Source organism: Equus przewalskii, chromosome 4, assembly GCF_037783145.1.
Source record: "Equus przewalskii isolate Varuska chromosome 4, EquPr2, whole genome shotgun sequence".
Classification (NCBI taxonomy): domain Eukaryota; kingdom Metazoa; phylum Chordata; class Mammalia; order Perissodactyla; family Equidae; genus Equus; species Equus przewalskii.
This window is the reverse complement of record NC_091834.1, coordinates 96750503-96822591: the sequence shown is the minus strand read 5'-3', so window position 1 is coordinate 96822591 and position 72089 is coordinate 96750503. Positions and strand designations below refer to the sequence as shown.

General features: G+C 38.8%; 3 protein-coding genes and 1 pseudogene across 3 annotated transcripts; 2 read left to right on the top strand and 2 right to left on the bottom strand.

Annotated features, from left to right (window-relative positions):
- Positions 1-12688: 12688 nt before the first annotated feature.
- Positions 12689-13621, bottom strand: LOC103556938 (olfactory receptor 2A14-like). The gene has a single exon (XM_008529247.2). It carries the CDS (start codon positions 13619-13621, stop codon positions 12689-12691), a length of 933 nt encoding a protein of 310 aa, XP_008527469.2.
- Positions 13622-23437: 9816 nt separating this feature from the next.
- LOC103556948 (olfactory receptor 2A12-like) lies at positions 23438-39674 on the bottom strand (annotated as a pseudogene).
- Positions 39675-42568: 2894 nt separating this feature from the next.
- LOC103556947 (olfactory receptor-like protein OLF3) lies at positions 42569-43504 on the top strand. Its single transcript, XM_008529253.2, has one exon. The coding sequence runs from the start codon at positions 42569-42571 to the stop codon at positions 43502-43504; it is 936 nt and encodes a 311-aa protein (XP_008527475.2).
- Positions 43505-57496: 13992 nt separating this feature from the next.
- Positions 57497-58438, top strand: LOC103556946 (olfactory receptor-like protein OLF3). The gene has a single exon (XM_008529252.2). The coding sequence runs from the start codon at positions 57497-57499 to the stop codon at positions 58436-58438; it is 942 nt and encodes a 313-aa protein (XP_008527474.2).
- Positions 58439-72089: the final 13651 nt, after the last annotated feature.

Below are 72089 nucleotides of genomic sequence, written 5' to 3'. Positions count from 1 at the left end.
TTTCTTTTTTGTTAAGATGTGCCTGTATTGCAATGAATTTTCCTCTTAATACAGCTTTTGCTGTATCCCATATGAGGTGGTATGGCATGTTATCATTTTCATTTGTTTCCAGGTATTTTTTGATTTCTTCTTTAATTTCTTCAATGATCCATTGCTTGTTTAGTAGTGTGTTGTTTAGTCTCCACATCTTTGTGCCTTTCTCAGCTTTTTCTTGTAATTAATTTCTAGCCTTACAGTATTATGATTGGAGAAGATGCTTGTTATTATTTCAATTTTTATAAATTTGTATAGGCTTGCCTTGTTTCCCAACATATGATCTATCCTCGAGAATGTTCCATGTGCACTTGAGAAGAACGTGTATTCTGCTGTTTTAGGATGAAGTGATCTATATATGTCTATTAAGTCCAATTGTTTTAGTTTTTCATTTAGCTCCACTATTTCCCTGTTGATTTTCTGTCTGGAACATCTGTCCATTGATGTGAGTGGGGTGTTGGGGTCCCCTACTATTATTGTGTTGTTTTTAACATCTTCCTTTAGGTCTGTTAATAGTTGCTTTATGAGCCCTGGTGCTCCTATGTTGGGTGCATAGATATTTATAAGCATTATTTCTTCTTGATGAAGTATCTCTTTGATCATTATATATTGTCCCTCTGTGTCTCTTGTTACATGTCTTATTTTGAAATCCACTTTGTCTGATATAAGAATTGCAACACCTGCTTTCTTTTCCTTGCTATTTGCTTGAAGTATTGTCCTCCACCACTTCACTCTGAGCCTGTGTTTGTCCTTGGGGCTGAGGTGTGTTTCCTAGAGGCAACAAATTGTTGGATCTTGTTCTTTAATCCATTTTGCCACTCTGTGTCTTTTTATTGGAGAGTTCAATCCGTTTACATTGAGAGTGATTATTGATGCATGTGGACTTAATGCTGTCAATCTGTCGCTCATTATCTTGTTTTCCTGCATTTCTTTTCCTGTGTGCTTTAGCCTACCCATTTAATACTGCAGTTTCTTATGCTGCGTTTCTTAGATTTTTCCTTATTTATGTTTTTTGGCTCTGTTCTGTTTTTTAGTTTAGTCGCTACCCGAAGTTTGTATTTAGAATCTCGTGTATAATATAGTCTATTCTCTGGTGATCTCTTACTTACTTGGCCTAGACTGATTTAGTCCCTTTGCTCTTCCCCTCCCAGATTATTATTTTCATTTATTATTCCAACTCATGTTATGAGTTTCTAGTTAGAGTGATAAGATCATCTTTGCTTTGGTAGTTTCCTTACCTTTATCCTAATGCTATAGCTGAATATTTGCTATCCTATTCTTGTTCTATCCATCTGTCTCCCTACTCTGTGGTTTGTGACCCCTTTCTCCCTTTTTTCTTTTTTCAGGTATGAGTGCCTTCTTGAGGATTTCTTGTAGTGGAGGACTTTTAGTTACAAACTCCCTTAACTTTTGTTTCTCTGGAAAAGATTTAATTCTCCCTCATATCTGAAGGATATTCTTGCTGGATAGAGTATTCTTGCCTGAAGATTTTTATCTTTTAAAGTTTTGAATATGTCACTCCATTCTCTCCTAGCTTGTAAGGTTTCTGTAGAGAAATCCGCTGAAAGTCTCATAGGAGTTCCTTTGTAGGTTAGTTTCTTCTGTCTTGCTGCCCTGAGTATTCTTTCTTTGTCTTTCATTTTTGCCATTTGTACTACTATATGCCTTGCAGTAGGTCTTTTTACATTGACAAATCTAGGAGATCTGAAAGCTTCTTCTACGCACATTTCTCCCTCAATCCCTAGATTTGGGAAGTTCTCTTCTATAATTTCATTAAGCACACTTTCTGCTCCATTTTCCTTTTCCACGTTCTTGGGAATTCCTATGATCCTTGAATTCTTTCTTCTCATTGAATCTGCTATCTCTTGGAGATTTTCCTCATTTTTTAAAATTCTTATTTCTCTTTCTTCCTCTGTCTGGAGCCATTCAGCCTGTCTATCTTCGATTACGCTAATTTGCTCTTCTATGGTGTCTACACGGGCATCCAGGGAATCCGTATTCTGTTTTATCTGGTCCATTGTGTTTTTCATTTCTAGTAATTCTGTTTGATTCTTCTTTATAATTTCAATCTTTTTTGTGAAGTAACTCCAGAACTCGTTGGCTTGTTTCTCTATCTTTCTCTCTACCTCACTGAGTCTTTTTATTATAGCGAACTTGTTTTCACTTAGTTTACCTATTTCCAAGTCCTCAGGACTTAATTCTGTGTTTTTATTGTTTTCCTTCTGGTCTGGAGCTTTTATAAATTGCTGGATGGTAGAGGAGAGGTTTTTTCACATGGTGGCTAGAATTCGGTTGCGCTTACAGCCTGTCGCCCAGCAGAGGGGGGTCGAGAGCCGCACGTTCTGAGCTCTCTGCTTTCGGGCAAGATAGCGGGGCCCAGCGCGGTTTGCTGGGAGGGAGGGGCGGTTTCTCTTGCGCACGGATCTGGATTTGGATCAGTTCTGTTCTCTGGTCTCCTGGGGCCCTGGGTTTATGGGGTCCCCGCATACAGAAGCTTTCCCCCATCAACGCGTTTCCACTGTACCAGCGGCAGGAGTCCTGGACAATCCCCTGGTCACGTGGCCCCTCCCCTGCTCCTTCCCATAACCCCGACAGCAATTCCAGTCTCTAGGGGAGGGAGCAAAGTTCTCTCTTAACCTGTTCCAGCTCCTCCAAGGCCTGCTGCAAGGTCTCCGTCCTCTGTCTGTTTGGTAATGTAGGTCTTTGACGTCTTGGCATTAGGTTTATTTGCTGAAATTCAGTTTTTCCAATCCTTTGTTGTAGTTTGGAGGGGAGAGAGTCCCGGGTCAGCTCACCCCACCATTTTGCTCCCGCAGGCCGAGTCCTTCCCACTTTAAAGCTCCGTGACTTCCTCCTCTGCTACTAGATAGAGAAAAATCCCTGCTTTCAGGAGGCTCACCTGATTGGGTTAGGCCCCCCAGATAACCTCCACATTTTAAGATCAATTGATTTGACAAATCTCTTCACAGAAGTACCCAGATTAGTGCTTGATTAAGTAGTGAGGGGACAGGGATCTTAGGAGGCAACTTTAGAATTCCGCCTATCTCATGGAGTCTTTTTTCTTAACTGCTGAGCATTGTTTTCAGTTTTAGATCCTATAACATTCTTCAGAAAGATGCCATCCTGTCACTGCTATCTTTGTTATCAGCTGTATGTACCTCCAGAACTCCTGCCTAAAATAATCAAAATAATTCTGAATCCTAACTCAGAAGGAACAATTTCCCTTTCTGTGTCTTACTCTAAGTGAAAGAATTAGGATACTTTAAAGTTTCTTTTAATTCCCAATTTATATGAATTTAACTGAGCAACCGTTTCTTGCACAGTCCACCCACCTGGGCCCTGGCCTTGGTTCTCCTACAGCAAAATAATCATGTTTTTCTGATCTTCTAGATTTAGAAGAGCATTTATATAACAGATACAGAAGTAGTTTATTCAATGTCACAGATACAGCAATAGCATGAATATGCCTACCATTTGGAGGAGCCAGTGTAGGGTAAGGATAGACTTGAAGAAACAGCTAGATCCTATAGAGCCATGACACACATTTTCATATTTTTGTACTAATTTGGTTACTTCTTCTCTTTGATCTATGTTACTTGTACCTTATAATAATCTTGTGTAGAACTGTTTATCATAGAAATGAGCTGATGATTCAGTTAAATCAAGTTCTTCTCAGGCCAGTCATTTCACATTGGTGTTACATTCTGGGGAAGCTTAAACACTATCTTCCAACACATTTGACCATCAGTATCAGTGTGGTCATAGAACTTACTTACATAAGGTAGTTGAATCTTAACAACAATCCCAGTGTAACACCTTATCACAGTATGACCATAGTATAATTCAGTTTTATTAAGAACAAATCAGTAAGAATAGCAGAGGTATATGATAAGCCTTTCCAACAGATATGACTCATGCCCATACACCAAACTATTATTATGGACAGGTGTCATTACAGTTAGCCTCACTTCACTTACTTCTGGATTCCAAGTCAGTTGGGAATAAAGCCTGTTGCCCTATCTCAGTTTAAAGGCTTGTATTGAATCTAGTTTCTATTGTGTGTTGTTATACAGTGGGGCCCATTTCTGTCCCCCTTCCTCCAAATTGAGAACATGGTGTTATTCAGAATAGTTTGTTCCTCCTAATTGTACTAGAGATTATATTTTCTTCTAGTCTATTCTTGGGGAGAGTCACGGTGCATCAATGAAAATTGCAAGTTCCCCAGAGAACTTGAATAAGTTCCCTTGTCTATAAGATCCCCAGGCATACGGCCCTTGGGCCCAGCAGCTAGAATGGAGGACCATTGCCCGTGGTTATTTTAGTTTCCATCTGTATCAAAGCAGTCAAGATGTGCTGTTGTGTCTGGACTGAGCCCCAGCAGTGTCAAGCATTATTTGTTGGGTCTGCCAGACACTTTTTAAAGACGTCTCATCATATTTCCAGTCTGACTCTTATCCTTCGCCTTCCTTCTGGAAGTGAATTCACTTTAATCTGCTCTATCTAGTTAACAAATCTTTTCCCACTGACTGTCATTCCTTATTAAAAGTGAATTCAGCTTGTCCAATGATGCCTAGATAGTCACCTGTCTCTCCTAAAGCCACTTTTTGTTTTGTGGGACAATCCATTATGCTGCTTGTTGTCACTGTCAACTAACAGAGTGAGTACAGTAGTGATATATGTTTTGTTATCTCACAGTATTGTGTCCCGCATACTAGGGTTAGATAAGTTGTAGTCCCACCTAAATGTAATTTATTCTAAGTATGTCACAAGGCCTCCTAGAACCATCCTCCTGGGAGAGTGGAGCTATTTTCCAGGGAATTCATACTCAACATGTGCAGTCTACGCTTTATTCCTATAAGAAATCCATTGTCTCCTCCTCTGTTTAATAGCTTTTTACCCACAAAAATAAAAGTGAGATGTACCTGTGCACAGCACAGTACAGCATGCTAGGAAAGTAGCTGATATATTTTATCTATTATAACAGGGACCTTTCTAAGCATTTAATCATCAAGGTTGATACTTACACAGTGATCAGTCTGGTGAGAATTGTACAACACATGGTCTGATGGCCACGTGGAGAGTGGTTCCTAGAAATTTATTCCCAAATGAGATCCTTTGTAGTAGAAGCCACCTGAAAAATAGGAGCCAAAGGTTACTGCTACATTTGGTCCAGTTTATCATCACGTCACATGACCAAAATATTTCCCAGTGCAATGCCAGTCGAGATTGCATGCTTCCATTTGACCTTGTCAGGTTCCAAAAGTGGGGTTGGTTTTGGCAAACATATGACTTCATCATTTTGTGCATCAGGCATAAATGTGTTAAGAGACAATATCATTCTCTAGCTGTGAGGCTCTCTTGAGGCACCAGGGTAACACTGGATTTCCCTTATGTGTATTCTGCTTATCTATTTGTATATTCTCAGCTATGAATTCTCCTTTTCTCCAATTATCACTATTTGCATCCAGTTTTCCACCTTTGCAGGGGACATTAGATTCAGCCACTGTGCTTTGACAGATTCCTTACAGCAATACCAGTTTAGCAAGGTCCCTTAGTCCATTCCCATTCATTTAAGGTCTAACTACATAGGTACTGAACTTGTGGACTTCCTCAACCAAAGGCAATACAGCTGCATTCACTGTCAAGCCCAGTTTTGCCAGGTGGAGTGAAAACACCTGCATCCCAGCAGACTTCAGGAATTCTGGCATCAATGTCTAAATGCTGGAGTCCAGCTCCAGCAGAGTCCAGGTTTCCTGAGGGATGGATGGCGTCAGAGAATGAGAGGCAGTGAGACTGGAAGTGAGGTTTCCAAGTCTGATTTATTCAAAGCGTTCAAGCACTTATATAGGGTCCAGGTCACGCGTTTATGATTTCATGGAATTATCTCAGTACATAATTTTGGCAAACAAAATGGGTACATAAGCATATCTTGTTATAATATTAGCACAGTATGTCTATGAGAAGCAAGCAACGTTTGTTAATTATAGATATTGACCTTTTCTATATGTCTACTAAGCATCTAGATGTCTAAGACTGATTGCAAAACAGGGTGTAACGTCTAGACTCAGTTCCCCATGGGTTAAATGGCTCTAAGCCTCTATTTTTATTCCTGTAATAATGAAAGCAGAAATATTGCCAAGTATAAGGGGACCAAGTACACACAGGCCCCCAGCTCCATCTGATCGAAAGCCACACAGGCGCAGTGCTTGGGGTTTCTCTTTTATCATTAACTATTTTGTAGGGTTCCCAATCCTCATCATAATCCCAGTTCCTCTGTGTCAATATATTATGATATTTTTCTGCAACTTTATCAGGATCATGAGTTGTCTTAGGAAGGGGTAGTTTTTGCATGCCTTTGCTCCTGGGTGGGTGCCACCATTTACCTCCTGTTCTAACAGGCCTAGGATAATCTCTACCTCCTGGAAGGACCTGAGGAGGGAATGTTCTCTTTTGCGGCTGATTATTAGAAGGCTTCTTCCTTGAGGGCTGTCCAAATTCCTTTTCCACCTTTCCAGGAGGGGGTCAGAATGTTTTTTTCCCTTCAGGCTGTTGTTCCCTGAACCTTCCCTAGAAGGCCAGGTTACGTCAGCTTCTTTCCCCTGCTTGGAGAGATTTTCCCCAAGATATCCCCATGTACAGAAAAAGAACAGCAAGAGCAATATTGCTAAGATTAGTAGCATGAGTAGGATCAGCAGCGGCCGACCGCCATCTTCTGAGAGTCCGCGGTGCATTCCCTCATCTCTCTCCTGGACCGTTGTCCTTGGGTAGAGGCTTAGCTGACTGGTGGGCGGCTCCCAGCATCTAAAGGTACAGCTACATTTTCTTGTAGAGTGATCATCCCTGCTTCTGGCAACCACAGTTGCAGCTCTGACCCAGGGACAACAGCATAAGGTAGGAAAACAGAAAGTGGAGATAATGTGGGGAAGAACTGTGTATGACTCGAGGATCCTCCCTCACTCCCTTTCCTCAAATCCCCCAGCAAAGTGGAGGATGCTGTTGAGTGGGGACTCCTTGGCCTTCCTCACATTTGACAGTGAGTGTACACTCACGGAGGCATGTAAACCAATCCTTCCTGCCTTTCTCTCTTCCCATTTTAGATTACAAATGTTTCAATGGCCCTCTCCAGTTCTCTAACAAATCACTATTTAGAGAATGATGTGCAACATAATATGTCTACTGGATGTGATATGTCTTTGCCCATTGTGGGCGGTATGGGCTGTAAAATGCAATCTTTGTTCTAAAGAAACGCAGTGTGATGGTCCAAATGGTACAGCCTTTACTCCTTTAATAATAGTTTCTTTTAGTTCACTGAACATATTTACAATGGCTACTTTGAAGCCTTGTCTGTTAAATCCAACATCTGGTCACTCTCACAGGTGGTTTCTGTTGCCTGCTTTCTTCTAGAGTAAGGGTCGTACTTCCCTGTTTCTTTACATGTCTCATAGTATTTTTGTTGTAAACTCAACATTTTAGATAAAAACTCCGACTAATAGTACCTCTCTCACATCTGATCTGGGTCTTTTTGTTGCTATTTGCTTGATTACTTGTTTATTGATTGGCTGTGATAAATAAATACAAGCAACCGGATATATTCAAGTATGTGAGGAAGGCATTTGGTGTAAAACTAATTCGGCTGAATTGTTTTTTCAAAAGGGCCTGAAGTGGCCATTGATCACCCATTGTAGAACTGCTTTGAGTATTTACTGATGAGGATTTTAGGCTAGTTAGTTTTAAAACTGCAGATGAGAAACAGGCTCTGAGGACTGGAGTTTGCTTGCCCTTTGTTGGGAAACATTTACATTTGTAAGGGAAACCTCCATCTGTAAATATGCCTCCCTCTCTGTGCCACGAAGAAGGCAGAATGGCCTTATCTCTGGAAACTCTTAATGGGGAAGGCAAGGACTTAAGCTGGTTACTATCTGGCAACCTCATGTAACTGATTTAGGGTGGTGGCTTCTGGCCTTTACTTAATCCGATTTGATTCTTATCTAAAAGTTGTGGGACCACCCAATGGCCAGATCCCACCTGCACTGATACCATTTTAAATTTTTTACATGTTCTTTCTTCTGTCTTGTAAAGAGATGGCTCACATACCTATGCCTTAAATTTAGCCTTACTCTCCACCCATGTTTGCAGCGGCATCAGTAGCGGGGGCAGCAGCAGCGCCTCCTCCTGCCCATGGGTCCTGTCCGCATGCTGGCAGCAGCAGCTCCTCTTGCCCTTGGGTCCTGTCCCCATGCAGCAGCTCTGACTGCCCATGGGTCCTGTCCCCATGCTATTCCACACTACTTTCTAAATAAAAGAGCACTACTGCCAGACCTTGAGAGTCCAAGAAATTTTTCTTTCGACTCCTCGGCTCACCAACCCCACATCATTTACTATATCCCAAAGGCAAAAACAATGCCCTTATACATAAGGATGTAACTTCCCCCACATCATTATTTCCTTAAGGATAAGCATCTCTCTCTAAACTAAGGATTGATTGCTAACCCACTGTGCTCACCTTGTGACCACCCATCCTGAGACCACAGACCTGCTGTGTTGATCAAATCGCTGTGCCTGTAAAGCAATGTCGTGACTATTATAAAAGGGAAGTTATAATCATATGATATACATGTTCTTTGACAGTATACAGCCACTCTGTACACCCCCACTTCTTTGGAGTGCTCCATTTCTTTGTGAAAGTGATGCGGGGTCGGTGAGTCGAGGAGTCGAAAGAAAGATTTCTTAGACTCTTAAGATCTGGCAGTAGTGATCTTTTATTTAGAGAGTAGAATAGCATGGGGACAGGACCCATGGGCAGTCAGAGTTTCTGCTGCCCCAAGTTGAGGAGTAGAGCTAAATTTAAGGCACAGGTATGTGAGTTATCTCTTTACAAGACAAAGAATATGTAAAAAAGTTAAAGGGGTATCAGTGCCCGTAGGGTCCAGCCATTTGGCGGTCCCACAACTTTTAGATAAGAATCAAACTGGATTGAGTAAATGGCAGAAGTCACCACTTGAATATTATCCTCAGCTAAAGACAAAGGAGGATTTGTGGGAGGGCGGGGGGTCAGTTACATGAGGTTGCCAGACAGTAAACAACGCAAGTTCTTGCCTCTGACATTGATCAGGAGCCTCTAGAGATAAGGCCATCCCCCTTCTTCCTGGCACAGAAGGGAGGCATCTTCACAGATAGAGATTTTTCTTAGAAATGTAAATGTTTCCCAACAAAGGGACAAACAAATTCCACTCCTTGGAGTCTGAATCTCATCTGTAGTTTTAAAACTAACCAGCCTAAAAATCCTCATCATAAGCCGTTTTAAAATTAAGCAGCCTAAAAATCCTCATCAAAAGGACTCTCTGGGCTTTATGGTCCTCAGGTTTGGCTCATAATAAACTCACCCCAAATTTGATTTATAGATTGGTTATGGATTCTTTGTGTGAACAGCTGGATTATTTTAGGGAAGTCTATTCTCCCATCCATCAGCACATAGGTGTTAGGTGTTTACATCAGAAGATGTTGCTTTTCAGGGGGTGACACCTTGGGTATGCCTACAGTCACCCTGGGATGATGGTGGTTGTGACAAGTCTCTCTTTGCCTATTTCCCTGTCCACACTCAGCTGTTAAATCACTATTTGTGGGCTGATTGGTCTCTTGTTTTCAACAATGCTCTAGGGTGTAAATTGCTCCAGACAAAAATCCAACCAAATTTGGGTTCCATTGAAGAGATCCATCAGAGGTCAGTGTTCAAGATTCTTTCTGACTCCTGGAGGCCCCTCCTCAGCTATTTCTTTCTCCAGTTCTTTCCTGAAAACTAGCCAGTTTACAGATTAGCCTATATCTCCAATGGATGTAACCATCTCTTCCCACCTCCTTTCCACACAACCTCCACTGTTTTGAGAACACCCTTAGGCTTGAATTTCTCCACACTCTTGCAAATGGAGTCAGCTTCTTTGAGAGAGATTACTAACTATTTGATGGCTGGCCTGCTTGTACCTCCAGGCAAAATCTCTGAGTCATGATTATGTGAGTAGGTGTGGGGACAATGGCATACTTCTGCCTGAAATCTCCATTTTTGAAATGGGCTCTCAGTGTAGTGGGAGGGACAGTAGCGTCAGAACTTATTGAGTTTCCTCTTGTGGTGTGAGACCAACACATCAGAGCTGCAGCAAGGGCCGCAGGATTTCAGCACTGCTGTACCCAAGGAAAAGTCTCTGTCCCATGAGTGGCAGCTGGGCAGAAGAAGGGATCCCCCACTTCCTGCTTCACTCATCCAGCACTTAGCCTCAGTAGCAGTTAGCTCTGGGGCAGGAGAAGAAATGCTGAGGTTTTTCAGGTGGGATGAGAAATGCTGATGTCCTGCCCCTCCTGGGAGATGGTCCTCTGATGGGGAGTTAGGGGGAGAGGGGAACCCTATGGTCTTGGCTGCATGTGTCTGCAGTGGAGTTTCCTTCTCCATGAGGTGGGGAGGGGGAGTCAGGAAGCTGATGCAGGTTCAGGTATCACAGACTGTTGTTCTTCAAACTGAATCTTAGTAGATTTTCTTGAATAAATGTTTCCCCATTTGCTCTACGCCCTTAGGGCCATTTCCAGAGACTCTGACTGGTTGTTTAAGAATAATTGTCACGGGCCGCCCCAGGGCCGAGTGGTTAAGTGGTTAAGTTCCCACGCTCTGCTTTGGCGGTGCAGGGTTCGGATTCTGGGCGTGGACATGGCACGCATCAGGCCATGTTGAGGCGGTGTCCCACATGCCACAACTAGAAGGATCCACAACTAAAAAATATACAACTATGTACTGGGGGGATTTGGGGAGAAAAAGGCAGGAAAAAAAATAAGATTTAAAAAGAAAAAAGGAGAATAACTTTCACCAGTTTCATTGGGAAGCATGTCCACAAGAGCTTGTCACACTGTCATACCAGAAGTAGAATTCTCCATTAACATATTTTTTCTATGTAAGTTATTATGAGATAGGTTATTAATGTCAAATAAAATATTAATTTTCATCATCTGTTCTTGTCAATTCTTCATTTTTACTTTCTAAACTGTTGCATGCCACACTTGTGTAGTGAAAGAGTTTTGAATACCATGGTGAAGGACTGAACACGCATCTACAACTACCTATGTGATGTAAATATCGGCAGCTCTTGTAACATACAGTTATGGTCCTAGTAGTTGTTTCACAGTCTTCTCTATGACAGGCTTTGTAAACATTTATCTTGATGACCTTCATGCATCTTCAAAACTCATGGGCTTTGCTGCACCTTGCAGAGGCTGTCAGTAGGGCCTGCGGTGTCCACCGCCTCCCTGCCTGCATGGTGGGGCCTCAGGCTGCTTTCTCTCTCAGCAGCTGCACTGAAGAGCCCCCTTAGTGTTTTAACCTTTTATAATAATTACAATTTTGTACTGAAAAGCACTTTTTTTCTTACTTTATTCTCACATTTGGAAGCAATGATTTAATGATTTGATATGGGATTTCAAGGTATTATCGAGTTTGTCACAGTTTGAAAATCCCATTGATGAGAAATAAAATCATATTTTATTATTTAAAAAATTATCTATTTTCATTTTATTTTGCTTTTAGAGATCAGGCAATCATCATTCCACGACCTTGAAGTTTACAATGGCAAACTGTTCTTTCTTTTTAAAATTATTTCATTATATTTCTTTTTAATATTCATTTTCAGTAAGACAGATGGAAGCCCAGGAATGCCCACATCTTCTTGTGAGAAGATGGCAGAAAGATATTTCAAATCAAACTGCAGAGCACTTAGGCAGTGGAACGTTTAAATACCAAGAAATGGGTAAAGCCGAGTGGAAATGCATGTGCAGTTGTATGAAGGTCAGAAATGGGCATGGTGGTTATCAAACCAACGGAGGAGAAACAAGAAAAAAAGAAGAAAACAGTAGGACATACTATTATACAGCACTTTATAGGTCAAGGGAGAAGAGAGGCCACAGAGATGTCAAATGAGATTATGGAAAGCAAGATAACTTGAGCTCTGAATATCACACTATTTCTCAGGTTAAGGATTCTCCTGCACTGTCTGCATGATTCCCTTTCTTTACATGGTAAAGATTTATCTGTTACACGCACCCCAACTTCTTCTCATCTGCACTCTTTATTGGGTGTTTCCTGCAGAAATGCCAATAAAGACAGTGGTCTGAACCTCCCCTCGCTCCTGGCTTCTGCTCTGACCACCCTGGTGTCTTGCCCACATGGCCCTGCATGCTGTGCCCTGCCTTCTGTTCCCAGGACCTGTGGGTATAATCAAGTATTTTGTCCTGAGCCTCTCCTTTGTCTTCTCTTCTGGTCACAACTGACAGACCATCACATTTTAAAAAAATGCAAAACACTTGGTCTGCGACTTGCATTTTTTGTTTCTTCACAGTGACTTCGATGAACAAAATGAGTAATTTTTAAAAGGCCCAATATTTATCAATTTTTCAAATTGTTTTATGATTTTTGGATCATCTCTAAGAATCTTTGCCTACCCAAAGTCATGAAGATATTCATCTATTTTATTTCCTAAAATATTTATGGTTTCTGCTTATATGTTTAGATCTATAATATTCTTTTTTAACTTGGTATTTATTATAACACAGGGCAGAACATGCCACCCACCATATTCACAGGGCACCAAGCCCCCTCCCCCATGATGATCTCTGCTGTCTCTCACACTGGCCTCGCCTTGCACAGCACTCTCCTCAGGGCCCCCTTGACCTCTGCGTTCCTCAGGCTGTAGATCAGCGGGTTCAGCATAGGGTTGAAAAGACTGTAAAACAGGGAAAGGATCTTCTGCTGCTCCTCAGGATGGCGGGATTTGGGGGCCATGTACATGACGATGGCGCTGCCAAAGAAGAGCCCGACCACACAGAGGTGGGAGGAGCAGGTGGAGAAGGCCTTTCTGCGGCCCTCCCCAGACTGGATCTTGAGGATGGCAAACAGGATGCGTGTGTAGGAGACCAGCACCAAACAGAGGGGCCCGACTAAGATAAAAACACAGGATGCAAAGATGACAACTTGGTTGAGCCTAGTGTCAGCACAGGCCAGCTTGAGGACAGACAGGATTTCACAGAAGAAGTGGTTGATTTCATGACGCACACAGAAGGGCAGCCTCAGGATCAGAACTAAATGAACCAGAGCCAAGATGAAGCTAAATGCCCATGAAGTGATGACCAGGACCAAGCACACTTTCCAGCTCATGATGACAGTGTAACGTAAGGGGTGGCAGATCGCTGTAAAACGATCATAGGACATCACCACCAACATCAGGCACTCTGTGTGAGCGAAAGCCAGATAGAGAAATGTCTGCATAATGCAAGGAACAAAGAAGATAGTTCTTTTCTGGCTCACAAGATTTGCCAGCATCTTGGGGACATTGTTGGAAGCATAGGACATGTCAATGATGGCCAAGTGGGAGAGGAAGAAGTACATAGGGGTGTGAAATCTAGGATCTAAGCAGATAAGCCCCAGAATGACCCCATTCCCCAGAAGGGTGAGGGTATAGAAGAGAGAGAAAAGTCCAAAGAGGACCAACTCCAGTGCTGGGTCCACCTGGAATCCCAGCAGGGTGACTTCTGTGATCCACGTCTGGTTGCCTGCCATGCTCCTGCGGCAGAGACAGACAAGCCCATGTCCACAACAGGAAGATCGGAGCTGTAGGGCAATCAAAATGCAAAATATTTACTGAAACTTACAGAGTTAGCATTTAGAAATGTATTACTTTGGCAAGTTGTTCTATAATTTATTTTTAGATATATTGTAAAAGTGACTCAGGGTGCTCATATAAGTCAGAAAAATAAGCCCCTTGAATCAATGGAATATTATGACATATTTATAATTATAGATAAAATAAATTATAAGACAACATAATCTGATACATTAGAATCTTCTGGGACCTCTGTTCCATCTCCAGTGTTTGTAGTTTTATTGTGAGAGTTTTATTTATTCTTTATCAGCACTTGATACTGAAATTTATGTATAAGTGAAAGAATATTTTGTGAAGTATAAGTGAAAGAACATAATAAACATATCCAAATATTCTAAATTCAGTTATACATGATGATGTTTTGGTAGCCTCTTCAAGTATGAAATTCAAAAGGAGAAAATATATTTACATTAACTGTGCGTATCTATAAAGATGACAACTGTACAGTAATTGTATTTTGTTTCGATGTTATCTCTTTTCCCTTTTATAACTTAATATAGAGACAAATCCCAGAGCTTAGCTTATTTCCTGGTGTGACAGAATCATTCGTCCTCACAATTTCCTCCCAGCTTTGGCAACTCCCATTGTCATCCAATCCCCTGAAGACCGTCCTCATCACTGTTCCCATGCTGACCGCCTCCTGCTGTTCTGATGGATTCTGAGCAGCTCACAGGGAGTGGGACGGGCTGCAGCATCAGTTGGTTACTTGTTTCTAGAGCGCTCCTCCTGGGAGGTGCCTGGGTGTGTCCAGGAGCAGAGGGAGAAAGGGCCCTGAAGGGCTGGATGGCAACACCACGTTGAGAGACCAGGTGACCTCATGCCGTCCCTTTATATTTCTTCACATCTATTCCAGAAACAGGCTGAACTATCTTTATGTTTAAATTAGTGTAATGTTTCAAATCCAACAGAGTATTTAAAAGATAATTGCAATTATTTCTTTTAGTAAAGATTCAGATCCTCAAATTTATATTTTAAAATTGGGGTTGCATTATACAGACTTTAAGTTTTTTGATGAGGAAGATTGCCCCTGAGCTACTGTCTTTTGCCAATCTTCCTCTTTTTGCTTGAGGAAGACTTTTGCCGAGCTGACATCCATGCCAGCCTTCCACCATTCTGTGTGTGGGACACCAACGCAGCAGGACTGGATGAGTAGTTTTTGAGTCGGCGCCTGGGATCCAAACCCGACAAGACTGGTCCACTGGAGTGGAGCACGCAAACTTGACCCCTACTCTACGAGGCCAGCCCCTATGCAGACTGTTTTTTAACTACCGTTTTCATTTAACATTCAGAACGCTCTTATGTATTTAAGTAATATTTTACAGATATTATTTAAAATTAGCACAATATTGTATTACAATACCATTTGTTTAATTTCCTTGTGTTGGAAATTTATGGTTCTCGTTTCTCTTACGTTTAGTAGCATTGGGATTCATATTCTTTCAAACTGAAGTTTTGTCTACCCTCCCAATTATTTCGTTAGGATATATTATAAAAGTGAAATAGCAGACGCTAAAAGCTTTGATACTTACTGCCAGCCTCCTTGCCGGAAATTTGTACAATTCTTCCCGCCGACAGTGTGTGAGAATCATGCCTGTTTCCCACATGGGCACCAATACTAGAAATTATCAGTTTTAACCTTTGCTAATTTGATATGTGAATCATTTCATACAGTTTAAATTTATATTTCCACTATTCCTTACACACATTCCTTGAGTGCATCATGTTCCAGCCTCTGTTGGAAGCTCTGGAGGCACAGCAGTGGATAAGGGAGATATTCTGAAGGGGAGACATATTCTGAGCAAGTAGGTGGTCTTCTGTCATCTGTTCCTCACATTTCCATGGAGAGGAGGGACCTCCCTACCCCGGATGAAGCACTATGGAGCACACCTGCCCTCTCTGTCCTCTTGTTGACATGATTTGTGAAACAGGAAAAAGGCACTAAGGATGCCCCTTCTCTGCTCTCCTGTTGGGTCAGCTATGTTTCTATCCTTCTGGTTACAGCCTGTGGGAGAATGTTCTGTCCCCATTGGGGGTGGGGGTGATCTAATGGCTGTGATTGTAATTTGTAAATAAATTTTGTTAAAGATATGAACCATGTTTTCCAATGAACCTCACTAATAAAACATATTTTTAATTCCTACTTGATTCCTGTGTCTATCTCTCAATTTATTTTTTCAGGTCATGGAGCAAAGGGAGGTCACGGTTAATTACCACCCCTAAACCAACAGGAGTAAACAAATCAAGAAAATATTTGTTGAGAGTAAAAAGTCCTGTGAAGGAAATAAACAGGGTAAATGATAGACAGTGACCCGGTTTGAAGGGGCTCCTGTAGATGGGATTGTCAGGAAAGGTCTCTCCAAAGAGGAGACACATGGGTGGAATCTAAACAATGGAGGGGAGTCCATCCTGACTGCAGCCACGTAGACCGCTCCTTGCACAGGGAACAGTAAAGGCCAGTCCCTGGGCAGGAAGAGTCCGTGAGTTCTGGGAAGAGAAAAAAATCCAATGTCCCCAAACCATAGGGACTAGATGTTGTGAATTATTCACTGTAATCCTGTTTATGGCTAAAATTTGGGATTGACATAAAAGTTTATGAATTGGAGATGGATTAAAATATTCTGCTACTTTTGTAAAAAGCACAGAAAACAATGCTACCATTTAAAAATGTAATATAGATCTTTATATAGTAAAAGGAAAACTTTTCCACATAAGGTCAAACCATGTGTGTATAATATGATTAGATTCATATTTTAATATATAAGCACATTTATATACACGTCTTCTGCGTCTCTTTACACATATGGGGGAAATTCTTTAAGTTAAAAAGGAAATTGCACTCTTTATCTCTAGAGAGTAGTATTATGCAGGGGCATACCTCTTCTATAAATTGTTTGCTTATTTGTTGTTTGTTTTTTAATACACTTTATGCATTATCATGAGAAAAACAAGGCATTTTCATTTTGGAAAAATCCACAATGTAATATACAACCATAGTTGCCCATCATTTTTGCTCATCTTGAGCGTAATCCTCACCAAATTTTAACAGGAACCTCAAATCTGAGCTGATTTTCTTAGAGCTTCAAATGGGAGAAATAAGTCACTGCATTATGTTAAACAGTTAAGTTTGACAGGAAAGGAGACATGGAAAACCTCAATCTCATTTTTCTTCATAGAGTTTTTTTTGTGAATTGTACAGAGAGAGAAAAAGATCAAGATCTTCTATTGACTGAAAGTAAAAATAAATCTTAAATCAGTTGAAAGTTATTGAAACATCCACCAAAATGTGAATGGGGGCACAAGCAGAGCAAAATTCTGATGTTTCACAGTTGAAGGAAATGATTTTAGTCATAGAACATTTCGATGCCTTTCCAGTTTTCTTATCTGAATGTAGCTTAGGGCATTTCATGTTAAAAACCAAAAGAATTGAAAACAACAATAAAATAGTTACCTGTAAAGGCAGAATCAGAAGTGACAGGGAATTTAGTTGTCATCTAAATTCTAAAGGAAACTTTCAATCCGGTTCTTAGGAAAAGTCTCTGACAATCAGCCTACTTTCTAGCGGGAATGTTGTATCCCAAGTCAGCTCATGAAATTCTGCTCTTTCCCTAGATACTGCTGGAGGACTCATGTCAAACTTCGTCTCTGTGAATTCCCTTTATTTACATTCCTATGCTTGCAGTATGGTCACTAGTAGACACAGTTGAGCAGAGTGCCACAAAATTGCTATTTTGAGCGACGCTTGCTTCCTTTCATGTGAACCTATGTGTCCATGTCTACACGAATTTGGTGTATCTATTAAAAGGACAGGGCCATCCTCAAGTAACTCCCTAAGTTTTGGTTGAAAGTTCACTGGAACACCCAAGAAACAGCAGCAAATTACGATCAGTAAAATATCTTACAATATCACTCAAATACTATTGAATTGATTGTACCTGAGCTAATAGGTATACTTTGACTTATTAATTGATATATTTTAATTGCATGCAATAGAGCACACTTAAAGGACATATATCGAAGCTCCAATTAGGAGATAGATGAAATGAGAATCTGCCCCATTTTCTGGACAATATAAATTTAATGACTGAGTGGAATATGGCCCTTTGTGGACACACCAAATATTGTGTTAATCGGTCCCACTGAATCAAGCTGAATGGGATGTCAGAGAGATCTTAATCCCTGAGGCCTCGAGGGGCATAGACATTTTGTAAATTTTCAAGGATTTGCAGATACAATACACAGAGAGATACCTACGTGAAGATTTCTTTAAGTGTCCACTCTAGCTACACATTAAAGAAAGATCTTCAGTGCCCAGAATAAGGAGAAAAGTTTCAATGGATACGTTTTTCTGTCCTTCCATGGCATGAAAATTAACAGGGCCTGAAAAACATAAGGTCCCTGAATGAGATCATGGCAGCATGGTTCACATGTTGGTCAGACATCATTCTAATCCCAATTCTGCAAGGTGAACGCGTGAGCTTGAGTAATTTACTCTAAGCTCCACGGTTTTCCTCTGTACATGGTGACAACAGATGTCTACGGGCTGATGTGGAGAATAAATACCATTAAACTGATATATATTAGGAGTTAAATAAATGTGAGCTGTTATTAATAGTATTAAGGAGACCACAAAATTCAAAGAAGACTCCAAATCATTGGGATTAGAGATCCAACAAAATCATGATATTGTAAACTCTTTCATATTTATCTTGCTTTTCTCATGGTTATTTCTGAGTTTAAATTTAAAAACATACATTTTTCTTTCATTTCTATTAATGATTCTACATGCTGATTTTTAAAATTCAGTTTAAAAAGGAATTTCAGGAAATGGAGGAATCCTTTACAGTAACTTCATTCCTGGATTGAAGAAGAAAATGCAAGCATTAAAACTCAAGTGTCAGTTCTGCCATTCCAGATATCCCAATGTGAGAGAGACAGTGAATCTTGTGAAATGAAAAGGGCCATATTTAGGATATTTAGCGCCTACCCAAAGTAAAAGTTTCTATTGATCAGTCACTGAGAATGAGAGCCCTGGGCTGTCAAAGATGCAGCTCTGGGACAGCTCAGAGTTGTCCAATTTTCACGCTTATTCGGAAATTACTTACCATCTCCAACAGTTACTTTAATGCTTAGCCTGACCCTAATAAGAGGCACAGTTTGAGAAACAAACAAGCAAACACGGATTCTGAGCCCGACTTCCTGGGTTCAAATCTAGGCTTTGCTACATACTAGCTTTGTGATGTGACCAATCTGCGCCTCTCTGTTCCTCAGTTTTTCTATCTGCAAAATGGGGTGAATACTAAACCTTGCCTCATGGGATAGTTGAAAGAATTAAATGAGTTTACTCACATAAGACCCTTAATATGTGCTTAAAAATATATTTTGAGGGATTTGAAAACTATCATTGCAAGGTAACTTCTATTTGGAAAGATGTCAAGCCATCATAATATTACTCTGCTAAAACAAGGAGCAAAAAAAGACACTGAGTTTTCTCCATAAGACAAGGCCGTCTGTCTCCTGGACAAGTGAGAAATGGGTCCTGTTTGGTTGGACAATGTTTCTGAGAATTTGTGGGGCAGGAGGTTAGGAGAGGGGAAGGAAGATCAGTCTCAGAGCAAGCAGACCACTCCCCTCTGCCTTCAGCATCTTCTAGTTCTAAGAAGAGACACCTGGGCCTCATGGCCCCTGCAGTTCCTTGTAGCCCTTGAGCCAGTTGATCACTTATATGAGAGGCTGGCTGACTCCTTCCCTCTGACACAGTCATGACAAAGCCAAGAGTTTCCACAGGAAGATGAAGAGGAGTGAAACATGAATGGAGGGTCCTAGATGGTCAGAGGCATTGTGGCCACACCATGGGGATAGGTAGTAGTCCCTAGAGACCCCCTCAGGCCCCTAGTTATGAAGACAGGCTTAGGACCACACAGGGAAGGCATTTAGTCATTGATCCCTAGAGCCAGTGATCTCATTCACTCCCCTTTCCAATTACCCACCTGCAAACTTCTTCTCTGGGCTGATGAACACTTTTCCTTCCAGTGGTACCTTCTGTGTTCTTTTAGCAAACGTGGCCTTGAGCTTAGAAGAAACCTCACAGAGAAGAAGGACTCAGGTTGATTCTCCTCTCTAAAGGGACCTCATGGGGAGGTGAAGCCCAGATACACTCATCACTGAACTTTATGAGAGACTTGCCTTTGCAAGGAAGAGGCTGTCCTACCATCATTTGAACCCAACTCCCTCCCTGCAGACACAAACAATGATTCAGGGAACAGAAGTGAGGTGCATTATGTCTACTCACATTCTCCCCAGAGAGATTTAAGCAGTTTGCTTCTTTCCTATGGGCAGGTGAGCCAATGAATGCATTTCCCATGTTAATTCATTTTCTGCTGTCAGTCTCCCATGGGCATTTTTGGGTTTGTCTGGAATTTGTTTTTGTTTGCCTGGGATATGGTGAGGCCAGGATGTCTCTAAACTATGCAAGACTCTAGCACAGAAAAAAAAGATTCAAGGTTATGTCATAAATTGATTTCTCTCATATGTATTTTATCAGTTTTAAAATTGTTCCACTCAATAATTCCTCCTGCTTGACGGCAGAAGAGAGGCTGTAATTTCTGGATCTCTCATAGGAGGTGCAGCCCTGACCCTGTTAAGACATCATTTCAGTTAAATAGGTGATCTCCCAGTGGAGACAATGTCATTGCCAAATAATCACTGCACATTTCTCACTTACAACTATTTTTCCTTGACAATTTAGATATACCTCTCCCTTAACTTTCTTTAGTTTTCCCTCCATTTCCAACATCTCCAGATTTCTGAGCCACATTTTTATTTCTTGATTCTGGGTTAAGCGCTACAGTTAAAATGAAACTTTCTGTCTGTCTGTCTCTCTCTCTCTCGCTATCTCTCTCTCTCTGTTGCACTAAGTGTTAATGTTTGATGATTGTCAAGTCCTTCCAGGTCTAACTTCCTAGTGTGTATCTTAATCTAGTTCTCTACATAGTCTTAGTTCTTCAACTGTGGTGGAAGGAGCACTTCAAAATAAAACTAATACATTTAATCTATTGGAGAGTAGTAAAAAGTGTACTTAAGAGGAGACAGATTGGGGTTATTTCTTTTCTTAAACTAATCTGTGTTCCAATAGACTCTCACTCCACTTACCTCCTTATTTGCCAACACACTCACTCTACTTCATTCAAGTCATACTCTCAGGTATTCTTCCACTTGAAATTTAGTCCTTGTTTCAAGTCCATTTTCTCCTCGTATTACCCATTTGACATATTACCTATCCTTCAAAGCACTCATGGAAGATTCTTCAACCTACCAATCCAAATTGGTCTTCTCTGGCAGACTAGAAGTACTTATTATAACATACTTCAGTGTTGTGCTTAAATAAGTTATTACCTCATGTAGTGTTTATTGTTCATTTTCCTTTATTTACTAGCAAAGCAAGACTATTACAGAAAAACAAATTTCATTCACCAACACCCAGATAGCACTAAGGATAAAAATTTAGTGCATATTCTTTCAGATATGCATAATTACCACTTAATTTCTTTTGATGAACATGATATAATGACATTTAACACACCCTACTGTGGATCAAAGAGGTAGCATGTTTTGTCTCCATTTTTTTGCTTTTAATCTTTGAAATGGATAGAGCAAAAACATTTACTGTGGGAAATCCTAGACTTTGAGTGTTATTAATTTTTATATTGATTCATATTTTAGTAAGAATAAATATTACACAGCATACTGGGCACCATCATTTGTGATGGACCTTTATTAAATGAAGGTCAGTTTAGAGAGAAAAGTGTTTACAGATCACAAGACAACACCTAGAGCTGCACCTAAATATCCTTTAAATATTTTGCCTTCTCTGAGACAATAATTCCTCCTTTGCAGGTCTTGAGTCCTGTCTTACTTAATTTCAAGTCTACTTGGCACATAGAATTTCAATAGGTCATTTTAAAAAGTAAATAACATAAGCAATGATGAGAAATTCTTAATGCTGATGACTACTTTCACTGTAAGTTCTGCTATGGTATGCGTTTTTAACCATACAGAACTATTGTAGGATATACTCCATCAAAACAAGGAAATAAACCAAGAAAGAGCAAGATGTGAGTTTAATGAACTAAGGAGTCCAACACAAGATAAAGGCAGATGGAATTTCTAGGAAATAACCAGTGCAAACAGAATGAGAAGGGAAATCTCCTGAGGGATGGATATATTGTCTGAGGTGGCTGAGGAGGATCGACATGTGTGGTAGGTGATAGCAATGGGCACAAAGAATCCACGCAGAGGGAAAAACAGGTAATTAGTAAACATCACACTTTTTACTTGTAGCTGTAAGCATTTAATTGATACCTACTTCCTGCCTCGAAAGTCAGGTGAGGAATATATTGGCCTAATAAAGAGTTTTGTTTTCAAACTCCTTGCCACTGCTGATGGGCCATGGACGAATGCTCTCCAAGTGGGGATGCTTTTCTTTCTTATAGCAGTAGACTTCTCCAACAGTTGCCTCCCCTTGCTTGGGCTGATTAACGGGATCAGTTCATTGCACTGCATGTTGCTCCATTGTTGAAGAGTGAGTTCTGACCACCGCTATCTTCCTTAATGGAATGTTTGGCATAGACCAGTAATGTGTGAGGCATCTTTCAGGTTAGAGGTGCTGAGGGACCCAACTGATCGAGAGAATCAAGTCTGCATTCCCCTTGCTCATATTCCAGCGGTAAATAGGAGAGATGCACTCATGTGACCTTTTCCTTAAAAGTCTCCGTCTCTCTTTCCCATCCTCTCTCCCCACTCACTTTTAGGGAAAAATATAGAATTTTTGTTGTAAAAGGACAAGAGCTCCACATCTACAAAAAAAAAAAAAAAAAAAGCAGGCAATTCTGAAAAGTACAAAGAAAAATCTAAACTTATTCCAGATCACAGTACCTTGACATAACCATTAGGATCAGTAGCTCAATATCCTAAATTTCTCCATAAATATAGACAGATGCAAGACTAAAGGACAGATAGATGAATAATTCAACAAAAATGTAATCCCATGATATTTTAGGAAAGTATTTTGATATTTCTTTTCACTGTAAAAAGAATATTTTCCCAATGTAAAAATAAGTTAAGCAATTCAGGAAAATACAACCATATCACCCACACAATTAGTTAGTGGAATCTCACATGTCTCTGTGCCCTTAGAGAAATATAAGAAGAGAAGAATAAACAGATAATGATAAGGATTTTTGATAAAAATCAGTTCATACTCCTCAGGCTATTTTTAAGTGTATATATATATTTTTAATGTAACAGGAGTAAAAGTACCCACTATGCAACTAAAATACTCATTCTACTTCATGATCTGTTTTTCACTACAAGATAATGTTCTTAATACAATCTCCTTGACACAAGAATAATTTTCCATTATATTTAGAGATTGTAGCCATTAGGTTTTTAAAACATTATGTCTTATCTGGAGAAAGTATCCATTGGATCCCTAAAACTGAAGGATGGAATAATTAGCACACTTTAATTTCCTGCTTCTCAAAATTCAGAAGGCTTGCTTCAGAACTTAACCCATTTAGCAGATCCTGCTAGTTGTCAGCCCTCTGGCTCTTACTCCTTTCTTTGCTGACCTAGTACTGATTTTCTTCAGGTATTAGTAAAATTATCACAGAAAGTAGACCTCGTCTGGTGCTAGAGAGGATTAAACAAGGATTAACCTAAGCCAAGCTGTCAATTTCATCCTCTTTATCAGTGACTGGTTTAGAGATCGCCATTTGGTCCACTGTTGCCCAATGGAATGCAAGAAAAAATCTGAGGCGAGGGAGTGCTTCTGGAAAAGATTTTTCTTCCTGGTAAAAAGGGAAAGACGGACAAAAAAGAATTTCTTTTTGCTTCTTTGTCCGTTTAAAATATTTTTATGTTGGAAAATTCTCTCACCAAAACATTCGAAAATGGCTCATCTACATTGTCAGAAAAAAAAAAGCAACACTCTATTCTGCTTTCATTCTTAAGGTTGTTTATTTCGTAAAGTGATTTGGGTAAAATGATAAATTGGAGTGATATGGTCGAAAGTCACTTAGTCAAAACAAGTGCAAACCTTTGCAATATGCTCGTCTTTGAGGAGATGATGTTTGAGACCTGATCCATTAGAAGGGCTGGGAGAAGAGGATTCTATGCCTTGGCTTTTCATTCTTTTAATGCTCTGTATTGATTAAGAGATAGTCTTGATTTCAATCTAACCAAATATATCAATGTTTCCTTTTTTGGCAAACTATTTTATATATTATTTTAAAAATCTTTCTCCTTCATATCTTCTAAAAGCTTTATAGTTTTTTCTTTGACACTTAGGTCTTGAAAACACTAGGAGCTGAGTTTTCTGCAGGCCTGAGTATCTATATGGTTACTCTATTCGGTCAGCACTATTTACCGTAAGCCCTTCCTTTCCCCAGGGATCCGTCATGTCACATCTCTCACGTATCAAGTGGTAGAGAGGCATTAATTTGCTTCTATGTTTTGTGTTCTTTTCAGTTTCTTTATTTTTACTTTTAATTTTTTAATTTTTTTTGTTTTTGAGGAAGATTAGCCCTGAACTAACATCTGTGCCCATCTTCCTCTACTTTATATGTGGGATGCCTACCACAGCATGGCTTGCTGAGTGGTGCCATGTCCACACCCAAGATCTGAACCAGTGAACCCTGGGCAACCAAAGTGGAACGTGCACACTTAACTGCTGTGCCAACTGGCTGGCCCCGACAATGTGTATCTTTTAATTTGTTAATATGGCAAAGTTTTTTTCATTGTTTGTTTTAATGTCAAACAATTCTTGCAGTTTGGGATGAAAACTTTATCATTATGTAACATTATTTTGTTTTACACACTTGTTTTACTAGTATTTTCTTTAACGTGTTTGCATTTATGTTCATGAATAGGGTTAGACTGTGCTTTTGTGTCATAATGTTTATCTCAGGTTTGGTATCAATGGCTTAAACACCAAGAGTATTTATTTTCTAACTTTATAAGAACTGTAAAGATCAAGGGTACTGGGTTTGTTAAATTAAAGGACCCAAAAAGGTATTCAAGGAGCCAGAATTGTGTGGACAAGCTCACACACTCAGGACACTCACACACACACTACAAACCATCCCTCACACTGATCTCTTCTTCCCACAGATCTCGTCAGAGCACCCTTCAGCTCTGGGTTCCTCCAGCTGTAGACCAGGGGATTCTGCAGAGCGTTGAAAAGGCTGCAAAATGATGGTAGACTCTTCCTTTGTTCTTGAGAATGGTTGCATCTAAGGGCCAGGTACGTGATAACAGCACTGCCAAGGAAGAACCCGACCACGCAGAGGTGGTAGGAGAGGTGGAGAAGGCCTTTCTGTGGCAATACCCAGACTGGATGCGGAGGATGGGAAACAGGATGTGTGTGTAGGACACCAGCACTGAGCAGAGGGGCCTGACTGAGACAAACATAGAGCCCACAAAGAGGATAATTTGGTTGAGCCTAGTGTCAGCACAGGCCTATTTGAATACTGATGTGATTTGACAGAGAGTGTGGTTGATTTTTTGTGGCCTATGAAAGGGCAGCCTCAGAATGAGAGCAATATGGATCAGAGCCAAGAGGAAGCTGAACAGCCAGCAAGTGGCAGCTAGGACAGTGCACACTCTCCAGCTTATGATGACAGCGTAATGCAGGGGATGGCAGATTGCCACATACCGATCATAGGACATCATCCCCAAACTCGCACACTGTGACAGCACATGCCAAATACAGAAAAGTCTGAAGGCTGTGTGGAGTGAAGGAGACAGTTTTCTTCTGCATTATAAGGTTTGCCAGCATCTTCAGGAAAATGCTGGAGGCATACGACATGTACACGATGGCCAAGTTTGAGAGAAAGAAGTACATTGGGGTGTGCAGTCTGGAGTCCAGGCAAATGAGCCCCAGAATCATCACATTTCCCATCAGGGCAAGGCTGTAGAATGACAAGAAGAACCCAGAGAGGAAAATTTCAAGTTCTGGGTCAAGCTGGAATCCCAGCAGGATGACTTCTGTGATGCATATCTGGTTGTTTCCTATGTTCTTTCAACAGATAAATACAATGCTATACTTAGGACAGAGAGTTTTAGAGCTGAGGGATAGAAAAGGCAAAAAGTGATATGCTCATGCAGAGTGAGAATTTATGCCCTAGGCCACAGATTAGTAATTCATGGACCCAGTCCAGTCCAAAGTCCTGTGATGCTGATCTGCTAATTTGGCTTTGAGAGATATTTAAAAATTTTAGGTATTGACCAATTTCTAAAATTAGGAGATCTCACATAAAAATTGAGGTCTCTGGCTTCTTTTAAAAAGGCAGGTTTGCTATTTCTTGAAATTCATTGTAAGCAATAATCAGCTGAAGCTAATGAGAACGTAGAAGTCGATCCTCCTTCATTTACCATTCTCTCCATTAATCCCTATTTTCTTCCAGAAATTGAAGCTTACTGACACTTAACAATTTTGGCGTTGCACTTACACTATTGGTTGTATATTTACTTAAGAAGAAAGTGAAGATTTATACTCAAGATGAGTTCCTAAGTTCTCCTCTACTTCAAACACGTGGAAATGAGAGATAAAAATATAAAATGCAGATCCCCCAAATATATAGCCAGAGCTTAAAATAAAATGATTCTTCCATATTCAGAACTGAATCAGAAACATGATATGCTCTAAGTATGAAAGCAGAGAATGGTGGTTTTTGAGTGTGGAATCAGCCTTCATGGAGAAACTCAGCTTGGAGTCAAGGGAAGTTTTGAGCTATGGGATACTAATATGATTGCTTGAAACTAAGGGCTTGGGTTGGGCCCATGAAAGGGGGTATAAAACAGCTGTTGGGCTGCAGGATAAGGAGACTATAAAGAAGTCAGTATGCTTGCTGACGCTCTCATTAGATCACTAGAACCTGGGACACTATTATAAGGCCTGATTCTGTGATGAAAGGCACATGGAGCCAGGTGAAGATCAATCAAAACTCAAAACCACAGGACAGGAAGAAAAGGTGAAAAAACCAAACTGACATCAAAATAATAATAAAACCAAAAAATTTTCACTCAAAATGTGTATCTAAAGCACGTTTTAGAAACAAACAAATTTTATGCTAAAGAGGAAAAACTAAGTAAACAATTGAAGCCTTGAATTCGTTCAAGTTGAAATTAAATATAATTTAATTATCTCAGTCTTCCAAAGACTGTAATATAAGGACAGTTAGGATGTTCCAATAGATTAATAAAGGCATAATATTTACTAAAATGCTTGAGAAATTAAGAAAAATAAGAAGGTAGCCATGAAAAGACAATCAGTGTATAAAAACAGATCAACTACTGACCTTGAGGTAAGAAATACAGCCACATAATTTTCAAGAATCAATAAAGAGGTCCTATAGGAAGTGGATAGAAAATAGATACAAAGAATAAACTCTGAAAAATGCCAGTATTTACAGATTTGGGGAATAAGGAGGAACTAGCAAAGGAGACTGAGAAGGAGCAGCCAGAAAGGTAGAAGGGCCTTTAGGGGAGCAAAAATCAATGCTCTGGCGGCAGTTATCACTCCGCATCAGTCTTCACTTCCTGCTTGTGCAGACTCTTAAGGTCAACTGGGGATGTGAGTTTAAAGCCTTCTGATTTTTCCCTTGTAGATGCTCATAATCCTGAATATGCACTCATCCCTGCACATGTACGTGGTCCTCTCTATGCCCAGGAACATGTCAAAGCCTTTCAAAGCCACTATGGTCATCTCATTCCTCAACTTTTCCTTTGAAGTTTTGGTCAGATTGTTTGGGGCCATATTTTCACATGTAATGCCTGTTATCAGCACCACTGGCATCATTGATGTTTAACAATGCTGCTTATTGTTTTCCATAAATACACAATGAGAGAGCTGAACCAGGTCAAATAAACACAAATTTTGTGAGTAGGATTATCTGGGAGGGTGCCAGAGTAGTAAAATAATGATGGATATCAAAGTGTGAGGCATTGGAGGAGCTTCAAGCCTGTTTTGTTCCCTCCAGAGGCTGCAAAGATGGTGGTTTTCACCATGATTGTGTGGCTGTAAGTTTTCTAGGCTACCACAGAGCTGTATTGATGGTGACGGGAATGGAACGAGATAAAATGCCACAAAGCTCACTGTTCTTAACAAGGTCAGCAGTTTTTCTTGCATTAACACTGCCCAGATTGTTGCCTTTTTTCAATTTCTAGAGATATTAAAAAGTTGATTTTGACAAGTTTGTCAGTGTTCTCTTTTTCTTTATGGAGCAGAGGACTTCCAGAGATCCTTACTCTGTTCTTCCTACTGACCAATGCCTATATCTTTGAAGGAAAAGCATATTTCCTGTCTACCCAGATGGCATACAACTATTCTTCACACTAAATGAGCTTAGATAAATATAAGGAAACTTTTCTAGCCCTTCATATCTCTAACTCTTGTCTGTTTAGAACACTTTAGAACTAGGTTTCTGAGGGTCATGCCAAATCATACTGCACCTGTCCCATTCTAACTGGTGTTTTTAACATGAAGTTAGCAAAGATTTAGCACGGATGAGATTCCTTTTTGCTCTTTTGAACTCAATCTGCTCATCTTCAGCCTGGTTTGGTGATTGAAGACAATATACATACACGCACATGCACACACACACACATATACTTTCCATAATGGTATTTATCTTCACATGGCTCTAATCTCTTTAGGCAAATTTTGATTATATAGTCATGCATCACTTAATGACAGGGATATGTTCTAAGAAAAGCATTGTTAGGCGATTTTGTCATTTGTGCAAACAACAGAGTGTACTTACACAAACCTAGATGGTATAGCCTACTACACACTTAGGCTATATGGTACTAATCTTATGGGACCACCATTGTATATGTGGTCTGTCGCTGACCAAAACATCATTACACAGTACGTGACTGTTGTTGGGGAAGTGGGAGAATTCCCCCCTGCCTTTCCTTAAGGTTTTTATGGCTGGTTAAATAATCAAAGAGGCAGGTTAGCAAGAGAAAATCAAACAAAATTTAATAGCATATGTACATGGGAGAAAACCAGAAGAAACTAAGTTACTCAGCCATCTGGCTGAGGCCACCTGTTTAAGTATCCTCAGCTACAGAGAAGGAGGACGTTGGGGATAGAGATTTGGGACTTAAAAGGGGAGGAAGACAATTTACATAGAGATGGAATGCAAACGTTTGTTAAACAGGTTTTGCTAGGTCCAAAAAATGGGTTTGTTGGTATCCTTTTCGCACACCTATTTTACAGCATACTATAGCTGTCATATGGTATGAGCTGCTTCCTGGAACAGGCCTTCTGTGTCAAAGTCTTTTAGGCAGTTTGGGGGGCGAAGGTCAGATGCTCTTCCTGAGTCTTTGGAGTCTTCATTGTCTTCAGCTCAAAATAGTCCGCATATCTGAGTGGCGCATCTTGGAGTGGCCTGCCCTGAACCCCATCAGTTCTGTATAATTATTTCAGAGTCTCAGAGAAACGCAATGCTTGGGTAAATTTATAAACAATCTTGATGTGATTATTGTGCTTTTATAAAGTGAGAATTAACCTGACAACATCTAAGATATTCACTTTGTGTAATGATACTAGAGGTAATGTTATTTTTTTTCCAAAAGATCTCAGTAAAAGACTTTTACAATTAAGAAAGAAAATTTTTGTTCCAAACTTGAAATAAACAAACTATCTGTTTTTCTTTTCTTTTTCCATAGTGGAGAATTTTCCATAGCTGCTTGAATGTTATATTGGTAATTGACTTCTTTTTTTTTTTTTGAGGAAGATTAGCTCTGAGTTAACATCTGCCACCAATCCTCCCCCGTTTTGCTGACGAAGATTGGCCCTGAGCTAACATCCATGCCCATCTTCCTCTACTTTATGTGGGATGCCTACCACAGAATGGCTTGCCAAGTGGTGCCATGTCCACACCTGGCATACGAATTGGCAAACCCCAGGCTGCCAAAGTGGAACGTGCGAACTTAACCACTGCGCCACCAGGCTGGCCCCAGTAATTAACTTCTTTTTGACAGTGCCTGGCACTCTGTTAACTAATATTTATTTGATTCTCTTTTACACCTCTGAGATAATGTATGAGTTTGCTAGGGCTGCCATAACAAACTGCCACAGACTGGGTTGCATAAACAATAGAAATTAATTTTCTCCCAGTCCTGAGGGTTACTAGTTTGAGATCAAGATGTTGACAAGGTTGGTTTCTTCTGAGTCCTCTCTTCTTGGTTTGCAGATGGCTGTCTTTTCCATGTGTCTTCAGTGGTCTTCCCTCTCTTTATGCCTAGTCCTAACCTCCGCTTTTATGAGGATTATAATGGATTTTACAGGATTATAATGGATTAGGGCCATTTTAATTCCTCATGTTAACGTAATTACCTTTATAAAACCATGTCTCCAAAAAGTCACATTTTGAGGTACTATGGGGCAATGATTTCAACATATTAAATTTGAGGGAACACAGTTCAGTCCAAAACAGATAATTACTTGCTTGTCTGACAATGAAACCTTATTACGTGGTATGTATTATACACAGCCACAAATCAACTTGCTAACATTTCTTTCTCAGGTATATGACTTGACATTTCAGAATAATCATATCTTTTGCAATATAGTCCAGGATAATATTGCCCCAGTTCTTACCTACCTACTAATATAGACCTCAGTTGAAAAACAGAACTGTTAACTGGAGCAGTTTGCCATTTGTGTAAAATTATGTATAAATGCCCTTGCCAAACCCTCTTCAAACTGGTGACAACTATTATTTTCATGTTGCTTTAATCATTGATGAGCTTAACAAAAATTTTTCATGCTGAGGATTAAATTTTCAAAAACAATTCTTTCATAATATTTAGTGCTTTGTTGAGGCCTTGAGAAAATACGTAATACCATACAGTGATGTTGGGAGCCTAACGCCTCATGTCTTTCAGAGGGCAATTTGGTGCATTATAGCAAACATTAAATACAGACTCCATTTCTTTAATGCTTCTAGGATTTTTTCAGGCTATTTTATATTCTACCAGCTTCTTCTTTTTTTTTTTTTGGAGGAAGATTAGCCCTGAGCTAACTACTGCCAGTCCTCCTCTTTTTTGCTGAGGAAGCCTGGCCCTGAGCTAACATCCATGCCCATCTTCCTCTACTTTATATGTGGAACACCTACCACAGCATGGCATTCCAAATGGTGCCATGTCCGCACCCGGGATATGAACCGGCAAACCCTGGGCCTCTGAGAAGCAGAACGTGCGAACTTAACCACTGCGCCACCAGCCAGCCCCTCTTCCAGCTTTTGATAAGTTATATTTTAGCAGATATTTGTCCATATGGTTTAAGTTTTCAAATTTATTGACTGAAATTTATTCAAGTTTTGCTTATTGTTCTTATATGTCTGCTAGATTTGTAGTTATATCATTATTTTCATTCTATTATTTATGTTTTCTTTGTCACTTTCCTTTCTTAGAGTAATGCTTATTGATGCATAATTTACACATATTAAAATTCATCATTTTAAACTAGTTACCTGAGTTTTGACAAATATTTACAACCACCGTAAACAAGACAGACAGTATTTCCAAAAGTTATCTTGTCTCAGTTTGTGGTCAATGCCCTCTTCCCTCCCCCAGCTTCAGGCAGCCATTCATCCCATTTCTATGCTTGTAATTTTGCCTTTTCCAGCATGTTAAAATAAATGTAATCATATCAAATGTAGCCTTTTGTGTCTGTCTTATTTCGTTTGCAGCATTACCATCAAGATTAATGCGAACTGTTGCGTTTATCAGTAGTTCACTTCTTTTTATTGCTGAGTAGTGCCCCATTGTATGGATGTACCACAATTTGTTAATACATTCACTAGTTGACGGATATTGAGTTGTCTCCAAATTTTTGGCAATTATGAAATAAGCCAATATACACATTAGGGTACAGGATACATATTTTTAATTTCTTTTGGGTAAATTCCTAGAAGTGGGGTTTTTAGAATATAAGGTATCTACTTAACATTTTAAAAAACTACCAAACTCTTAAGTGGCTGTACAATTTTGCGTTTCTACCAGGAGTGCATTAGAGTTTCATATGCGCCACATCATCATTTGGGCTTGGTATTGGCAGTTTTTTAAATTTTAGGCATTCTAACAGATATGTAGTGGCATCTCATTATGATTTTACTTGTAATTTCCTAATGGACTAGTGATGCTGGGCATCATTCACTTGCATATTTGCCATATAAATTCTCCTTTTATTTCTTTGCTTTCCTTATTGCAGTGCGATATTGAATAGGAGTGCTGAGAGTGAACATCCTTGATTGTTCCTGATCTTGGAAGGGAAGCATTCAATCTTTCACCATTAAGATTGCAGTCAATTATTAAAACTTTGTTGACGTCCTTTTTCATATTGAGGAAATGCTCTTCCATTTATAGATTCCTTAGTGTTTATTGTTAATGAATATTGAGTTTTGTCAAACATTTTTCCTGCATCCATTGAGGTAATCATTTTTTTAAATCTCTATAGTCCTGATACGGTGATATACATTGATTGATTTTTTTTTAATGTTTTATTTTGAACTAGTTTTAGACTTACAGAAATTTTTACAAATATAGTACAAAAAGTTTCCCCTAACATTAACATATCACATAACCATAGTACAGACAACAAAACCAGAAAATTAACATTGGCGCAATTAATGTTAAATAATTTCCTTTTCAGCTGAATTATAGTGCTTAATATAATTTCATCAGTTTTCCCACTTCTTTTTTTAAATTTAGAATGCTATCCAGTATCCCACATTGCATTTTCTTTTTATTTCTCTTTAGTCTCCTTCATTCTGTAACAGTTTCAATCTATCTTCGTCTTTCATATCTTCACACTTTTGAGGAGTGTTGATCAATTGAATGGTGTGCTAACTTGCGTTCTTTACTGTAAACTCAACTTGGAAATAATATATTTATTTTTTATATAGCTGGATTCACTTTACTAATATTTAAAAGTTTTTTTTATATCTGTCACCATGAGCGATTTTGATCTGTAGTTTTCTTTTCCTAAAATTTGTGATGTTTTTGTCTGGTTTTGATATCAGGATAATGCTTAAATAATTAGTTGGGGAAAGTTACTTCTGTTTCAATTTTGTAGAAGACTTTGGTAGAACTTATAATATTTCTTCCTTAAATGTTTGGTCCAATTCACCAGTGAAACTATTTGGCCTGTGGTTTTTTTTGTGGGAAGGTTTTAAACTACAAACTCAATTTCTTTTAGATAGAGGGTAGTTCACTTTTCTTCTTGTGAGAGTTTTGGCAGCACACATCTTTCAAAAAATTTTCCATTTCATTTAATAGTCGAAGGTATTGACATAAAATATATTCTAGTGGTTTTGTCTTTATTCTTTTGATGTCTGTAGGATCAGTAGTGATGTCACCACATCCATTTTTTTTATATTGATAATTTGTGTCTTTTCTCTTTTTTTTTGGTCAGCCTGGAGAGAAGTTTATCAATTTTATTGATATTTTCAGAGAATCAGCTTTGATTTCCTTGATTTTCTCTATTGTTTTTCTGTTTTTTATTTCATTGGTTTCCGCTCTTATCTTTATTATTTTTCCTTAGGTTTATGTCCTTTATTTTGCTTGTAATGCTTTTGCCTGCTGATTATGAACACTTTTATCATTTGCATGACTGAATAATCTTTATTTCTTTCATTTTTTCTTTTTTTAATTTATTTTCTCAAGCATAGAATTCTGGGTTGGCATTTTTTGCTTTCAGTTCTTCTGTTAATCTTGTCTTTGTTCCTCTGTATATATTGTGTCTTTTTTTTTCCTTACAACTGCTTTTATAATTTTCTATTTATTGTTGCTTTTCAACATTTTGATACAGTACTTTGAGATGTTTTTCTTTATTTTTTTAATGCTTGGGGTTTGTTAAGCTGCTCAGAAGTGTGGTTTCATTCTTTTCATCATATTTGGAAATTTGGGGTTAATATTTCTTGACTATTGGTTGTGTCTGCCCCTAGACCCAATCTCTCTTTTTCCTTCCAGGACTCTGACTTAAGGTTTGATGTTCCTCACAGCTTATTGAAGCACTATTCAGTTTTTTCAGTATTTTTTCACTCTTTCATTTTGGATAGTTTCTATTGTTATGTCTGCAAGTTCTCAAGTCTCTTCTTCTGCAGTGTGTAGTCTGCTACTGATTCCATCCAGTGTATTTTTCATTTAGAAATCTATTTTTCATCACCTTGTAGTTTGAATTGGGTGTTTTAATATCTTTGGTTTCTTTCTTCATCATACTTACATTTTCCTCTAGCTTCTTTAACATGTGAAATATAACGGCTATTTTAATGTGCTTGTATCCTAATTATCTCAACTGGGTCTTTTCTATATATATGTCTATTGATTGTTTTTTCTCCTCATTATGAATTTTTTTGGTTCCTCTCTTTGTGTTGTGGCCTAGAAATTATCCTGCCTCTTTGAATGCCTGGAAATTTTTTTATTGGATTATAGACATTGCAGGTTTTATGTTTTGGAGTGGTGAAGAATTTTTCTTTCCTTTAAATATTTCTGCACTTTGTTCTGGGAAGTAGTTAACTTGCTTGGAATTTTTTTGATCTTTTGAGGCTTTCTTTCAAGGGTTGTTAGGTTGGATTCAGAATAAGCTGAAGTGTAAGGTCAATTTGCCCTTTTAGCAAGGTTATACTTTCTGAGGACTCTACTCGATGACTTGTGTGTTGGAGGTCTTTCCATTCCGGCCGGTGAGAATATCAGCTGTTCTGAGCCCCGTGTTACCTCCAGAGATCACTCTGTTTGCTCCTTTCTGGCGGTTCTTTCCTTGGCCTTGGCAGGTTCCGCACGTACACTCAAAGATTAGTAATCAGCAGAAGATTGAAGGATACCCATGTTCAGACAATAAAAGCTCCCTCTCTTTGCAGCTCCCTCCTCTTTGGTGTTCTGTCGCAAATTATGTCTTCTCAACTCAGGATGGGCATGGGTTCTGTTTGGGTTCCCTCTCCTCATCCTGTGGACTGGAAGCTCTCCCTAGGCAGTGAGCAGGGGCACTTATGGGTCACTCCATTTGTTTCCCTTCTCTCAGGAATCACTGTCTTGCATTGACTGTTGTCCAATGTATGAAAACCATTGTTTAATATATGTTGTTCAGTTTTCTAGTTGTTTAAAGTAGGAGAATAAATACCATGACTATTATTCCATTATCACCAGAAACTGAATTCACAATGACTTTTGATATTGATTTATTTAATCAAAAAACCATGCCTAATTATTTTATTAATTGTCGTATTTATCTATAGATTATTTTGTATTCTTTATATAGAAAATTGTATAATCTGCAAATAAAATAACTGTACTGCTACTTTCTTTTCAATCCTCATATTATTATGTTTTTTTCCCTGTATTCTTGCACTGGCTACAGCCATTAGTATAATGTTAAACAAAGGTGAATATAACAACATTATTGTTTTGTTTCTGAAATTACAGGGAATACTTTCGAAATAATTGCTATAAATATGATGTTTACTCTGTATGTATTTTATCAGATTAGTAAATTCTCTGTTTTTCAATCATGAGTGTATGCTAAATTTATTTATTTTTTCCTAAAGACTTTATTTTTTTCCTTTTTCTCCCCAAAGCCCGCCGGTACATAGTTGTATATTCTTCGTTGTGGGTCCTTCTAGTTGTGGCATGTGGGATGCTGCCTCAGCGTGGCTTGATGAGCAGTGCCATGTCTGCGCTCAGGATTCGAACCAACAAAACACTGGGCTGCCTGCAGCGGAGCGCACGAACTTAACCACTTGGCCACAGAGCCAGCCCCAAGTGTATGCTAAATTTAAAATTATCTTCTGTGTGTCTATTAATATGATCACATGATTTTTTCTCCTTTTACTTTATTAACATGGTTAAGAACATCAATTTTTTTCTGATATTAAACCAAACTTTCCTTCTTGAATACAACTGAGTTTGTCATGATGTGTTAGCTTTATAGACTAATGGATGTAGTTTCCTATTATTTTGTTTGAGAGCTTCCCATCTGTCTTCCTGAGTCAGATTGAAGTGTAATTTTCCTTTCTTTTTCTTTCCCAGTCAACTTTTGGTATGGTAGTCGTCCTAACCTCATGCAATGAGTAATGATATGATCCTTTATTTTTCTCTGCTTGCACAGTCTTGTGCAAATTTGAAAGAATTTGTTCTTTAATATTTGATAGAATTCCCAATAACACCATCAAATACATTACTGAACTCAAATCCTTTTCATCAGCCCAGCATTCCTCCTAAAAGAGGTGAGGTAGATTTGATATTTTTTCTTAGCACATGTATTTCTTTCTGTTTTGAAAATTTAGAAGATTTTCTTGTCTTTAGTATAAGTGATCCTATTTGTAGGGTTTCCTAAAATCCTTAGAAATGGCTCTGATACAAGATCTATGGTTCTTTCAGCATCCTAGGACAATAATTCTTTGTCGTATACTGGACATAGCTCACAGTAGCTATGCATTCTCTGGTTCTCCACATATATTTTGTGGTGATTTTTTTGTGATGTTTCATTTCTTTCATAGTTTTAAGATTTATCTTCTTGAAGGAGGCAATATTTTTCTAATCTCTGTTACCTACTAAATAGTATTTTTCAAGGGATGAGACTACTCCTTTGTTGCTCTCCTTTCATCAAATGATATTAAAATCCTTTATAAGGCCCAGCCCTGCAGCCAAGTGGTTAAAGTTCTACCTGCTTGCCTTCAACAGCCCAGGTTAGCAGATTCAGATCCAGGGCATGGACCCACTCCACTTACCAGCCACGCAATGGCAATGTCCTACATACGAAAAAATAGAGGAAGATTGGCAATGGATGTTAGCTCAGGGTGAACTTCCTCAGTAAAAAAAATATATATATATATACATATATTTTATAGTAAACCGTAATCCATTGCCAAGACTAATACAAAAAAGGCAGAGAAACAAATGAAACAAACAATATCGGGAAAGAAAAAGAGACATTCCTAGATTCTATATACATTAAACATATACAAGAAGACATCAACAAATTTAGGACAATAAATTTGAAAAGTTAGATGAAGCAGACAAATTCCTAGGAAAAATAAACTTACCAAAGGGGACACATGAAGAAACAGAACAGTCATACATACTAAGAAATTTGAATCCATATTTAAGAATTTTCTATCAAAGAAGACTTCAGGGGCCCTCCCAGCGGCACAGCAAATAAGTTGGCGCATTCCGATTCAGCGGCCTAGGGTTCGCCCATTCAGATCCCAGGTACGGGCATGGCACCACTTGGCAAACCAGGCTGTGGCAGGCCTCCCACATATAAAGTGGGGGAAGATAGGCACAGATGTTAGCTCAGGGCCAGCCTTCCTCAGCAAAAAGAGGAGGATTGGCAGCAGAGGTTAGCTCAGGGCTAATCTTCCTCAAAAAACAAAACAAAACAGAAAACTTCAGGCTAAATGGCTTCACCAAATATATAAAGAAGAAATGACACTAGCCATGCACAAAAGTCATTTCACGTGTATATATTTAAGATGTAAAAGCCAATTACAGTTTTATATAATTTAAAAGATACTATCTATCATACTCAACAGAATAGAAATGTCACTTCTCCCCAAATTTATTTTTAGATGGAATCCAAATAAAAATTTCAGCAAGCATTTTTCCTGGAAGTTTTCAAGGTAATTTTAGAATCAGATTGGAAATTCAAAAGGCCATGAACAGCCAAAAGAATTTGAAATGTAGAGTCAAGTTGAAAGATTCACACTACGATAAAACAAGTTTTAATATAAGTCTATAGTAATTAAGACAATGTAATATCATTACAACAATGGATAAATAGACCAATCGGTCAGAAAAAAGAATCTAGAAAACAATGTACACGTATAAGTTGAAATTCGATCTATGTCAACATAGGAGAATAGTGAAGAAGGATATTTTCTATGTGGACACCCAATCTGGGCTCCTATCTCATGTCATACACAGAAATAAATTTCAGATATATTGTTGATCTAAATGTAAAAAAGATCTAAAAGATGAAAGTTCCCAGAAGAAAACTTTGAAGAATAACTTCATGATTTGGGATAGCCAAAGATTTCTCACTCAAGACTCAAAAAAGCAGTAACTATATGAAAAACAGTTGATAAATAGAAACATTTTAAAATTTAAATAGAACTACAAAACAATTAAGTACATCTCTTTAACAGGGGCACCATTAAGAGAATGAAAAAGTAAGCCACAATTTGGAAGAAAATTTTTGTGGTACATATAAGCAATAAATGACTCATATTCAAAATATGTAAAGAACTAAAATCAATAGGAAAAAGAGTGATAACCCAATGGAAAAATGGGCAAGAAATTGAACACCCACCTCAGAAAATTGAATATCCAAATGGCCAATAAATATTTTAAAATGTGCACAACTTTGTTAGTCATCAGAGTAATGTAAAATATAGTCACAACAAGATACCATTATATACCCAATAGCATTGCTAAAATGAGAAAAACTGACAGTAGAGAAAGGTTAGAACAAAGAAGTACTTATACATAGTTGGCGGGAACAGAACCGGTACAACTGTTTCAACAAAACTGACAATATTAGCTAAAGCTGGACATGCACATAATGTAAGCAATTGCACACATATATGACACAAGATACGTGTGGGGGCCAACCCAGTGGCACAGCCGTTAAGTGTGCACGTTCTGCTTCGGCAGGCCAGGGTCCACACGTTTGGATCACAGGTGTGGACATGGCACTGCTTGGCAAGGCATGCTGTGGTGGGCATCCCACATATAAAGTAGAGGAAGATGGGCATGGATGTTAGCTCAGGGCCAGTCTTCCTCAGCAAAAAGAGGAGGATTGGCAGCAGATGTTAGCTCAGGGCTGATCTTCCTCAAAAAAAAAAAAAAAGATGGGGGTGTGCGTGTGTGTGAGAAAGAGAATGTTCATAGTGTTGGTTTCAATAGCCACAAACTAGAAACAACCTAGATGTCTATCAATAGAAGGGATGTATAATTTGAGATGCTTTAAGTGGGTAATAAATTTTTATAGTATTTGTGGAATATGAGGGCAGACATCTAGATACACACATAGTCAAATATTTTGACAGTGTCCAGTTAAAAGGAGCCTTCCAATAGTGAGACAAAATGGGGAAAAGTCTCACAAAATATTTGCATCAGCTGCGAAGAGAAGATTGATCATAGCTCATGTACAACTTCAGAGTCATGTCATAGGAAATATTGCTCAAAGGTCCCACAGGTAGTCTGTGAATGAGTGGGCACTTTGGGTCAAATAGTCTCAATCCCGAGTACACGGACAGAAAGTCACGGGCAAGTTACAACTTCCTCACAGTGAAACTTCGACAAAGACTTAGGAGAATGTCTCCAGGGGAACTAGGGCTGTGGATTCTCTTCTCGTATTTCTAGGTCAGGAAAAACTAAATTCTCATTTGCAAATTCTCTGAAGTTGAGGTGAGAGTTTAAGGTGAGAGAATCACCATGCAGAGAAGGAGAAGTCAGAGAAGTCTAACAAGCACAGCATAATTGGCCTGCAGAGATTTTATCTCTGAGGGAAAAGAAAGTTACTTTTTCCAAATCCCACATCTTGCCTCGCCCCGCTCTTCTGGGGCAATGCTGGCCTCCTGTCCTGGAGTAGGGCAGTCATGCTCAGAGGCTGTCGAGTAGGTTCTTAAGATCATGAGTCAGGAAACCAGGGTTTCCTTAACCCACAGCTTCTTCCTAGGCTCATGTGACAATTGGATTGAATTTGGTTACTGGAGAGAGAAGTGTCCCATTTTGGCAATTGGTTTTAAGAAGACACATTTTAGGTAGCCAAACTAAGGGGAAGTTCTTTCAGATACCTCTGAGAAGTGAAGCACTTACCACAGGGCTTTGACTGCATTCATGGGAATCACCGGGTGTAGCCACTACACCCAGGGTACTGGTCATGTTCTCCGTACCACACAGCACCCCTCAGCACCTGCCCACTGCTGGAATCTGGACCAAAGGACAGATTTGTGTTGACTGGCTCATTCTTAAACGATGAAGGTCAGACGGTAACTTCATCTGGATAACTGACTAAACTTTCTGTTGCTCCAAGAAGTGTGGGCGATGCATAAGGAAGTGGGGATGGGGTGGGGAGAGCAACTTAGCCAATTAACGTCTTTCGGACATCTCAGGCTTTCCAAGTGGCGTCTTTTTTGAGAAGAACACTTGTGATGTCTAACTTTAGGGAACTTGAATCACAAATCCAGAAAGGAGAGGTGGTGCAGGCAGTGCTGTTAAATTACTCTTGTTGTCAGTTAGAACACCTCCATCTTGCCTTTGAACATCTGTTTTAAACTTTTATTTATATATGAAATTTTCAAAAATGTTTTAAAAATTTTACTTTTTAACCTTTTTTTTGGGTTAAAATCATTCCTTTTATTCTTGGCATCATGTCCTTACTCTATACCCTCCCTCCCTCCCTCCCTCTAATGAATTAGGGCAGACTTGAATTTACGCTCCCTTTAGACAGATGGAGAAACTAGGTAATGAGGATTGGACTGGGAAATGCAAGGTTATTGGCAAAGTAGTTCATTTGCTCCCAGAGAGAGGCACTTGGGCAAACATGAAGATGATACTGAAATGTGATATGCTCACCATGGCTGTTTCTATTTGTAATCAATATCTTCCTGGGACTTTAAGGGGAATTATTGACCCAAAATGAGGGATTACTAGATTTTTTTTGTCAAGCCCTTGGCTAGTTATTATTAATTTTTAAGACATGAAAGACTCAAAACTCCAAGAGATCATTATCAGATTTTTAACAGGTTTCCTTATTTGGTACCTGAGAATACATTGAATAATCATCAGCTACCTCCTGCCCTTTTTTTTTTCTTTTAGCCCTCTGCTGGCGAAGTTCCTGTACGTTAACTGTTTCATAAGTTATAGCAGAATCATAGACCACTCCATTCACCTTCCTAGGACTGGCTCATAAAATATTATCTGTTTGTGGTCAAGTTCCATTGATGGTCCCATGTCCTTATGTTTCCCCTTTGAGATCACTTGTCTCTCTCTTTCATACCTGAGGACTTTGACAGTGACACGTTCATATTCCAGCTTCTCCTTTTTCATTAGGTATAAAAAGGCAGGTTTCCTCTTTCTTTGATAGAAATATTACAAAGTGACTTGCTAACCTTTTGAAGCTCTAGAGTAAACTCTAAAGAATTAAGGAACATTTGTACTTTTCTTGCCTCCCCTGGTTGTAACTTACATAAATAATCTCTTGGAGTGGAAATGGTTTATCAGGCCCAGTTGATACACAGACTAAGGAAGGATTAGCATATGCCAATGCCCACAGAGCCTTCTCTCCTGCCTAATCCAGCTCTCTGGCATCCTCTTTATCTGCAGCTAGCTGCCCTCACTCTGATGAATCCCCTCCACACACAGCATGATTCTCATCGCATATTCAGTGACACTATCTGATCACACTCAGCAAGCAGAGGAAAGCTCCTTGGGACACCTGTGCATGAGGTTAGCTTTCTTTACCCAAAGGGCCAAGTAATTAGAGGGACAAAGTATGTGGGAAATCGAGAGTGGGCTTTGTTCAGTCCACGAGTTTTCAGAAATCACTTGTGATTCGAATAAGGAGCAAACAAGGTTACTAAGAGTTCCAAAGAGAATTTCTGAATACTAGAGCCCTTGAGCTTTCTGAAATACTAATGTATCAGCAGGATGAGAAAGTTTGGGGATAGTACTGAGCAGACTGTAGTGTTACTTGTGGTCATGTGAGTCACGGAAGGGGGAGCATAGCACAAGGATGAGAGACAACTAAGTTTCCTAAGAGGGAAAATAGCCAAATATTTCAGATGGGGATAAATATAGGGGGGTTAACGGAAAGAGATAATCAACAGTCATTTCACTGAGTTCATTTCAAGTAGTTATTTTCCATCACACCATAGTCTCCATAGCTTACACCATGCAGGATACAGACAAGTAGACTCAGCGGGAATGTGCAGCCAGTTTTCCCTTATCTCTTAGTTAACATGCTAATATGTGTGGCAAGTAGTTGACTCTTATGACATATTAAGGAGGAAAGTTACTGCATGTTTGACTTTGACATATTTCTTGACAGCCATACCCTGTTGTTGACCCATGCTCTGCCGCTCTTCCAAAGAAGGAGGAAAATACTTTGCAGGTGCCTTCCTCTTATCCTCTCTCTCCGACAAGAGACAAGCAGGTGAAGACTTCTCAAAACTGAGCCTGATCATGCGGGTCTTTGTTCTTTTTTTCACTGACTCTAAAATGTAATCTCGACAATTTTTTGCTACTTAAAAATCTGTTTTGGATTTGCTGCCTTCTAACTTGTAACTCCCAAATTTCTGATTTTAAAAGGGTGAAACTTGACTATCTCATTTTCATAGCTAGAGAATCCAGAAGTAAAACTGTAAATGTTTAAAAACTGTTCATACCCGTTAGGTTTCATTCAACAGGGATTTTGAGCTAGTAAGGAGGGAAAAACTGGGATCCAACAAAGGGCTAGATAAACCCCATGGTTAGGAATTGGCTCTACAGAAGAGAATCGCCTGTTACAGTTAATCATTTTCACTCAAATCTCTAAGAATTTTAATAAAACCTTTCCTACTTAAGGAAGGAGAAAAGAATTTTCTTTTTTCCTTGAATTTGAGCCCCATCAATGGGTTCTATTGTGGTCCCAAACCCTGAAGGACACATAGAATCTGAGAAATCACAGCGCTTAATATTAGATGGCTGTTTGGTCTAAATGACCTTGTAAGACACTCTGCCACCATCCGTATCTGGTACTTATTGATTTGTAACTAGGGTTTGGTCTTCAGAGGCTCATGGGCAGGGAAAACCAGACATTGATGAGTGAGTTCATTCTGCTGGGCTTGTCCAGCTTCTGGGAGACTCAGGTTTCCCTCTTCGTTCTTTTCCTGGCCATGTATCTGGTGACCATGCTGGGGAACTTCCTCATCATCCTCCTTATCAGAATGGACAGCAGGCTAAATACACCCATGTACTTTTTCCTTAGTGTCCTGTCATTTGTGGACATCTGTTATTCCAACAGCATTGTCCCACAAATGCTTGTTCACTTCCTGTCAGCCTCGAAGTCCATCCCGTTCCACAGCTGTTTGCTCCAGCTGTCCATCTCGCTGGCAGTGGCAAGCACGGAGTTCTTCCTGCTGGGAGCCATGGCCTATGACCGCTATGTGGCGGTGTGCCACCCACTTCACTATGCAGCCATCATGCATGGAGGACTGTGCCTGGGGCTGGCTGCCGGCTGCTTGGTGGCTGGTTTCATGAATTCACTGATGGAAACAATCATCACCTTCCGGCTTCCTCTGTGTCACAAAGTTATCAATCACTTTGCCTGTGAGACCCTAGCAGTGCTACGGCTAGCCTGTGTGGACATCTCCTTCAACAAGGTCATGGTGGCCATCTCAGGATTTCTGGTGATCATGCTTCCCTGTTCTCTGGTCCTCTTCTCCTACGGTCATATAGTTGCTGCCATTCTGTGTATTCGCTCTGCCCAGGGACGCCGCAAAGCATTTGAGACCTGTGCCTCCCACCTCACTGTGGTTTCCATGTGCTTTGGGGCAGCCATCTTCACATATATGAGACCTGCGGCTGGCTCCTCAGCAGAACAGGAGAAGATGGTCTCCCTGTTCTATGCTGTGGTGACCCCAATGTTGAATCCTTTAATCTATAGCTTGAGGAACAAGGAGGTGATGAGTGCCCTAAGAAGAATGTTGGAAAAAATTAATGAAAAAAGATAAAGATTCAAAGAATTTCTTCTTTCCTCCAACATCCCAAAGAGTGGCATTCCAAACAAAGAGAAAATGATTGATGTGCCCTTTCTCCTTAGATTTGCTGATAAGGTAGATCATTCTGACCAAGTTCTTATAGACTGACTTTCCACCTTAGTCCACATGTTGACTATTTATCACTGCCCTATTATACATACAGTAAAAAAAGTCTTCAATGATTAAACATATTCCTTTCTTCCCTTTCACATTCCTCCTGCATATTCCCTCAGGAAATGCAATGTGGTCAGGGAAGTGCTTCAGTGTGAGTGAGAGCAGCCACTCTTCTATCTTGACCTCATCCCTCACCAGCAATGTAGCTTTGAAAAATGTTCTTAATGTCTCTGAGCACCAGTGTCCTCAGCTGGGAAAAGAAGTATCAATATCTTGTATGTGTAATTACCTTGAAGATTGCAGACAATCTATGTAAAATACCTTTTAGAGTGGCTGGCAGAGAGTAGATATTCAACTATTTTTAAAAATAGTTTTCAGGACACAGTTACAGGGCTAAGCGTTACACAGCCTTCTCTCTATACACAAGAATTCAAAATGAACTTGTTTTCTATTGCTTTTACTATAGTGGGTCACTGTTCTGTGTCTGCTCCAGGTGATTTTACTCAGAACCATGGCATCTATCTATCTATCCACCCATCCATCTATCTAATCTCTCTATTGTTTATCTAAGCAAAAGATCTTGGTTTTTTTTTTATCACCAAGCCAACAAAACATTTCTCAAGAGCTCTGAACACATATATCCAATTGCTTGCTTATCACCTTCACTTACATCATGTGAATCTCTTTCTTAACAAGCCAAAATAGAGCTGTTGTGTTTACTTCCTCTATCCCAAGCTGGTCCTTTCTTCTTGCCCAATATCTCTTCACTGTAGTAGTAGAAGGAACCATACACATGCAGAATGAATCTTGATTCCTTTGTTTGATACTCAATCCATCAACAGATCCCAAGAGCTTTACCAATAAAATATGTGATGAATCTGATTTCTGTTTCCACTTCTGCTTTCTACGTTTTATTCTTTACACAACAGCTTTACTTTTTACAATTATTATGTGATTTTGGATTTTGTGTTGTAAAATAAAGCACAGAGGCAGGAAACCACACTAAACAAATGTGTATTTATTTAGTGAATTATTAAAAGACAAACCCCCTTGCAACAGCCTCTCAAGTCAAAAAACAGAGCTGCGAGCACCCACAGAGTCCTCTCCATCTGCCTCGTCCTCATCACAACTCCTTTTTCCCAAAAGTAACTGTTATTCTGACCTTTGTACTAATCACTTTCTTGCATTTCTTTATGGCTTTATTACCCAAGCAAACACCTCCACTCACTGTAGTTTAGTTTTGCCCTTTTTTTTCAACTTGATATGTCTTTAAGATCTCTTTAACCTATTGATCCCCTGCAACTCTTCCTTTTCCCTACAATTTATTTGAATGACCTGGGCCATTTGCCCTGCAGACAGCACCTTCATCTTAGAAAATAAATCAGGTTGCATTTTTATTTTGCTTAGAATAAAATCCAACCTCCACACATGCAGGACTTGATGTGTTCCAGCTGCTGCCTGCTGCTGCTTCTGCATTTCCATCCCTTTCTCCTCTCTTTTATTGCACTCGTAGCACACTGGTCATCTGTCAGGAGTGGGAAGAAAACAGATAAATCTCTATAAAACGGACATTTATTTTTCTACTAGTCATACACATTCATGGAGAAAATCATTGTAGACCTATAAGTTTTTTGCGTGTGAAATCTGAGACTTATCCAATGTATTGGTAATTTACTAATAAATAATATAAATTTAGTAATAAATACTGCCTATCACTGGAAATTCTGAATCCTATCAGTTAGAATCATTAATAATTTTGTTAAAATTTCAGAGTGAAATTTCAAAAGCAAAGGTATTTTGATCTCCTACTTTTAAAAGAAAATCCCAGTTTGTGCCTTGGAGAGGGCACAGTGTTTCACTGGCCAGTTTGAGTGTAAGCTTCTTGAGAGCAAGGACCATGCATTTTATCATATTTGTATGCCCAGTGCCTTAACAATGCTAAAAAATTCCTGCTCATTAAATAATTTTTGATTGAAACTTTCTTTTCTATTTTAGGAGTTGCCTTTTATGAAGTATATAAACCTCATATATGTTGGAATTTAGGATATTAGTAAATAAGACTTTTAAAAAAATCTCAGATACAGAGTTGAGTTAATTGGCAAATGCTCCTCCTCAATACATGGAACATTATCATCTGCACAAGGCGTCTCCTGTTAATTTTTAAAAATAAATTAATTTTCTCTCTCATTCTTTTTTTTTCAGATTTTTTCTTTTTTGGTGAGGTAAATTGGCCCTGAACTAACATTTGTTGCCAATCTTCCTCTTTTTTTTTTCTCAAAGCCCCCAGTACCTAGTTGCATATCCCAGTTGTAGGTCGTTCTAGTTCTTCTATGTGGGATTCCACCACAGCATGAACTGGTGAATGGTGCTAGGTCCACGCCCAGGATCCAAACCAGTGGACCCTGGGCTGCAGAACCACAGCACACAAACTTAAACACTCAGCCACAGGGTGGCCCCCTTATCTCATTCTTTACTCTTATTTCTTCCGTGCTGTATGGAAAAATATTCTAATGTGTTAGATGCATATAATTGTCTTTGAGAGTGCACTTATGCATTTTTTAAAAATGCATTATATTGTTAACTACTCAGTCTGTCTTAGTTTTTCTCACTCAAGACTATACTTTTACTTTGACATATTGCTAATCTATTACTTGAAACTGTTCAGAGTAATCCATGGTGTTCGCCACATTTTTTAGCTATCACTGTTTGTATGGCACCCACTGCCCGGCACCACATACAGCCCTGTGATGAGTATCACAATCCATGAGCACGTAAGGACCTGTGTGAGGATTTATTTAGGGAATACGTACAGGAGCCAAGTTGCTAGTTCACAGATGATGCTCTCCAGAATGGCTTTATAAGTCTGTATTCCTACTTCAGTGCACGAGGGCACTTATCTATTCACTACTTACATGGTTTGAATTTTTTTTGCCTAAAAGATATAAAATTGTTTTATTTTGTATTCCTCTGATAAGTAGTCAATATGAACATATCTTTATATGCTGAACTCCTGATTCTCACCTACCTTCACCCCACACTGGTCTATCCATGCCTTCCCCACCTCAGTTCATGGTAACTCCATCATTGCAGCAATTAGGCCACTTACCATTCTCTTTTTTCTCACATCTGATCCAAATCTGCAAGAATATCCTATTTTCTCTATTTTCAAAATATATACACAATATGATCCCTTCTCGTCATGTCGTCTCTTCCACCCTGGTGTCAGTCACCCTCCTCGGGTTACTGCAAAGCCCGCAACAGATTCCTCTGCTTCTACTCTTGCATCCCAGCACCCAGAGCCATTCCTTTAAAACATAACTCAAATCATGTCATTCCTCTGCTCAACCTGCCATTGCTCAGAATAAAACCCAAAGTCTTGACAATGGCTACCACCTAACTATACTCTCTGCCTGCAATGCTCTTTTCTCAGATCACCACTTCCTCATCTCCTCCAGTTCTTCATTCAGCTCTCGTCACTGACCCATTTGATACTGCAAACTTTCTCCCTGCCCTTCACTCCTGTTCCCCCTTACTTTCTTAGTTATTTTTTTCCAAAGAACTTATCTTTCTAACTTACTTTGCGATTAACTCATTTTTCAGTGTCTGTCTCTCACTCTTCCACTGCCCCCAGAATACAAACCCCTTGAGGGCAGGGCTGTCTGTTGGGTTCGCTTAAGTAGACAAAGTGTCTGGAATAGTGCCTGTCTCATAGTAGGCACACAATAAATATCTTCTGAGTGGATTGTATTGTCAGCCTCTTGGGTTTCTACTGCTGGACACTGTGTTTGTTTCTTCGCCCATTTTTCCTTTGAGTTTTCTGCCATTTCCTTGTTAGTGTGTATATTTTAGATATTAATCCTTTTCTGTTATAGGCATTGCAAATACATAGCTTCAATCTGTCATCTCTCTATTAACTTTATTCATGGAGCCCCTTGTTGTACAGAAAACCTTTATTTTGCTATAATCCAATTCACATTTTTGTCCTATGATGTGTGCTTATGAAGTTTTGAGTTTCTAAAAAAAAATTCCTGCATCTGGGTCATGAAATATTCTATTTTTATACTTAATTAAGTTGTCTACTTTTACCTTTCACAGTTACTTCTTTAGTTTGTCAGACATTCACTTTTGAATATGTTGTTAAAAATGGATCTAATGTTATTTTTTTCCATGTTGTGGTCTGTTTATTAAACAATTTATGCTTTACTCATTAATTTGTAGTAATTTAATGCACGTTAAACTTACCTATGTATAGCTCTGTCTTTGAACTCTATTCTTTTCTATCTGTTCATTTGTTTGCTCCTGCACCATGCAATTCTATTATCCTAGTTTTAAAAGTCATTTTGGTTTGTACTGTCTCCATCTGTCACATGTAGTGTACGCAATAAGATGGGCAAACCCATCTTTCCTTTCAAAGTTATTAAATAGATTTTAGTATAAATAGTCAGCTAGTCTATTTAGATTCATTTACTTTATTTATAGTCAGTCTATAAATAGTCAGCTACTTATAGAGTGATTTATTCCATATAAATTTATGAGTAATTTCACTAAGTTCCTCAAGAACTTCGCCTGAAATTTTAATCAGGTTTGCACTGAATTTGTAGATGCATTTTGGAACACTGCCATCTTTATAATACTAAATTGTCCCATCCAAAGTGTGAAATGTCTTTATAGTTATTCAGATAATGTTTAATGTCCTATTGAGAGTTTTCATATTTTCTGCATATTTGTTTAACACGTATTTGTGAAATACCTAATATAGGCCAGACACTCTTCTACGTGTTGTGGATACAACAGCGAAAAGCAAGCAGAAATCTCTGTTTTCATGGAGATTACATTCTACTTAAGGGAAATAGGCAATAATTATAAGAAATAAGTAGTATCTATATAGTATGTTACATGGAGTTAATTGCTATGGAGAAAAATAAAATGAGAAACGTAGATAAAGAATATTGGGGGGTCTGAAAGTTTTGGCACAGAACTCCATAGAGTTCATTATACTCTCTGTTGAGAAATTCCTAAATACTTTATAATTTGTGTTGCTATTATAAATGGCATTTTATTTTATTTTTCTAGTTGTTTATTGCTGGTGTACAGAAATGCTATTGATTTCTGTAAGGTGGTCTTGTATCTGCTTCTTTCTTATTAAATCTAATAGATCGTTGAAAAATTTTTCCTTGATATATAATCTGTAAATAGTGGTAGTTTTTCTTATAATCTTTGTACATCTTAATCTATTTTCTTTTCTTATTTTATAGGCCAGGGCCTCTAGTGTCAGGTCAAACAACAGCTATGATAGCAGGTATCCTTTCTTGTTCCTGATCCAAAGGAAAACATCTACAGATTCTCCACTGAGTATAATGTTTGCTGTGACTTTAGGGTATTTAACATTTACTAAGTGCAGTTTTTGAGAAAGTAGCATAACAAGGTGAGAGAGTGCCTGCCCCAATATGTTTCAAAGCATGTTACAAAGTATCTACCATTAAAACTGTGGTATTCTTGTAAAAAAGACACGCACCAATGAATCAAAATGCAATCCCAAAGAAACGTCTATATGTGGGAATTTAGTGTATCATAAATGTATAATTACAAATAGGCTTAGGAAAATATGTACTACTAAATAAGGCATGCTGGGACAAATGGCTATACTAACAGGAAAAGGAAATGTCATCTTTCCTATTTTATGGCATAGAAATTAATTTCTGATATCTAAAGGTGAGGAAGTGCATTTTATAGATCAGTTTATGTTCATTCTCTCCTAAAGTCATCCTAAATAACGGTAAAAGGATAGGAAACAAGATGATAAATCCAAAAAGTAAAGAGGACAATGAATAAGAAAAAAGTGTTTTATGAGAAATGCCAATAACATTTTGGAAGCTAGAAAGCATCTTGTTTTTCTCTTCTCTTGTCTAGGCACTGGCATAAAGGGTAAGGTCCAGAGCTCACTCAGGCTCTATTCCACTTCCCCTTCCAACCCCAGTGCACACGTGGGCAGATTGTTTATTGTGGTTAGAAAGTGGGTCTCAGACCACTGGCTGGGAGAAGATGCTGTTGCCACCAGTTCCCAGAATAAACCAGGGAGAAAAAAAAAATCATAAGCCCTTTCCTGGGGCAGTGCCAGGTGGCTGAGCAGAGGATGAGAGCAGCCTGGTCACTCTCACATGGACACTCTCCCACTCTTGGGGAGGAGAAGGAGGAGTCCGCTGGGCCTCTACAAGTCTCACTGCACGATGCTCACCATCCTCACTAGAGTTTTTTCGCACAGGATGGCTATTCTTTCATGAAAGATTCTGACCAGGGTGTGGAAGGTTGTCTTCCTTAAAGTGAAGGGAAAGGCGAAAGTTCTAAGAAAGTTACGGAATGTGGTGGTAGAATTCCAAACCTGGAGAGCAGCCCAGCAAAGCAGCGTCTGTCTGGGGACTGGCAAAAAGGTCTCCCTGGCCTTGCTCAGATCAGACGAGTACCGCAGAGCATCCGCTGGTTCCCTGAGGTGCCTGGCCCTGGCGCTTTCGCTCAAAGGAATGTGGAGATGGATGACTTGGAATGAGGAAGTTGAGATTTAATCCTCACGCTTGTAAAGTGGGATAAAAATTCCCACCATCCAAAGGTGCTATCACTGAAGACTCAGATGTACCTCCCTTGAGAAATGAAAGTTTGGGGAGCTCCTTCCCATGCTCCAGGGACAGAGAAACAAAACTTTCACTTGCAAAGTTGAAATGTAGGTTAGGATGCTAGATGCACAAGTGACCAGACAGGGGCGAGGAAAAATAAAAGAAATCTAATAAACAAATGTAATTGGCCCCTTGAGATTTCATCACTAAAGTTAGAGACAGTTACCTGTTCCAATTGCACTTGCTTCAAATTCCACAGCTTTCCCAGCCCTGCCGTCTTTCCAAGGCTCAGGATGGCCTCCTCCACTCTGCAGAGGTGAGTTGTGCATTTTCAGTCTCTCTTCAACAGTTATTTAGCAATTATTAACCCAGGTCCCTGTAATTCATGGCCTCCTCCTATATTCTTCAAGATTAAGAGTATGGTGGCTTGATAGAGTTGTCCTTTAGTAGAAATTGGTCCCAAGGAAATATGATCTGGCTAATCAAATTTGGAAGCCAGACCTTTTCAAGCATTTTAAGAGTTCCCCACCTGTGATGGGCCTGAGCCTGAGTCAGCCCCAGATTTGCAGTCTTGATCTCTGCTCTTCACGGACTCCTGGAAACAGGGGTGAGGTGCCAGGTCTGTGCTGAGAAGCCTCCTCTTTGCCGATGCCAGTAGAAAGATGACTCCCTCAGAGACTAGCTTTTCTCTCCATGCAGAATTGCTGTTTGGGAAACAAGTCTTTGTGTGTGTGTGTGTGTGTGTGTGTGTGTGTGTGAGGAAGATTTGCCCTGTGCTAACATCCATTCCCATCCTCCTCTTTTATTTTTGCTTGAGGAAGGCTAGCCCTGAGGCAACATTTGTGCCAATCTTCCTCTGCTTTGTACATGGGATGCCTCGCCAGCATGGCTGATGAGTGGTATATGTACACATCTGGGATCTGGGCCCACAAGCTGGGTCTCTGAAGCAGAGCTCGAGGAACTTTAACCACTCGGCCATGGGCTGGCCCAGGAAACAAGTCTTTAAAGTGACATCCTTGTCTGAAATGCTTCCCATTTTTAGGGCTGGTCAGGAATATAATGTAGCTTCTCTAGGTCCCACTGTCTATTTTGCATGATGAATAGGCTGCTTACTTGGCGCATGTTTTTAAAGTAGTCTTACATTTTCAAGTCATTTCCATTTGTATATTAATTTAATAAATAATTTTTGTTATTTTTATTATTGTTGGGTAACTATATATTCCTCTGGGAGAGGGATAATTTATTGTACTATCTTCTTTTTACAGATGTGAAAACTGATGTGCTAGGATTTTAGGAGAATATATGCTTTTTGCATAAAAATCCAATGGAAAGGGTCTTTATGAACAAAAATAAAATCTTTGAGCAGGGTAAAAATGTTCCAAAGACACAGATCTGTTGGTAGTAATGACGAAGGCAGGTATTCAGCTGGAAATAAAAATTTCTGTGGGCTGTTCACTGAGGCTGGTTCTAGCTTGATGCTCATTCTCTAAGTCTCTGGGGCAAAGAAGGACAACAATCCGACAATGGCACAAAAGGCTAGAAAGGAGCTGAGCAGAGAGGAGAGAGACCCGTGCCCACAGGAGGCAGACTGACCCTGGAGCCCTCACTTATTCTCCAGCTCAAATCTGTGCCATCTCCCCCACTTCCTCCCTGCTCTCTATGCCTTTTACTCGGTCATTTTTTCTTCATCCCGTACCTATCTCCTCTCAAAACTATTCTAAAAGCTCAGAGTAGACAAATGTGGGTTTATGGTCATCTTCACTGTGCTTTGGCAATGCAGAGATGATTCTGGGGCAGTATTTGCTCCTCTTTACAAAGTGGATTATGATAAAGTGGCTGAAGAACAGAAATTTCACTTGCGTAGAAGTAATTTAGTGATGGCAAATATGGGCACCTTAGATAAGTGTTTTGAGTCTTCTATGTTTTGGTGGGAAATTTTCAGCAATGTAACTGAAGAAAAATTAGTTCTGAAGATTTGCGTGTATGTGGGAGAGGGTTGGGGGTGGTTGTCCTGAAAGATCTCACTATTCAGATTTTCTGAGGATCTATCAGTTTCCCTGGTAAATCTATTTGATCAGGGCTTCCATCATGATAGAACCAAATTCTAGAAACTCTTACTTTAAGGAAGGACTAAACATAACACTCAGGACTAAACACCAAGATAAATAAAGTATTGGAAGCGCAGGTGTGCAAAATATTAGATAATTAGCAATGTGTAAATTGATTAAATGTCAAGAAAATGGCCTCTATAAATGTTTATTGCAATTTTCTTTTTTCTCATTTTCTTTGTTTCCACTTCTTCCTCATTTGGCTTCATTTTTATTTCCCTGGCTTCATTGTACTCTTTTTTTCTTGGATTTCCTTTCTGGTTTACTTTTTCCTTTCTGACTATTAATTCTCCAACTTTTGGCTTTTTTCATAGGTAGATTATTGGTAACTTCTCTCATTTATTTATTCTTATTTACGTCTCAGTATCCTCTCCTCTTCTCCCATTTACCTATTTTGCATAGTCTTCTCTTTCAAATGTTTATTTGTCTACCTTTTATTTATTTAAATTTGGGCTAATTTTGATTTTTCTTTTGAGAAACACATTTAATGAATACGTAACACCAGTCTGTGAAGATTTCATTTTTGAGTTGAGATAAAATTCACATCACATAAAATTAACCATTTTATAGTGTACAATTCAGGGACATTTAGTATATTCACAGAGCTGTTGTGGTTTTACGATTGTGAGTGTACAGCTAAGCAGGCATGAAAAGAAGTTTGTGAACAACTGGGGCATGAGTGAGTGTGTTTGCGTGGGGGACCCAAGGGGACACTGTGGAAAGCAGTCCTATGGCTGTGGGAAGGACTGGCTCTCTTCCCCACCTGTGTGATGATTTCAGCCTAACTACACGGCCACTCAACATTTTACCATCTCCCTTGGTGTGACTGCCAAGTGACCTGGAAACATAGCCCTCTTTTTATGTTAGTGTGACAGTAACTGTTTACACAAACAGTGGGGGAGATGTTGGCACTATTTATAAGCACTCACCACTACAGAGAATAGATTCAAGTTCCCCACGAGAAACAGCTCAGCAGGGACAAATCTTCCCAACAAAGTAAGAGTCTCCATCCAGGATCCTTCATCATCCCTCACCTTTTACTTGTTAGGGATGGTCTTTTGGCTAGGCAAAAGTATCCTCAAGTTCAAATCTTTTCTTGAAAGCTGATTTTTAAAAATAAGTGCTTCATTTATTTGTTTCTGATATTAGATTATTTTGTTTCCTTATTGTGCATAATCAGAGCCCTTCATTTTTCCTCAGAGGAAGAAGAAAGGACTTCCTGCCATATATCCACTCTAGGCTGTTGTACTCATCACCATGTCAGACAAAGTGGAAGCATGGTCACCTTTGCCAGTTTATAAAAGAGGCCAGTCAATTACCTCCTGCAAGAAGAGAGTCTCCAAACGGGGGAGGTAGGCTGTTTCTCCTCCTTGTCATGTTGCCGATGTGGCCTGAAGGCCAGACTTCAGTTTCACAAGGTGAGTGGGAGGGACTGCTCTGGTCCACCACCATTCTGGAGTGACTGGGATCCAAAGTAGGAATCAATTATTCCTCATGACAGGTCTCCTGATGTTTATGTTTGGTGACCCCATAGCCTTTGAATGCTGTACACAGGGTCATGCTATGTACAGGAGTAGAGTAATGGATGTGCCCAGGTCATCAGATAGTCCTGTTTAGTGCTGACTCCACCACTGTCTAATCACTTCACCTCTTTTTTCCATCTGCAAAACAGAAATATCCCTCTGGCCAAGTGGTCAACTTCATGCACTCCACTTCGGCGGCCCAGGGTTTCGCCAGTTGGAATCCTGGGCGTGGACGTGGCACTGCTCATCAAGCCATGCTGAGGCAGCATCCCACATACCACAACTAGAAGGACCCACAACTAAAAATATACAACTATATACCAGGGGCTTTGGGAGAAAAAGGAAAAATAAAAAAAAAAGAAATAGCCATTTTTCAGAGTGTTGTTGTGAAGGCATACTATATTATATTATGTTATATTACATTATATTATATCACATTATATTATATTATATTATATCATATCATATTACATTACATTATAATATATTATAGAAATAGACATATAAACTATTTAGTATAATGTCTGGTACAGAATAAAGGTACAGAAAATACAGTGTTAGTTTATATCAACCTGACACAGAAACGAGTGCACTTAACGGTTTTTAATTCTTCTCTTAACGTTCTTCCCACCCTGGGGAAGTTTTGCACGCTGGCTAGGCAGGAGGGTTTCAGGAGCTTGTTTGTTTTCTTCTCATCATCTCCCACCAGAATGTTAGACAAGACTGAGGAGATTTTCTAAAACCAAACCTGGCCATTCACTGATTCACAGGGCCATTGACTTGGGTAAGATATTTGAAAAAAAATTTACAAGAAACAGATTTTACTTTGATTTGAACACATCACTTTTTAAAAACATCAAATATATTTTATTTAAAAATCACAAAATCCCTTATACAAGTAATATGCCACTTGGAAATACACTTGCCTGACTACATTAACGAGCAAAAATAACATGGCTTTAAGCACAAAAGCCCTCCTATTGGATATGTTTTTGGAGATAGGTAGGAAAATACTAGATGTTTTGTTGTTGTTTGTTTGAGTTTTTAGAACTGGTATTTCTTTAAGTCCTGGTTATAGACGTGTAAACAATGTAAATGAATCTGCCATTACGCATCACTTCACATCCATGCCACCTGTGTGCACATAGACACCTGCGGATACACCTGGACGAGCGCCACATCACAGGTACAGCTGTGCCCTTGGCAGACAGGACTGAAGGAGGGTTATTTGGAATAAATCCTACACAGAATGTGGGGCAAATCACTGGTATTCCTTTAAAGAACAGGTCACAATAGAAATACTTCTTGGAAACAATTCATCCCACTTTGGTAAGTTTTATTAAATGTGATTTACATAGTTGTTAGTTTATTTGATTAAATCCTAACACAAAGCAATAAGCACAAAATAACTATTTCTTCATCATCTAGATTTTAAGCAATTCTTGAAATAGATATATACGTATGTGATCTTATGTGGAAAGGAGAAAATAAAGAAAGGGGAAAAGCAAACATTTCCACGTGGAGGAAACAGATCAAATATTCAAATATTTAGATTTAAAATAGCATCCCTAGAGAGAATAGTTATAATGAATTTTCCAGAAAACTTCCCTGCCTATAAAAATGACCCTAATGACGCCCTCAATGCAAATGTCCTGGAAACTACGAGTGTAGGAAGCCATATCTTGGGAACATAGCAGTTGGCTGCAGAAGGATGGATGCTGCATTTAGCTGTATTTTGCAGTGTGCTCTCTTTAGATTTTGGTGAATCTCTAAAAACGTTGGCATGTCAGAAGTACATTCACGTAGGCAAATGGGAGCACTGTAAACATTACCAGTCCATATTTTTATCAGGGTTTTCAAGATGAAGAAGTTTTCCAACCAGCATAATGACAATATTTTTTATTCCAATGTCAAATGTGGCAGAACAAAAAGAAATTAATGTACAAATAGCTATAATGCAAAAGAAAATAACAAGGAAGGGAATACAAAAGACTGAGACTGTGCTATTGATTTTTAGTCATAAGCTAAACAAACTGCTAATTTTGAACATTTGGAAAAATATCATTCTTGACTATAAACTAACTCTTTGTCATGGAGATTTCGAATTCTTTTTACACAGTGAAGAATCTTACATCTTTAAGCATTGTGTATTTTTTTTCCAATTTTGTAGCTGAGTAGCTTGTTCCAGTTTTGGTGTGGATAACTAAAAGCTTCCAGGGGAGGCCTTGAATTGGGTATCTGACATAGATCATTTCCACTAATTTCTGTGTGACACTAATTTCTGAGAGCTCGCTTTTTAATAAATTCCTCAGTATTTTGGACCTTGTCAAATCAATACTAAATCCTGAATATTTTATGAGTAACTGTCTGAATATTGCTATCTTTATGATAATGAACTATAGTCTTAAATCCCCCAACTGCCTGTGTTATAAGTGGCACAGTCTCTAACAATCATTCTAAAAGTTCTTAGGCTGACATGGGAAGCTTTCGATCAGTGCAGTTGTAGTCTGTTGTCCATATAAAGTTACAGCATGAATAGTATAGAAGCCATTGGAATAATGATCTTTCATGTACTGTCACATGATGTTTCATGTACTGTCCTCAGGCTCCCATCTGCATACTTTAGCTGTGGAGCATTTCTTTCCTTCTATAAGAGAGCAAACATAAAAGAAACTTCATTTTGGGATTAAGAAACTACTACTGCCTATGTCATCATATTCTATAATTAAGACTTGATCTTCTATCCTTCTATCTTCACTGGTGAGGACTGCTCAATGTTATACTGGGAAATAGGTGAGTTATCCCTTCCTTCAGAAAGCATCATTATTAAGTAATAACCTGACATGATGAAGCCCTTCATTAAATTCCCCTTGGGGGGCATAAGGGATGAATTTTAGCAGCTGTCTATACCTTCTCTTCATGCAACACCTGATTCTTGAAGTTGGTCATCTTGGGTTGATCTCACCCAACGGGACCACTGATGTGAGAGGTAGGTGGAGAGCAAGCCTCCCACTCGACACTCTCAAAATAAAAGGACAAGCTATGGAAAAGAAATTCCAAATCACTTAGTAATAAAAAGTATAAGAATATTTTTTACAACATTCAGAGTTTCATGGATACATTCCACTGGGGAGTGAGTAGAGTTGTGTCTGAGACACCTAGTAAACCAAAAGAGGGTAAATGGTGATGAACATCATGCAGAATTCAGACAAATGTCTTTCATGTGGCCCAAAAACTTTCTCACCAGAAAGACAGGAATTGACCCCTATAATAAGTACTAAATTGACCAGGATGTTAAGTCTAAATACTTCATTAATTTCCTTCCCTCATTTAAGAGCTGATGTTTAGGAGAAGAAATTATGTTCCACTACATTGAATTCCAAGAATGTAGCTTCTTTTTGCCTTGATTTCCAGCTGCACATCCGGGTCTCACTGTGTTTTCATCTATGGATATCTTCAAGCAGAGTTTTGGCTGATGATGTGGCTGAGGTGCTCCAGGAGAACTTTAAGCTCACACGGATAGGTTCTCTATATGGTCCAAAAGCCACCCTTCCAATCCCGAGTTTACATAATTTGCTATTTTGACATCTTTAATTTGCTCCTCAGAAACTCATGGGCCAGGAAAATAAAACCCAGATATGGGTGAGAGAGTTTATTCTGCTGGGGCTGTCCAGTGAATGGGGGACTCAGGTCTCCCTCTTTGTCCTGATCCTGGCCATGTACGTTGTGACTACTGTGGGAAATGTCCTCATTCTTGCCCTGATCAGACTGGACAGCAGGCTTCATACCCCCATGTACTTCTTCCTTAGTGTTTTATCCTTTGTGGACCTTTGCTATTCAAACAGCTTTGCCCCACAAATGCTGGCCCACTTTCTCTCAGCTCAGAAGTCCATCCCATTCCACAGTTGTGTGCTCCAGTTCTACGTGTCCCTGGCATTGGGTGGGTCTGAGTTCTTCTTGCTGGGAGCCATGGCCTATGACCGCTATGTGGCAGTATGCCACCCACTTCACTACATAGTCATCATGCATGGAGGGCTGTGCCTGGGGCTGGCTGCTGGCTGCTTGGTGGCTGGTTTCATGAATTCTCTGATGGAAACAATCATCACCTTCCGGCTTCCTCTGTGTCACAATGTTATCAATCACTTTGCCTGTGAGACCCTAGCAGTGCTACAGCTAGCCTGTGTGGACATCTCCTTCAACAAGGTCATGGCGGCCACCTCAGGATTTCTGGTGATCATGCTTCCCTGTTCTCTGGTCCTCTTCTCCTATGGTCGTATAGTTGCTGCCATTCTGCGCATTCGTTCTACTCAGGGACGCCGCAAAGCATTTGGGACTTGTGCCTCCCACCTCACTGTGGTTTGCATGTGCTTTGGCGCAGCCATATTCACCTACCTGAGGCCACAGTCAGCCTCCTCAATGGAAGAAGAGAAGATGGTTGCTCTATTCTATTCTGTGGTGGCACCTATGTTGAACCCATTGATCTACAGCTTGAGGAATAAGGAAGTTATGGCTGCTCTCCAGAAAGTTTTAGAAAAATTCAGAGATAAAGGATAAAGACTGTAAGAACTTCTTGCTATCTAAGATCAACACCAAAAAGGAGATCAGATAAGTATAGATGGGACTTCCACACTCACACTAAAGAAGACTATTATGGTCAGATCCTTGCATCTGAATAACATTTTCCTCCACATGATTGATGAATTTCCTTATGTAGGCCCATACCTGATAACTTATGTGTCAGTTATCCATGAGAGGGCCTCTTCTTTGATCATCATCTCTCTCAGTTATCCAGTGGTGTTTAGACTTCATCTGCCCATTTTTAATTTTATTAGCCTGTTCAATGTATAAAGGAATGACCCAGAGCTTCATCAAGCAGACCTGGTTTGTGGAATGAATAGATAGATGAATTCCAGTGATAAAGTCTACTTTTACCTTGTGGAACTGAATGGAGAATGCCTTTTCCTGTTTCTACACAACAATACTCCAGATATTTGTAGAACAACATCATTTCCTCCTGGATAATCACAAATGGTTTCTTCAACTCTTTCTTAAATAACAGCAATGGTAGGTCTTTCAACTCCAATTCTGCCTTAATCTAGAGTGTGATATTATATCCTGAAATAAAGAACATATGACACAATATTTGTTCAGACCAGTATATTGGATTTCACTTGGTTTTCAAGAATCAAATTTGCTTTTAAGATGCAAAATATCTGTGGTTTCACTCTAATTTTTTTATTGCAGTAACATATATGTAACACAAGATCTGCCATTTTAGCCATATTTAAGTGTACAGTTCAGTGGCATTAACTACATTTGAAATGTTGTGAAAACATCACCACTATCTGTTTCTAAAATTATCTATCACCGTAGTCTTTTATTTGACTAATTTCCGAAGACTTTTTTCCTAAAAACTGGTTACAAAGTTTCCACACCCATTGCTCTTTTTTTTAAACTTAAGTGAAAGTGTATATATTTAGCTCTGCTAATTGTTATTATTGATTTTCATACATCACACCAACCAACCAAGATTATTTTGCATTTTGATCCTCCAAATTATTCCATTAGTTAATTTCTCTTTCTATTCATAGGTGTAAAAAAACAGAAAAAGCTATAAAAAGAAATACCAAATAGTACATATCAATTATATATCACTGCAAACCTACCTCCAGGTGGCAAAAATGGGTCAGAATGTCATTGGAACCATATAGTATATAGCCTTTTCAGATGGGTTTCTTTCACTTAGTAATATGCATTTAAGTTTTCTCTAGGTCTTTTCATGGTTTAATAGTTATTTCTTTTTGAAATTGAATAATATTCCATTGTCTGTATGTACCAAAGTTTATCCATTCAGATACTGAAGGACATCTTGTTTGCTTTCAGCTTTTGGTAATTATGAATCAAACTATGATAAACGTTTGTATTCAGGTTTTGTGTGGACATATTTTTGATGCCTATGGGTAAATACCAAGATGCATTATTGCTAGATCTTATGGTAAAAGTATGTTTAGTTTTGTAAGGTACTGCCAAACTATCTTCTAAAGTGCCTATATCATTTTGCATCCCCACCAGCAATGAACGAGAGGTTTTGTTGTTCCATATTTGAACAAGCATTTGGTGTTTTCATTGTTGTGGATTTTGGCCATTTTAACAGATGTGTGCCCACCCCTGGTGGTCTAGTGGTTAAGATTCAGCGCTCTCACCACAGCGGTCCCAGGTTCATTTCCCAGTCAGGGAACCACATCACTGCCTGTTGGCTGTCATATTTGGAAACTTGATGTTGCTGTGATGCTGAATGCTATGGCACAGGTATTTCAAATACCAGCAGGGTCACTCATGGTGGACAAGGTTCATGGGAGCTTCCAAATTAAGACAAACTGGGAAGAAGGACCTAGTCACCTACTTCCAAAAGAATCGTCCCTGAAAACTGTATGTGTAGTAGCAGAGCATTGTCTGATACAGTGCCGAGAGGTGAAAGGATGGCAAAAAAAAGGCCCAGCAGGGTTCTGCTCTTCTGTACTCGCTAGGAGTTGGAATCCACTTGACAGCACCTTGTCAAACAGGGTATGTAGTGGTATTAAATTAATGTTTTAATTTACATTTCCCTGATGACATATGATATAGAGCATTTCTTCATGTTTCTTCGCCATCTGCATCTTATCTTCTTTGGTGAGATGTCTGTTAAGGTATTTGGGTCATTTTTTAATCTTGTTGTTTTCTGATTGTTGAAATTAAGAGTTCTTTGTATATCTTGGATAACAATTATCAGATATGTCTTTTGCAAAAATTTTCTCCTAGTCGATGGCTTGTCTTTTTATTCTATTGACATCATTCCCTTTTAAGTGGTGACAGAAATACATATTTACATATGCAAGAACTCAATAAAATTATTACCCACTCATCTTTCATTAAGACTATAACAATTACAGCAACAAAATGTGCGAACAACTTCAGGCAACAAAAGATGGCTTAAAATAAAGGACTGAAGAACAGGAAAATTAAATTGTGATAGGACAGGCAACAAGCTAAAGCCTTCTAAGTGTAAAATAAACATTAAAAGATGTAAATTTTTGTGTGCTGAAAGGGAAGAAATAAAAGGCAGAGTGGTGAGTACAAAATGAAACTGCTGCCCCCACGGGGATGAGGACATGGATAGAGCGCAGAGTCTGGAAAGAGGTTTGAACTAAATCTGATGAATCACTTTTCCTCAAGAGACGATTCCAAGCAATTCTTTCCTGCTCCACAATCCTGTCAATCTGAGCCTGGGCAGGAAGTCCACACGTTACAGGTTGTCCTTAGTCATCTGGGCTTTTTCCACAATTTGGCCTACACATCTGACCCAAATACTAGCCTCCTCTGAGACCACAGTCATTCCCAATTGTCCCCTGAAACTCATGCTCCGTTATCAGCAAGATGCTCTGTATTCTAAGCGCCTTCCTTGAATGCATTCTTGTCTTTCTTGCTTTAACTTCAACCTGACTGTTCACTGAGAACTCTGATTCCCCTCTGCTCTCTCACATACAGACACTTAAATTCTCATTTTCCACTAACACAGGGTCAGAAGGTGAAGAGGGTATCTTTCTGGAGCCTCTGCCACTTCAAGACCATTGCTCTTGGCTTCTGTGAAATGACTCCAGCTCCTTTGAGCATACACTATCAGACTATAGCACCATAAACCCCTCTTATTTTCATCATTTACCATGCATGCTCCTAATTTTACAGTGATTTACCACTAATTCTGTCATCACGTGTGGCAATTTCTACATCTATGCAGAAGATCCATTTGGCATCCTGGCCTCTCAGTTACTTGACTTCTTCTCTCCTTCCAGTGTTTTTGTCCTCTATCCCACTCTCAGTCACCCACTTCTGTGACCATACTGTAGACCTGTTTATTGCCAATCATTGCACTACATCTAACATCTCCTTATCAAGTACCCCATTCTCTGACCATTATTTCTGTTTTTCCAGTTCAAACCATAGAGTATGATTCCAATGAATTTTGACCCCACCATGACCTCTATTACATTAGCTCTAGCACATTGTTTTATCCGTTACCAATCCCCCTACATTTCCTCTTATCACCCTCTTTCTCAGCATAGGATTCGTGCCCACTTGTGTGATCATTCCTTACAGATACTCTGTGGTCATCTCAGGACATTGTATCTGTAGTCAACTCTCCCCTCCTGTGTCAGAAGTGGATTTCCCATGAAGCCAATAAAGCTGAAGCTTCAGGGCTTCTTACTTACACAGGGTCCTCCAAGGTACCTGGCTGTGTTTTTTTGTAAAATATGCTTTATGAATTTTTTCAAAATTAAGAATTTTAACTGAAATTGGTTGGATTGATGTCACTTTCCATTCTTATTTTCCATCTTTCAAACTTACCCTACTGGCAGGTAGACTGGGGTGGCCGTGAGCATTTCAGGAATCTAGCAAAGGAAAAATTGAGTTGGGGTACTATATTCATTTCTTAGGGCTGCCATAACAAAGTACCACAACTGGGTGGCTGAAAACCACGGCAATTTATTCTCTCATGGTTCTGGAGGCTAGAAGTTCAAAATCAAGAAGTCAGTAGGGTCATGCTCCCTCTGCAGACTCTAGGAAAGAATCCTTTCTTACCTCTTCCAGGTTCTGGTGGCCTCAAATGTTCCTTGGCTTGTGTCAGCATAACTCCAATCTCTGCTTACTTCTGTTTTCACCTGGCTTTCTTCTCCATGTGGCTCTTTGTGTCTTCTCCTCCTCTTATCAAGATAACAGCCATTGAATTTAGGGCCTACTTTAAATCCAGGATGATTTATTCTCAATATCCTTAACTAATTACATCTGTGAACATGCTATTTCCAAATATGGTCACTTTCTGAAGTTCTGATCGGGCATGTATTTTGGAGGGATAGTAATCAAACCATTATAGGCATATCTAGTTTGAATTCAGTGGGACACATTGTAGTGTGATTCACAGTCACTCCAAATTATAGTTAAGTTACTGCTAGTCACACAGGTTGGCTTTCAGGAATGGATCTCAAGAACACTCCTGCTATCCACTGCATTGACTCATCCAGTGTCATTTACAGAGACAGGAGTTTGTGGAAAGTCCTTTCAAATCTTATCACTCCCTTGAAAGAGTCCAATACATGTAAAATAAGAAAATTAAAATAATTTAAATAAAAAGGTAGAGGTGCAGAAAAGGAAAACAAAGAAGAAATGAGACAAAAATGAAGGGAAATAGCAAGCTGATAGAATTAAAGGCAAGTTTACCCTTAATGACATTAAATGAAATTTGTATAAACATGATAATTAAAAGACAGAGGACAGAATGTAGGGTAAAATAGAAAGAACCAGCTATGTGCTCTCTAAAATTAGCCCATTTCTAATATAAACATGTAGATAAAAGTAAAAAGATGAAAAAGATATATCATGCAATACTAGAATCAGAAATCTAGAGTGACTTTATTCACATAAAATGAAGTAATTAGCAAAATAAAAGATATTACCAGGGCAAGAGGGGACATTATATGCTATTAAAGGTATTGATTAATCCAGAACACATAAATATTTTAATCTAATAACAGAAATACAAATACATAAAAAAATCAATGGACAAATCCACCACTATTATTGGAGATATTAACATCACTCTGACAGTATTTGATAGATTCAACAAAACCATTAAAGATGTAGCAGACTGGAAACAATCTGACCTAACTGACATTTTTAGAACACTCCATCCAGCAACAGAAGAATACAAATTTCAGCACATGTAAAATAATTAATATCATAAAGAGCATTTTCTTTAAACATAATGGAATTAAATTAGAAGCAAGTAAGCAAAGACCTCTGGAAAATTCCCAAATATGTGGAAATTAAATCCCATTCTTTTAAATAATCTATAAGTTAAAGAAATAACAAAGGAAACAAGAAATATATTTGGAATTGAATAACAAGAAAATGCAAAATACAAAATTTGTACCTGGCAACTGAGGCAGAGCTTTGAGGAAAATTTAAAGTATTAACTGCTTATATGAGGAGAAATGTGTCAAGATGGTGGTATAGGCAGAGTGTGAACTCACCTCCTCCCATGGACACAATGAATTTGCAAGTACCCTTGGAACAATAACCCCTGAGAGAGAACTGAAAACTGGATAAAAAGAAGCTCCACAACAAGGGAGAGTCCTGACTGAGGTGGAAGAGGCAGAAATTCCTTTCTGGAGAGGAAAAAAGCCACCTTCACAAGCCACAGTGCTTCATAGACAGCAGAGAGCAATTCTAAGGTGTGAAGCCTTCCCCAGAGGAGTGTGGGACCTGAGGGGGGTGGTATAACTGCTATAAGCATCCTTTGGACTCAGTAAAACTGAAACAAGTCTCATGATATCTGGCTTTGCTGGCTACCAACAACAATGGGGAATACTCCCAGAAAAGCTGTTGGTCATAAGGGGAAAAAAGCTAGCTCTTAAAGGGCCCATGTACAAATTCACCTGTTTCAGAAAGCAAACTAAAATCACCAGAAAGAAAGGGATACATTTATTTGGTGAAAAGTGACTTGCCTGATAGGCTATGGGTGCATCTCAGTGAGAGGTGAGACCTCTCCAGGGACTGAGACATTAGTGGCAGCTATCATTGTGATCTAGTAGAGGCATGCTGACACAGACACTGGAAGATGCCATTGGAGTTCTTCCCCTGGCTTCTTAGCCCAGGGTCTGCCTGATCCACTAGAGCACCAAATTAAACCAGTTAGCCAGGGCAAGCAGCATGCCCTAGGGACTGGCCCCAACCAACAGCAAGACCTTGGTCAACTTGTGGGTCTTCGTAGGCTGGGTGCCTGGATCCTCAGCAGACAGGTGAGTGGCTGTGCCTCTGCAGGGCAAAGTGTGTGCACAAGGCACGGCTGGAGTGTATGGGGCATTGGTGGAGTGTGTGTGGTATTTTCAGTGCTGTGACTGAGTTCTTTTGGGGGGTTGGGGTGTGCACATGGGGCAGGACTGTGTTGATGGGTTGTGTGGTCCTGTGGTCTTTGGGGCCTATCAGCTGCAGAAGACTTGTGCTTCTCAAATAGCCACATAGGAGATTGGCCTCAACTTCCAAAGCCTGAAACAATTGAGTGCTCCCATGCCTGGAGCCAGCCAAACTCAGCTGCAATCTTGAGAAAGCTGAAAACAGCCTTGCAGGCTTGAGGGCTACAGCAAAGGTAAGCCCTTGAGTCTAGCAACCAGCCACTCTGGAGGCCTACTCACTTAACAGAAAAACTGCAACAGGAATGTGATATTAGACCTTTCAGCCAACTGTGCTGGGGCTCCCCATGCCTGATAAAGTGACTGACGTGTCCATAGAAGCCACACGCAACTGAGCATTCCAACCAGCTGGCAAGGGGGACAACCTAGCCTCCCTGAGCACCTGCAGTAAGAGCAACCCTGCCACAACAGAAGGACATACATAGCCCACTCAGGGGTCACTCCGGGAACATTTGGAACTGGTGATGAGATGGAAAAACAAATAAGACATCTCTTAAATATGGCCACCTCTCCAAGGTCAGAAGATGTAATTGACCCACCTAAGACATTGATAGAAACATAGAGAATGAAGCAAAATGAGGAGGCAAAGGAATATGTTCCAAGTAAGTGAATAGAGACAACTCCAGTGAAAAAACTAAATAGACAGAAATAAACAATCTGCCTGACACAGAGTTCAATCAAAAAGTCCTAAGGATGCTCACTGATCTTGGGAGAAGAATAGATGAACTCAGTGAGAACATCAACAAAGATTTGGAAAATATAAAAAATAACCAACAGAAAGGAAGAATACAATACTGGAAATGAAAATTTCACTAGAGGGACTCAATAACAGAGTAGGTGATACAGAAGAACATATCAGCAAGCTGGATGAAAGACTAGAGGAAATCACCTAAGCTGAACAGATAAAAGAAAAAAGAACTAAAAAGAACAAGAAGAGTCTAAGAGAACACTGGGACAACATCAAGCACACTAACATTTGTATTTAGGTGTCCTAGAAGGAGAAGAGAGAGAGAAAGGGGCAAAGAATCTATTCAAAGAATGATAGTCAAAAACTTTTGTAACATAGGGAAGGAAACAGAGATCCAGGTACAGGAAGTACAGAAAGCACCAAACAAGATAAACCCAATGAGGCCCACATCAAGAAACATTATAATTAAAATGTCAAAAATTAAAGACAAAGAGAAGATTCTAAAACCCACAAGAGAAGGCAACAAGTTACATACAAAGGAAGTCCCATAAGGCTATCAGCTGACTTCTCAGCAGAAACCTTACAGGCTAGAAGGGAGTGGCACAATGTATTTAAAGTGCTGAAAGGAAAAGAACCTACAGCTAAGAATACTCTACCTGCAAAAGTTATCATTCAGAATGGAAGGAAAGATAGAGTTTGCCAAACAAGCAAAAAATAAATGAGTTTGTCACCAAGAAACCAGTCTTACAAGAAATACTAAAGGGACCTATTTAAGTGGAAAAGAGGGAAGACTACAAATAAGAATAAGAAAATTATGAAAAATAAAAAAAGCAATAAAATCACTGATAAAGGCAAATATACAGTAAAGGTAGCAGATCAACCACCTATGAAGATAATATGAAGGTCAAAAGACACAAGTAATAAAATTATCTGTTTCCATGATACGAGGGTAATGGATACACACACACAATAAAGGAGGTTAGATATAAGATCAAAACATAAAACGTAGGAGGAGGGGAGTAAAGGAGTAGAGCTTTTAGCAAGATGTCAAACTAAAGAGACAATCAACTTATTATAGATTGCTATATACGTAGGTTATTATATATGAATCCCATGGTAATCACAAACCAGAAACCTATGATAAATACACAAAAAATTAAGAGAAAGGAGCCCAAACATAATACTATAGAAAGCCATCAAGCCACAAAGGAAGAGAGCAAGAGAGAGAGAAAAGAACAGAGAAGAACCACTAAAACACCCAAAACAAAGTAACAAAATGGCAATAAATACATTCTCATCAATAGCTACTTTATATGTCAATGGACTAAATGCTCCAATCAAAAGGCACAGAGTGGCCAACTGGAAAAAAAACAAGACCCCACATACATAGATAAAGAGACACTTCGGACCTAAAGACACTCATAAACTGAAAGTGAAGGGATGGAAAACATATTTCATGCAAATGACAATGAAAAGAAAGCTGGAGTAGCAATACTTATATCAGAGAAAATACACTTTAAAACAAAAACTGTAACAAGAGACAAAGAAGGGCACTACATAATGATAAAGGGAAAAATCCAACAAGAGGATATAACATTTGTAAATATCTATGAACCCAACATAGGCACACCTAAATATATAAAGCAATTGTTAACAGACATAAAAGGAGAAATAGACAGTGACATGATAATAGTAGGGGACTTTAACACTCCATTTACACCAATGGATAGATAATCCAAATAGAAGATCAATAAGGAAACATTGGCCTTAAATGATACATTAGACCAGATGCACTTAGTAGATATATACAGAACATTTCATCCAAAAATCAGAGAATACATATTCTTTTCAAATGAACATGCAACATTCTCCAGGATAGATCATATATTAGGTCCCAAAACAAGTTCAGTAAATTGAAGAAGGCTGAATAATACCAAGCATCTTTTCTGACCACAATGGTATGAAACTAGAAATCACATAAAGGAAGAAAATCAGAAAAGCTGCATCTATGTGGAGATTCAATAAAATGCTACTGAATAATGATTGGATCAATGAAGAGATCAAAGGAGAAATTAAAAAATACCTGGAAAAAATGAAAATTAAAATTCAACATGCCAAAATTTATGATATAAAGCAAAAGTGGGTCTAAAGGGAGGTTTATAGCAATATAGGCTAACCTCAAGACATAAGAAAAATGCCAAATAAACAATCTAACAGTGAACCTAAAGTAACTGGAGAAAGAAGAATAAACCAAGCAAAAATCAGTAAAAGGAAGGAAGTAATAAAAATCAGAGCAAAAATAAATGAAATAGAGACTAAAAAAAATAGAAAAAGTCAATGAAACTAAGAGCTAGTTCTTTGAAAAGATAAACAAAATTGACAAAACTTTAGCTAGATTCACCAAGAAAAAAGGAAAAGTCTCAAATAAAGAAAATCAGAAATGAAAGAGGAGAAATTACAATGGACACTTCTGAAATACAAAAGATTATAAAAGAACACTACAAAAAGCTATACACCAACAAATTGGATATTGAGAAGAAATGGATAAATTCTTAGAATCATACAACCTTCCAAAACTGAATCACGAAGAAATAGAGAATTTGAATGGACCAATCACCAGCAAGGAGATCAAAACAGTAATCAAAACCCTCCCCAAATATAAAAGTCCAGGATCAGATGGCTTCCCTGGTAAATTCTACCAAACATTCAAAGTAGATTTAATACCTATCCTTCTCAAACGCTTCCAAAAAATTGAATAGGAAAGGAAGGTTCCTAACTCATTCTATGAAGCCAATATTGATCAAGTGGGATTTATTCCATGGATTCAGGGATGGTTCAACATCCATAAATCCATCAATGTGATACACCACATTAACAAAATGAAGAACAAAAATCACATGATCATCTCAATAGGTGCAGAGAAAGGATTTGACAAGATACAGCATGCGTTTATGATAAAAGCTGAATAAAATGGATATAGAAGGAAAGTAGCTCAAAATAAGAAAGTCCGTATATGACAAACCCACAGCTAATATCATTCTCAAGGAAGAAAAACTGAAAGCTATCCCTCTAAGAACAGGAACCAGACATGGATGCCCACTGTCACCACTCTTATTTAACATAGCATTGGAAGTCCTAGCCAGAGCAATCAGGCAAGAAAAATAAATAAAAGAGATCCACATTGAAAAGGAAGAAGTGAAACTGTCACTATTTGCAGATTACATTATTCTACATATAGAAAACTCTAAAGAATCCACCAAAACCTTTTAGAAATAATAAATGAATAGTAAAGATGCAGGATACAAAATCAACATAGATAAATCAGTTGTGTTTCTATACACTAACAATAAAGTAGCAGAAAGAGAAAATAAGAATGCAATCCCATTTACAACTGCAACAAAAAGAATAAAATACCTAGGAAAAAACTGAACCAAAGAGGTGAAAGATCTGTACACTGAAAACTCTAAGACATTGTTGAGAGAAACTGAAGAAGACACAAAGAAATGGAAAGATATTCTGTACTCTTGGATTGGAAAAATTAACATAGTTAAAATGTCAATACTCTTTAAAGCAATCTACACATTCAATGCAATCCCTATTAGAGTTCCAATGACGTTTTTCACAGAAATAGAACAAAGAGTCCTAAAATTTATGTGGAATAACAGAAGACTCTGAATAGCCAAAGGAATCCTAGAAAAATGACAAAGCTGGAGGTACAACACTCTCTCATTTCAATATATACTACAAAGGTATAGAAACCAAAACAGCACGTCACTAGCACAAAAACAGACACACAGACCAATGAAACAGAATCAAGAGCCCTTAAATAAACCCAAACATCTATGGACAGCTAATTTTTGACAAGGGAGCCAAGAATGTACAATGGAGAAAGGAAAGTCTCTTCAATAAATGGTGTTGGGAAAATTGGACAGCCACATGCAAAATAATGAAAGTAGATCATTATCTTACACCATACACGAAAACTAACCCCAAATGGATTGAAGACTTGAATGTAAGAACTAAAACCATGAAACTTATAGCAGAAAATATAGCAATACACTCTTTGACATCAGTCTTAGCAGCATATTTTCAAGTACCATGTCTCACTGGACAAGGGAAACAATAGAAAAAGTAAACAAGTGTGAATACATCAAACTAAAATGCTTCTGCACAGCAAAGGAAACCATCAGCAAAATGAAAAGACAGCCTAACAATTTGGGGAAGATATTTGCCAACCATATTCTGATAAAGGGTTAATACCCAAAATGCATAAAGAACTCCTACATCTCAACAACAAAAAAATTAACAGCCCAGTTAAAAAATGTGCACAGATCTGAACAGACATTTCTCCAAAGAAGATATACAGATGGCCAACAAGCACATGAAATATCACTAATTGTCAGGGAAATACAAATTAAAACTATAATGAGATATCATCTCATGCCAGTCAGAAGGCTATGATTAACAAGACGGGAAATAATTGTTGGAGAGGATATGGGGAAAAGAGAACTCTCATTCTGTGCTGATAGAAGTGCAAACTGGTACAGCCATGTTGAAAACAATATGGAGATTCCTCAAAAAATTAAGAATAGAACTACCATACAGTCCAGGTATTCCACTGCGGGAGTATTTATCCAAAGAACATGAAACTATGAATGGGTAATGATACATGCACCTTTGTGTTCATTGCAGCATTATTCACAATTGCCAAGACTTGGAAGCAACCTAGGTACCCATCAAGGGATGAATGGATAAAGAAGATGTGGTATATATTCACAATGGAATACTACTCATCCATAAGAAACAATGAAATCCGGCCATTTGTGAAAACACGGATGGACCTTGAGGGTAATATCCTAAGTGAAATAAGTCAGAGGGAGAAAGTCAAATACCGTATCATCTCACTCATAAGTATAGGATAAAAACAACAAACAATCACATAAAGGCAGAGATTGTATTGGTAGTTACCAGAGGGGAAAGGGGAGGGTGGAGGGAAAAAGGGATGATTAGGTACGTGTGTATGATGATGGATTGTAATTAGTCTTTGGGTGGTGAACATGATGTAATCTACACAGAAATTGAAATTTAATGACGTACTCCTGAAATTTATATAATGTTATAAACCAATGTTACCGCAATAAAAAATAAATAAATAGGGAGAAAAAAGGGATGGTTGCATATGGCCCCCAAAAGACATGTGTAATAGTACCTGTGGAAAATTATTTATTATAGTCAAAACTGTAGGCAGCTCAAATATCTACCAGAAATATATTGGATAAATTGTGATATGTTTATACAATATAATGGTATGAAGCAATTAAAATTAATGAAATAGAGCTACATGCAACAACCTGAGTGAGTCTCACAAACATCATAATGAATGAAAGAGATAAACAAAAAGGAACACACACATTGTGTGTATGTACTGATGTACATACATATATATACACACACATATATGCGTTTGAAATTTTAAACTATTTATTATTTCTTTCAAAGGAAAGACTCTGAGTCATTTACTTCATAAATTATTTGAAATCTTGGCATTTTGCATTTACATTTTTTAATATTTCTGCTTTTTTCGAGTATAGTAGGAAATCTCATTTTCCGTTGTCTCATTTCTAAGTCATAGTCCTTGTATTTTAAAGATCTGATAAATGCATGCATTAGATAATATTAATAATTACCTTTTATTGAGCTCTTACTATGCCTCATGGATTCTGCTAAGCATTTTGCACATAGTGTTTCCTCTTTACAACAATGTGAGCTTTGTATTAGTGAACTCATTTTATACATAATAAATCTAAATTCCAAAGAATTTAAGTACATTGCAAAAGCTTGCACATCTAGCACATGGCAGAATCTTGTAAAAACTCAGCTCTATCTGAACTCAAAATCGTGTTTTTAACCTATTTTTGGTCATTGAGTAATGCTTGCATAGAAGATGTCCTTACAAAAGGGAGGCTTTGTAAGAGAGAAGTGTGTATATTTTTGTCTTTAAAACCACTTTCACCGAAAAATAAAAACCAACTTATTTTAGAAGTTGAATATTTCCCTTTCCTACAGCTTAAGTATTTAGCAGGTTTAATTTAGTATATAATTTGAGGAAAGAACTGAAAACAGAAAGTCTCTTTATATATTCTTATCCACTACTTAACTACTTTCTATCACTTCTTAGCTGAGTGCTGGAGTTTCAAGTTTGGAGTAAAATGCTTATTTAACTTTCCTAAAATCTCTTAATTTAAAATCAAAGTATTCCTGATAATTTACAGGTCTAGTATTATTGGTCAACAAGTCATCACAACAGTTACAACCTGTTCTTATTTGCCAGGATGTTTTCTCCAAGTGTTGGTCATTTCCCATAGGAGACAATTGACCAAACCAACGAGAGTAAGTATAGTTCTTTCAAGGACTCTCAGTGACTTCCATTCTGCTCTCTTCCCTCTAGCTCTGTATTCCGCAGATCTCCACCTACACTCCAGAAGCAGAGAAAAAGAGTGACAGAGAAAGCTCC

Coding starts and splice junctions, on each gene's coding strand:
- LOC103556946 (XM_008529252.2), top strand. CDS start 57,497: ATGGGCCAGGAAAATAAAACCCAGATATGGGTGAGAGAGTTTATTCTG.
- LOC103556938 (XM_008529247.2), bottom strand. CDS start 13,621: ATGGCAGGCAACCAGACGTGGATCACAGAAGTCACCCTGCTGGGATTC.
- LOC103556947 (XM_008529253.2), top strand. CDS start 42,569: ATGGGCAGGGAAAACCAGACATTGATGAGTGAGTTCATTCTGCTGGGC.